This window comes from Cervus canadensis, chromosome 13 (genome assembly GCF_019320065.1).
Source record: "Cervus canadensis isolate Bull #8, Minnesota chromosome 13, ASM1932006v1, whole genome shotgun sequence".
In the NCBI taxonomy this organism is placed as follows: Eukaryota; Metazoa; Chordata; class Mammalia; order Artiodactyla; family Cervidae; genus Cervus; species Cervus canadensis.
The window spans coordinates 25,439,341-25,510,776 of record NC_057398.1 but is presented as its reverse complement, the minus strand read 5'-3'; the positions used below and the strand labels follow the sequence as shown (position 1 = coordinate 25,510,776).

The window sequence follows — 71,436 nt, the reverse complement described above, 5'->3', positions numbered from 1 at the left end:
TGAGATGGGTCTATGTGTTAGGTGTGACCTCGGGCAGCCTGTATGTTGACGTTCAGGGCTATGTTCCTGCATTGCTGGAGAATTTGCGTGGTATGTCTTGCTCTAAAACTTATTGGCTCTTGGGTGGTGGTTGGTTTCAGTGTAGGTATGGAGGCTTTTGGACGGTCACTTATTGCTTAAAGTTCCATGTAGTCAGGAGTTTTCTGGTGTTCTCAGGTTTTGGGCTTAAGTTTCCTGCCTCTGGATTTCAGTTTTATTCTTCCTGTAGTCTCAGGACTTCTCCAGCTATACAGCACTGATAAGAAAACTTCTAGGTTAATGGCGAAAAGATTCTCCCCTGTTAGGCATACCCAGAGAGGTTCACAGAGTTACATGAAGAAGAGGAGAGGGAGGAGGGAGATAGAGATGAGCAGGAGGAGAAAAAGGGGGACTCAAGAGGAGAGAGACAGATCTACGCAGCTGTCTGTTCCCAGAGTGTTCTCCGTAGCCCAGTCACCTACAAAGATTCACAGAATTGGATTGGGAAGAGAGGGGGAAAGGAGGAAATAGAGGTGTTCTGAGGTAGAAAACAGAGAGTCAAGATTGGGAGAGAATAATCTTCGGTTTAAAAATAGGGCTTCTCTTTTTTTTTTTGTAAGGTTATAGTGTGTTGAAAATGAAAATTAAGGAGTAGTAGAGGAGTACTAGAGGACTTTAAAAGAAATAAGAGGAAAAGAAAAATAGAAAATAGAAGAGAAAAAGGAAAGAAAAAGAAAAAAAAGAAGAAGAAAAAAGAAAAAAAAAGAAAAAAAAAATTTTTTTTCCCCCTAATTAAAAAAATCGTAAAAATCTATGAAAATGAAAGTTAAGGAGTAATGGGGGAGTAATAGGGGATTTTAAAGGAAAATAAAAGAGAAAAAATAAAAAATAAAAAAAAGGAAAAAAAAAAAGAGAAAAAAGTAAAATTATATCTAGGAGTTTCTCTAGAGCTGTTGCGGTCAGTGTGGATTCGGCTCAGTTTCAGATAGCTCCTCGTTCCAGCTTACACTTCTCGGTATCTACAGGCCCCCTACGGTGTAGTCGGTGTTTTCTAGAGGGATTTTAATCTGTTGCACCAGTCCCTTCTGAAGCGGTTCCCTTTGTTTATTTGACTTCTGTTTGCCAGTCTCTTCAGAGCCTCATTTCCGCCCTGACACAGGCGGGCGGAGGTGGACTCCCATTCAGGTAGCTAGTTCCCTCGCTCTGCGGGGAGGGGCTGACGCTGCGGGGAGGGGCTGGCGCTGTGAGGGCGGGCCTGACGCTGCTTTCTCCGTCTGCGCTGCTCAGGCTCCCGGCTGTTCTATATGGAGCGTGCCCCGCGCTGCGCGAGGTTCCAGCCCTCGGGTGTTCCACAAAAGCGCGGAACGAAAAGCTGCGCCTGCTCTCTGTGCCCTCCCCGTCAGAGCGGTCCAGGCAGCCAGGGGCTCGGTGGGCGCCCTCTCCCCAGGTGTGGCGCACTCACTCCCTTCCGCGGACCCAGTTTCAGTTTCCTGGCGCCAGTCGGGTGCGCGCGCCTTCCGCCCTCCGCGTCCCCAGCCCCAGTCCCCGCCCGCGCCGGTCGGGTGCCTGCGCCCTGTGTCTCGCCGCGACCTTCCCCTCCCCCCTGCCTTCTGCCTCCGGCGGGGCTGGGCCGGTCCGCAGCCTGCGAGCTCTTCTCTGGACTTTCTCGGTCTCTTTGTTCTGCGAACGGCCGGCAGTGTGTTCGGGCCGGTTAATGTACTCTCTCTCTCTTGGTCTCCCACAGTTCAAGTTGGCACCTCACAGAAGCTCCCTCCGATTGTCCTCAGGGCACTCAGGCCCGGACCCTACCCCAAGCAATGCCGCCCAAGACTCCCTTCCCGGGACGAATCTCCGTCCTCAGCTCTTTTGTCTCAGTTTTTATCTTTTATATTTTGTCCTACCTCCTTTCGAAGACAATGGGCTGCTTTTCTGGGCGCCTGATGACCTCAGCTAGTGATCAGAAGTTGTTCTGTGAAGTTTGCTCTGTGTTCAGTTATTCTTTCGATGAATTTGTAGGAGAGAAAGTGGTCTCCCGGTCCTACTCCTCCACCATCTTGGCCAAGAATGTAATTTTTAATGAGGTATAGAAACACTGAAACCATGTTATATGACTCTATGATTTTAGTATTTTGCTAAAGGAAATTATGTAACTTCCCTGATCAATAGATTAATTCATGAAGGATCATTATCCACCGTGGGTAATAGGTCAGCAAGGCTCAGAAGTTTAGCTTATCTGCAGTGTGGACGACACCTTCCAGAATTGGGAGCCATGCCTTTTTCAGTAAAACCCTTTCCACCCCCACAAAAAGGTCAATAACTGAAAGTTATGTAGAGACCAGGACAACCAAGAGGACTGCTCATATCCAGGGTCATGGCCTGAGTCAGCAGTGAGAGACCTGCCTGAGGTCTTCACTTGAGTGGCTCATTGGCCACTGGGTATGTTTCTCTCTGTGTATATTACCCCACTGAACAGCTCCAAAAGTAAGCAAGGAGGTAAGAGATGCACCAGGTTGAATAAAGACCTGGTGGGAATGGTAAGGTTTTGGATCATAGACAACTCAGTGCTTTTTTTAAAAAAAAATCAATGTCTGGAGATCTCCCTGATATGAAATGAAAAATCAGGAAAAATACATCATGAACAGCAACAATCCGTTTACAAAGAGGGACTCTTTATTTTCGACCGTTTCTTTACAGTCATCTACCCAGGGATAACACCAACATGTGAATCTCAAGCTCAAATCCACCTAAGGAAATGTAGATTCTTAGTTCTGACCCTACAAGCATTCCTATTCCAGGGAGACAGTATTTCCCTCTGCAATCCTGCTTCCCTGCAGGATCACCTTTCCTTTTCACATTGACATTGAGCAGATGTCTGAAACCATGGCTCTATTTTCCTTTCACGATGTATCTTGTCCTAGATTTCAGTTTCCAAGTGCTCAGAAGAAAGCTTTTCATCAATGCTATGGACTAAGCAAGGGTATTACCACTGTATATGATAGGCTCAGGATAATAGAATGTGTTATCTCCACAGGGTGGACAGAGGCATGAAGCTAATCCAGATGATCCTGGGATGTCCCAAGTCCTCGAGGATCTCAAGCAGTTCAGTCTGACACTGGGCAAGTCTCCTGGGTTGGAGGATTCCATCAGAGCTGAAACTTTCCTGAGGAGCAGGGTATAGTTCTTTACTTAACTTGGGCAGCCCGGAGGTGTGTCGCAGGAGCTTTTCCATGATGGCCATGGAGAGGAGGTTCCCAAGCAGACTGAAGGACATGAGTTGGAAACAGCAGCTCAAGATACGCAGAATGGATTCCAAGTGGGAGTCCCTGATCCCACATTGCTCTAAGTACAGCTCCTGGAGGGTGGCTGAAACTTTCTCCAGCAGAGCTGGCAGGAGCTCAGGACTGGAATAGGTCATGGTGACCCCACTCAGATACAGGCCCTTTAGCTGACTGATGTTTGGGCTCTGGGACAGATGGGTCAGGTCTGAATCTGTAAGCAGGCAGTGAGTAATCCCAAGGTTGTCCAAGGGGGTCACCAGGCACCTGGGGAGAAAGAGAGGAATTAGGTATTGGAAACTGAGGTGGAAGTTGATTGCAGGTTGAGAGACAAGTGATCTGCCCAAGCCCAGGTTGGAACAGATTATCTCATAAGGATTAATACTCAGAAAGGCCAATATCATTGCAGCCAGTCATTTCACCTTTTCTCTGTGACCAGGTCAAGTACATAGAGTCTGAAAACCTCTCTCTCCTCATTACTCAAGCAGAGAAAAATGTTCTCTGCTTCCTTATGAAGAGGAATGAAGATAATGGAAGGGAATAGAACAAACTCAGAGGAGAGGTTGACATCTTGCCTCAATCAAGATTGGACATCCCTGAAAGTTAATAGTTAAATATATTCATTAATATATAATTATTAAATATATATATAATACATTTTAATTAATAATAAAGAGATATACTTAAAATGCTTCCTACCCAGGCTTCCTTCTGAACATGCTTTGGCCCCAGACATCCATCTCAGGCAGGTGAGGCTTCTGGGTGATGCCTAGAGGACAAATTGGGCAAAATCCCACAGCATCCACAGAGGATGCCAGCCCGTGGGGCTCACTTGTATCCCTGCTTTATCTGCAAACCATCTTCCAATTTTTGTGATGCCGTTGACACCTGCCCTATTACCACAATCTCCAGAATCATGCATTTCCCATATATTATTTACCATATCTGGAGCAAAAAACATCCTTTTACAGACAGGGAATTTGAGATAGGCTCATCCTGGTCAGAAAGCTGGAGAACACAGAGCTTCAGTTTAGGAACACTCAGGACTGGTGGAGTTGTCTGTGTTCAATGCCCTCTTCCCTTACCTATTTTCCTAAGTCACCTAGAAAAGATATCTCTTCTTAAGAAGAAATCAAATAACCTCCCCTAGATTCTAGCTCCTAGTCTATAGTTTCCAGCACAGTGTCCCTTTCCAGAGCCTCTCTCCCAGTTTGGACCCCTACCTAGATTTGGGTGGTTATGTGATACCATAGTTCACAATGGAGTAGCAAAGGGGACAGTACATTTGATATTCTAGTGTTGGGTTCACTGTTACTTGGTCAGTGATGCACACTCACCTGAGCATCTGGTCCAGGCAGCCTTCGAGGTAGAAGGGGGATTCCAGATGGAGATCCCGGAGGTGGTGCAGCCTTAGGAACTGAGAAGTAATTTTGACAATGTGGTGCTCCTCCTGTTCCTCGGGATCAGGCAGGTGGATGTGGGAGATGAGGAGTCTCTGCAAATTGCTCATCTGGCCCAGGAGAGGAGCAAACATGGCCAGGGTGGACAGATACCAGCTGCGATTCACGTATACCTCCTGGATACAGTCCAGTTGCACCATGCTCAGGATCTTCATAATTTTATCCATGGAAAATGAAAGAATCCTCAGCCTCTTGCAGCACAGGTGTATGGACGCTTTCCTCTGCTCCACCCATCTCATAAGGCAGGTGAGAAATCCATCCATGCTCCTTTCCTTGAGGTGAAGTTCTATGAACACCTCAAAGGGAGCCAAGACTTTCTCAGTGCTCGACCTGTCCTCAGCCCCTGGTGCCATTGAAAAGCTTGAGGACACATGGACACTGGATCCAGACCACATTCTCCAGAAATCCTGGCCAGTATTCCTTAAGTCCAGCACACGCAGTTTGCATCTCCTGTGGGGAAACAACGGATTGTCAGTGATGGTTTTAATAATATCCACACAAAATTTAGGCAACACTCTGACTTCCCACATGAGTTTTTACTTCAAATTCCCAACATCACGTGCTGCCTTGTCCTCCTCTCCCCTCTCTGCTTCACCTTCCTCCATCTTTTCCCCTTCCATTTTCCTTAGCTTTCTACTTCTAGTGGCCTTAGACATCCCTGGGGGGGGCGGGTGGCGGGGAGGCTGGGACTTGTCCCTTCAGATTTCCTTGCATCTTAGCCACTCCTACACTGCTGGAAGGCATTCCCCAAAGTGAGCTCAGCAATGGCCAAGTCTCTGTGTTTCCTCATTGGCATCATCAGAAGTCACTGGCCCATCCATGCCCCATCTACTTTCCCATCTTTAGCTGTCTGTTTGGGATTGCCCACATCCTATCAGATTACCTGCATCCAACTCACCTTGGACGATCCTTCTGTGTGAGCAGGACATCAAGTCCCTCGAGCACTGCTTGTAATGTTACCACATGAGGCGTCTGCATCAGGCCCCCCAGAGGCAGGCGGACAAAGGGCCAGGCTTGAACCAAGGCCTTTAAGGTCTTTCTGTGCCTTCCACAGAATGCTTCCATGAACAGTGGGGGGAAGAGCTCGATGGGCAGATACTCCAGAGCAGAAATGGCCAAGGCCTCATTGGTTAGTAGGCTCTTCCCTGCCAGGTTCAGGAGTCTCAGGGGGTTCCTGACACTCATCATGAATCTGCTCCTAAAGGAATCCTGTAAGAACTTGCAGAGAAGAAGGGATCTTTCTCAGGTAAGCATGAACATAACTTCATCTGTCTCCCCACCCTTCATAGGAACCGACTCATAGCTAAAGTCTCTGCTCTGACAATTGAGAAGAGCCTTAGTTTTGCAAATATTCTCTCTGGGCTTAGTGGGCAAAGTGGCATAGCTCTGCCAGTAGGGGCACCAGAACAAGCATTTCTTAAGGATCAAGAAGGAAGAAACCCAACTACTGGTCCATTCATTTCCATTCACTGCTTTGCTTAATCATGTTTCATTGGGGAGTGGTACCAAGACCTGAAGGTTAAGATCCATCTTTTGGGGGGGGGAAACATTTAAATCATCCCTTTGAGCCTTAAAACTATGGGAATAAGAGCATTGTGTAGCCCAATACAGCCTCTATCCTCAGTTCCCACAGTTAACAGGCTGAGAAAGATGAAACAGACTCCTTAAATGAATGCCATTTGCACAAGCTGAATATTTTCAATGTCAATAAATAAAATTTCAAAAATATAGGTTTTTTCCCTCCAATTAAAACTATTTAATTAAAAAATTATACATTTTCATTAAAAAATAAAATCTTTTTGGTTAAGATATTTTGAAATGATATAAAGGAAAGCACATATAAAAATATTTGGGATTGAGGCAAAATTACACTTAGAGGTAAAACCAAAGGCTTACATGTATACATCTGAAAAGAAAATCTCCCTGACACCACTGCTGCATGCTACCAATGGAAACCTGCTGACCATAGGTAAGATGAGGAGTCTTTTTCTGAGGTCTGTAACTTACCAGCTCTGCTGGGGTTGGCACGGTGCTCAGAGGTCAGATCTGGTGCAGAAGCCACCAAGTTGCTTGGAGAAGCCAGGCAGCCAATCCAGAGAAAGAAGTTTCTGCACCTCTTCTTTGATTCCTCAGATTTTTATAGGCCTTTCTAATCACATGTTCCCCCTGTCCAACTGCTACTGTCCAATCAGAAAGTGATGCCTGATTAGATTTTCAAATGTCCATTAGGTAAATCCTAATTGGATCTTTGCCTATAATCAGATGACTTGATTGAATCAGATATTCACTCAGGAGGGATACATGGGGGGAGGAGAGTCAAAAGCTCAACCGTGGATTCACTCTATGAACATTGATTGAGTTCTAATTGAGTCACTGACTGGGGCTTCCCAGGTGGCTCAGTGGCAAAGAATCCAAGCAGGAGACTCAGGTTCCATCCCTGGGTTGGGAAGATCCCCTGAAGAAGGAAATGGCAACCCAGTATTCTTGCCTGAAAAATCCCGTGGACAGAGGATCCTGGTGGGCTAGAGTCCATGGGGTCACAAAAGAGTCAGACACAGCTTAGCGACTAACCAACAAACACATCAAGTTGTGACTTTTGTTTTACATTGGAAACAGCAGATCATGAACCTATTAAAGGGAAGTGCAATTGGAAATGTGCTTGGTCTTCTGGGCTTAAGTCAGGACTTCTCTGTAATAGCTGGCTCAAACTCACAGTAAGGAGCAAGGGTGGGGACTAGGCAGTGTGGAGGGGGTCACTCCTAAAGGGACCCTGTGAATGACCCAAACAGAATAAAATACGTTTTGTCTGTTTTTTTTTTTTTTTCCTCTTGAGTAGGAGGAAGAGTAAAAGACTTTTGGTGGGGTTTGGGCTGCGGTCCATGGGATTGCTAAGAGTCAGATACGACTGAGCGGCTTCACTTTCACTTTTCACTTTCATGCATTGGAGAAGGAAATGGCAACCCACTCCAGTATTCTTGCCTGGAGAATCCCAGGGATAGGGGAGCCTGGTGGGCTGACGTCTATGGGATCGCACAGAGTCAGACACGACTGAAGTGACTTAGCAGCCAAGCAGGAGCAGCAGCAGCAGCAGAAATTAAAAAGGAAACTGTTACATTTGAGAGCGTTTCTTTCCATAAAGACGGGATCAGCAAAGAAAACTGACATGAAAAGATTAAATCTGAGAATGTGAGCATAAGGAGAGTTGTGAGCCCTGGGAAACCAGACATTTCCAAGACTGAGGGACACTGATGGTGGGCCCTACGGACTGTTTGAGAACTTACCGAGAGGAGCTAAGTGAAATAGTTAACTTGCTCCTAACCACGTCCTTCTTGTGGCAACTGCTTGCTTTTGCTGTTGTTCAGCTGCTCTGTCATGTCCGACTCTTTGCCACCCCAGGGACTGCAGCATGCCAGGCTTCCTTGTCCATCACCAAGTCCCGGAGCTTACTTAAATGCATGTCCAGCCAGTCGGTGATGCCATCCAACCATCTTATCCTCTGTTATCCCCTTCTCCTCCTGACTTCATTCTTTCCCAGCACTAGGGTCTTTTCCAGGGAGTCCGCTCTTCCCATCAGTTGGCCAAAATATTGGAGCTTTGGGTTCAGCATCAGTCTTTCCAATGAATATTCAGTGTTGATTTCCTTTAGGATTGACTTCTTGGATCTCCTTGCAGTCCAAGAGACTCTCAAACATGTTCTCCAACACCACAGTTTGGAAGCATTAATTCTTTGGTGCTCAGCCTTCTTTATTATCCAACTCTCACATCCACACATGACTTCTGGAGAAACTATAGCTTTGACTATAGGGGCCTTTGTCAGCAAAGTAATGTCTCTGCTTTTTAACATGCTGTCTAGGTTGGTCATAGTTCTTCTTCCAAGGAGCAAGCAAGCTCTTCTACTTTCATAGCTACAGTCACCATCTCAGTGATTTTGCAGCCCATGGAAATAAAGTCTGGGATTCCCTCATAGCTGGACTTCCCTCATAGCTGCAGGCAAGTAAAGAAACTGCCTGTCATGCAGGAGACCCAGGTTCTATTTCTGGGTCAGGAAGATCCCCTGAAAAAGAAATGGTAACCCAGTCCAGTATTCTTGCCTAGAGAATCCCATGGACAGAGGATTCTGGCAGGCAAAAGTCAGACATGACTTTTTGACTGAATCACCACCACTGTTTCCATTGTTTCCCCATCTATTTGCCATGAAGTGATGGGACTAGATGCCATGATCTTCATTTTTTGAATGTTGAATTTTAAGCTTTTTCACTCCGTTCTTTCACCTTTATCAAGAGGCTCATTATTTCCTGTTTGCTTTCTACCATAAGGGTGGTGTCATCTGCACATCTGAGGTTATTGATATTTCTCCCAGCAATCTTAATTCCAGCTTCTGATTCATCCAGTCTGGCATTTCACATGAGGTACTCTGCTTAGAAGTTAAATAATAAGGGTGACAATATGTTATATACAGGGTGGCAGCTGCTACCAATATGCATTTTCTTTTAGGTTCTTCCCACGTGGCACTTGTGGCAAAGAACCCACTTGTCAGTACAGGAGATGAAAGAGACCCGGTTTCGATCCTGGGTCAAGAAGATCCCTGGAGGGCATGGCAACCCACTCAAGTATTCTTGCCTGGAGAATCTCACCGACAGAGGAGCCTGGTGGACTACAGTCTATAGGGTCCCAAAGAGTTGAACATGACTGAAATGATGTAGCACACACATGCAGATCAGCACGCACAGAAGTTACTCTTAGATGGCAATTTGCTCCAACCATTTTCCTTGGGGCTTGGTAGCCATATCATAATCATATAGGTTTTTTTCCAAGTATATTTTGATAATTCTATTTCTTCAAAATTAGAGAAATTTGACAAAAATTCTGACCAAAGTGATGCTATCCCCCACAAAATAAAATTCTGCTCTTCTTCTCATAGTATGCATTGTTCACAAATATCAACACCTTTCCCTACAAAATTCAGATGCTCTCTCTCCATATATGTATATTAATGATATGCTATGTACAGGGAAGCTCCCACCCCAGGCTGCATCTCACAGAGATTTTTTTGCAGGTTCAGGATGCAGAGAAAACAAGACTATCTACCCCCGAAGAAATCTCCATGCCTTTCTTTCCTCCATTCACTGAGATATCCAAGTAATTTAGTTGTACGACAACCAAGGAAAGCTAGGGGTTTTATTTTATTCATTCATTAATTTATTTTTGGCTACACTGGGTCTTCGTGGCTGCACCACTCTAGTTGCACTGAGCAGGGGCTATTCTTTGTTGGAGTGCTCTGGCTTCTCATTGCAGTGGCTTCTCTTGTTTCAGAGCAAAGGCTCTAAGGCACAAAACTTTCAGTAGTTGTGGCACATGGGCTTAGTTGCCTGGGAGCATGTGTAATCTCCCCAACCAGGGATCAAATCCATGTCACCTACCTTGGCAGACAGACACTTGTCTACTGAAATATCAGGAAAATTCAAGACTATGAGTTTTGAATTGTGTTCTCCACCTTGGTATCCTTCCAAAGCATTCCTTTCACCATATTCCTACCACGGATATAAGTGGCCTTTGCATAAAGTAAGCTTAAATTGGATTGTACTCATTAGACATTTTAACTGCCAGGCGACCAAAAGCCTTTATTAATGACCTTCCATAGAGTGACTTAGTAACAATGATAATCATGAATACCTCTGTTTACTGGACACAGACTGGATGAGCAAGAGTGTCAGCACTTCTTACCCACTAGCACAAGTAAGCTTCATAGGAAATGTAAAGTTCACTGCTCTTTTCCAAAGTTTTGCTTGGTGGATTCAGGGCTGGGCTTGGGAGAGGAAGTTGTGACATCCCTGCTATGAATAACTGGTAGATTCCCTCAGTTGATAGGTTCAGAAGGCCCTCTGAGTTGTCACACATCCTAAGCTGTTAGGATGGACTGACTGACAGACTTCACGTGATGTCAGTGAAAATGAGGAAACAGCAGAGTCCAAGCTGAGGATGTTTGTATGAGAGTCCAGCTTTTGTGAGATCCAAGGAGGTAGAAGTAGTCCAAGTGTTGGAGTATTCTAGAAACTATAAGAGCCCAGCCCTCTCCCTTCCCCCTGAGTAGAGTGTAACACCCTCTGTTCACCTCCACACAGAGCCTGTTTGCTCAGGAGACATACTCTGTGTCAAGGAGAAGGGAGCCTATGTGTACAGAGGTACCATCTTTCCGCCCCGAGTTCTGGGCCAGTAGGACTCGTAGAGTCTGGTGAGGGGCCCAGGTGTAGCATTTCTGCCATCTTGGTTGCTTCTCCTCATGGTCTTATTTGTTGCACAGGTCAGAGCAGCCCCTTGAGCCCATCAGGGAGTTGTTCTGTCCTGATTCGCCAGTCACAGGATCCCAAGTGAGATTCCAAAACATCTGCTTCTGGCGCCCTGCTCTGGTGTTTAGAATGTTTCTTTCTGTTCATCCAGTTCCCTCTCCCAGCATAAGCCAGCTGAGAGCCCTCTCTCTCTGCAGCCTACCAACATCTCCTCTCCTAGAACCTGGAGCATGGCTACAATGTTGAGACACCCTTCCACTGAAACCAGCAGTAATCCCAGAAATCATCTCAAATTCCTCTGAGTTATTTGGAGTTTTATGACCAACCCCAAGGCATAGTCAGTTTGCACTGCTGTGTGAACAGTTTGCACTAATCTGCTGGATCCATTAGGCACCCAAAAACGCTGGAGACAACTCCACCCGGGTTACAGAGGAGGACCCTCACTCCTCTGCTCTTCCTAGAGGTTACAGCTTTTAGGAGACCCTTGGGACCAGTTCCCTGCAGAGGCCCTCCCCTCTGTGGCTCTCTTGTTCCAGCACTGGAGCTGACAAAGTTTTTCTCAGGTCCAATAAGTCTTTTACTCTCCCAACTCAGATCTCTTCTTGCCCTGAAATGTCTTGCCCTTTGTGCTTTTTTAAAAGGCCAGGTGTCTGGGTTGGTGGTCCTTGCCCCCTGCGGTGCTCAACAGGCTCTGGTCCCACTTTAGATCCATTACAATCTTGCTGTAAACAAGGAGCTGTTTCTTTTTCAGTTCAATCACTCAGTCGTGTCCAACTCTTTGCCACCGCAGTGGACTGCAGCACGCCAGGCTTCCCTGGCCATCACTAACTCCCAGAGCTTACTCAAACTCATGTCCATCGAGTCAGTGATGCCATCCAACCATCTCATCCTCTGTCATCCCTTTCTCCTCCCACCTTCAATTTTTCTCAGCATCAGGGTCTTTCCAGTGAGTCAGTTCTTTGCATCAGGTGGCCAAATTTTTGGAGCTTCAGCATCAGAACTTCCGATGAGTATTCAGGACTGATTTCCTTTAGATTGGACAGGTTGGATCTCCTTTCAGTCCAAGGGACTCTCAAGAGTCTTCTCCAACACCACAGTTCAAAGGCATCAATTCTTCAGTGCTCAGCTTTCTTTATAGTCCAACTCTCACATCCATACATGACTACTGGAGAAACCATAGCTTTGACCCTTGTCAGCAAATAATGTCTCTGCTTTTTAATATGCTGTCTAGGTTTATCATAGCTTTTCTTCCAAGGAGCAAGCAAGCTCTTTTACTTTCATGGCTGTAGTCACCATCTGCAGTGATTTTGGAGCCCAAGAAAAGAAAATCTGTCACTGTTTCCATTCTTTCCCCATCTATTTGCCATGAAGTGATGGGACTAGATGCCATGATCTTAGTTTCCTGAATGTCGAATTTTCTAAAATCAACATGAACCAGCCAGAGGTATACATATATTCCCTCCCTCTTCAGCCTCCCTCTCATCACCCTCCCCATCCCACCCCTCTTGGTTGATACAGAGCCCCTATTTGCATTTCCTGAGCCATACAGCAAATTCCCATTGGCTATCTCTTTTACACATGGTAATGTAAGTTTCCATGTTACTCTTTCCATACATCTCTCCCTCTCCTCTCCCCACGTCCATAAGTCTGTTCTCTATCTGTGTTTCTCCATTGCTGCCCTGTAAATAAATTCTTCAGTACCATATTTCTAGATTCCATATATGTGCATTAGAATGCAATATTTATCTTTCTCTTTCTGACTCACTTCACTCTGTATAATAGGTTCTAGGTTCATCCGCCTCATCAGAACTGACTCAAATGCATTCCTTTTTATGGCTGAGTAATATTCCATTGTGTATATGTACCACAACTTCTTTATCCATTCATCTCTTGATGGGCATCTAGGTTGCTTCCATGTTCTAGCTATTGTAAATAGTGCTGCAATGAACAATGGGATACATGTGTCTCCTTCAATTTTGGTTTCCTTGGGGCATATGCCTAGGAGTGGGATTACTGGGTCATATGGTGGTTTTATTCCTAGTGTTTTAAGGAATCTCCATACCATCTTCCATAGTGTCTGTGTCAATTTACATTCCCACCAACAGTGCAAGAGCATTCCCTTTTCTCCATACCCTCTCCAGCAATTCTGACCAGTGTGAGGTGACTGAAATCTCATTGTAGTTTTGATTTACATTTCTCTAACAATGAGAGATGTTGAGCATCTTTTCATGTGTTTATTAGCCATATGTCTGTCTTCCTTGGAGAAATGTCCTTTAGGTCTTTCCCCGACTTTTTGATTGGGTTGTTTGTTTTTCTGGTATTGAGTTGTATGAGCTGCTTGTATATTTTGGAAATTAATTCTTTGTCAGTTGTTTCATTTGCTATTATTTTCTCCCATTCTGAGGTCTGTCTTTCACTTTGCTTATAGTTTCATTTGCTGTGCAAAAACTTTTAAGCTTCATCAGGTCCCACTTGTCTACTTTTGTTTTTATTTCCATTACTCTAGGAGGTGGGTCATAGAGGATCTTGCTTTGATTTACGTCATTAAGTGTTCTGCCTATGTTTTCCTCTAAGAGTTTTATAGCTTCTGGTCTACATTTAGGTCTTTAATCCATTTTCAGTTTATCTTTGTGTATGGTGTTAGAAGTGTTCTACTTTCATTCTTTTACATGTAGCTATCCAATTTTCCCAGCACCATTTATGGAAGAGGCTGTCTTTGTCCCACTGTATCTTCTTGCCTCTTTTGTCAAAAATAAGCTACCGATAGGTGCATGGGCTTATTTCTAGGCTTTCTATCTTGTTCCGTTGGTTTATATTTCTGTTTTTGTGCCAGTACCATACTGTCTTGATGACTTTAGCTTTGTAGTAAAATCTGAATCAAGAAGGTTGATTCCTCCAGCTCCATTCTTCTTTCTCAAGACTGCTTTGGCTATTCTGGGTCTTTTGTGTTTCCATATGAATTGTGAAATTCTTTATTCTAGTTCTGTGAAAATTGCCATTGGTAATTTGATAGGGATCACATTGAATCTGTAGATTGTATTTGGTAGTACAGTCATTTTCACAATATTGATTCTTCCTACTCAGGGACATGGAATATCTCTTCATTTGTTTATGTCATCTTTGATTTCTTTCATCAGTGTCTTATAATTTTCTATGTAGAGTTCTTTTGTCTCCTTGAGTAAATTTATTCCTAGATACTTAATTCTTTTTGTTGCAATGGTGAATGGGACTGATTCTTTAATTGGTCTTTCTGATTTTTTATTGTTAGTATATGGAAATGAAAGTGATTTCTGTGTATTGATTTTGTATCCTGCAACTTTGCTAAATTCACTGATTAGCTCTAGTAATTTTCTGATACTATCTTTGGACTTTTCTATGTGCAGTATCATGTCACCTGCAAACAATGAGAGCTTTACTTCCTTTCCAATCTGGATTTCTTTTATTTCTCTTTTTTCTCTGATTGCTGTAACTAGGACTTCCAAAACCAAGTTGAATAATAGTGGTGAGAGTGGACATCCTTGTCTTATTCCTGATCTTAGAGGGAAAGCCTTAAGTTTTTCACTACTGAAAATAAAGCTTGCTGTAAACTTATCATATATGGCCTTTATTATATTGAAGTAGGTTCCTGCTATTTCCATTATTTGAAGAGTTTTCATCATAAATGGGTGCTGAATTTTGTCAAAGCCTTTCCACATCTATTGAGATGATCATAACGTTTTTATCTTTCAACTTGTTAATATGGGGTATCACATTGATTGATTTGCATATGTTGAAGAATCCTTGCATCCCTATAATAAACCCTACTTGATCATGGCACATGAACTTTTTGATGTGTTGCTGAATTCTGTTTGCTAAGATTTTGTTGAGGATTTTTGCATCTATGTTCATCAGTGATATTAGCCTGTAATTTTCTTTTTTTGTGTTGTCTTTGGATTTGCTATCAGGGTGATGGTGGCCTCTTAGAATGAGTTTGGAAGTGTTCCTTCCTCTGCAATTTTTTGAAAGAGTTTTAGAAGGATAGGAATTAGCTCTTCTCTAAATGTTTGATAGAATTCTCCTGTGAAGCCATCTGGTCCTGGGCTTTTGTTTCTTGGGAGATTTTTTAAAATCATAGCTTCAATTTCAGTGCTTATTATTTGGTTGTTCATAATTTATATTTCTTCCTGGTTCAGTCTTGAAAGATTGAACTTTTCTAAGAATCTGTCCATTTCTTTCAGGTTATCCATTTTATTACCATATAGTTGTTCATAATAGTCTCTTCTAATCCTTTGTGCTTCTGCATGATCTGTTGTAATCTTCCCTTTTTCATTTCTGATTTTGTTGACTTGATTCTTCTCTCTTTTTTTCTTGATGAGTCTGGCTAAAGGTTTGTCGAATTTGTTTATCTTCTCAAAGAACCAGCTTTTACTTTTATTTTTCTTTACTATGGTTTCCTTTATTTCTTTTTCATTTAGTTCTGCTCGTATCTTTATGATTTCTTTCCTTCTACTAATTTTGGTGGGGTTTTTCTTTGTTGTTGTTGTTCTTTTTCCAGTTGTTTTAGGAGTAAAGTTATGTCATCTATTTGATGTTTTTCTGTTTTCTTGAAATAGGATGTTATTGTTATAAGCTTCCCCCTTAGAACTGCTTTTGCTGCATCTCATAGGTTTTGAGTTGTTGTGTTTTCATTCTCGTTTGTTTCTAGAAATTTTTAAATTTCCCTTTTGCTTTCTTCAGTAACCTGTTGGTTATTTAGAAATGTATTGTTTAATCTCCATGTGTTTGGGTTTCTTACAACTTTTTTTCTTGTAATTGATATTTAGTCTCATAGAGTTGTGGTCGGAGAAGATGCTTGATACGATTTCAATTTTCTTAAATTTACTGAGGTTTGATTTGTGAACCAAGATGTGGTCTGTCCTGAAGAATGTTCCATGCACACTTGAGAAGGTGTATTCTTCTGCGTTTGGATAGAATGTCCTGAAGCTATCAACGAGAGCTCTTTCGTGTAACGTATCATTTAAGTTTTGTGTTTCCTTATTAATTTTCTGTTTTGATGATCTGTCCATTGGTGTGAGAGCGGTGTTAAAATCTCCTACTATTATTGTGTTACTGTCAAATTCTCTTTTTATGTCTGTTAGTGTTTGTCTTATGTATTGAGGTGGTCCTATGGTGGGTGCCTAGGAGTTTACAATTGTTATGTCTTCCTCTTGGATTGATTTCTTGATCATTCTGTAGTGTCCTTCCTTATCTCTTGTATTCTTCTTTATTTTAAGGTCTATTTTGTCTGATATGGGGATTGCTACTCCAGCTTTCTTTTGCTTCCCATGTGCATGAAATATATCTTTCCATCCTCTCAGTTTCAGTCTATATGTGTCTTTAGGTCTGAAGTGGGTTTCTTGTAGACAGCATATATATGGATCTTGTTTTTGTATCCATTTAGCCAGTCTGTGTTTTGATTGGAGAATTAAATCCAATTACATTTACAGTAATTATGGTTATATATGTTCCTATTGCCATTTTCTTAATTGTTTGGGATTGATTTTGTAGATTTTTTTTTCTTCTCTTGTTTTTCTTGACTATTTAAGTCCCTTTAGCAGTTGTTGTAAAGTTGGTTTGGTGGTACTGAATTCTCGTAACTTTTGCTTTTCTGAAAAATTTTTTATTTCTCCATCAATTTTGAGTGAGAGCCTTGCTGGGTAGTGTAATCTTGGTTTTATATTTTTCCCTTTCAGTACTTTAAATATATCCTGCCATTCCCTTCTGGCCTGCAGAGTTTCTGCTGAAAGAGCAACTGCTAAATGTATGGGGTTTCCCTTGTATGTTATTTGCTGCTTTTCCTTTGCTGCTTTTAATATTCTTTCTTTGTGTTTAGTCTTTGTTAGTTTGATCAGTATGCCTTGGTGTGTTTCTCCTTCAGTTTATCCTGTATGGAACTCTTTGTGCCTCTTGGACTTTACTGGACTATTTCCTTTTCCATTTTGGGGAAATTTTCAACTATAATCTCTTCAAAAACATTCTCATACCCTTTGTTTTTTCTTCTTCTTCTGCAACCCCTATAATTTGAATGTTGGTGCATTTGATATTGTCCCAGAGGTCTCTGAGACTATTCTCAGTTCTTTTCATTCTTTTTACTTCATTCTGCTATTCAGAAGTGATTTCCACCATTTTATCTTCCAGCTCACTGATTTGTTCTTCTGCTTCAGATATTCTATTGATTCCTTCTAGAGCATTTTTAATTTCGGTAATTGTGTTTGTCTCTGCATGTTTAGTTTTTAATTATTCTAGATCTTTGCTAATTGATTCTTGCATTTTCTCCATTTTACTTTCAAGGTTTTTTGATCATCTTTACTATCATTATTCTGAATTCTTTTTCAGTAGTTTGCCTATTTCCCCCTCATTTATGTGGATTTCTGTGTTTCTAGTTTGTTCCTTCATTTGCGTAGTATTTCTCTGCCTTTAAATTATCTTTTTCAAACTTACTGTGCTTGAGGTCTCCTTTTCCCAGGCTTCAGTGTTGAATTCTATTTTCCTTTTGGTTTCAGCTCTCCTAAGGTTGGTCCAGTGGTTTGTGTAAGCTTTGTATAGAGTGAGATTTGTGCTGATTTTTTTTTTTTTTTTTTGGTATGTTTCTCTGTTTTTCCTCTGATGGGCAAGGCTGAGTGAAGGGATTATCCTGTCTTCTTATGACTAGGTTTGTATTTTTGCTTTGTTTGTTTGTTGTTCAGATAAGGCATCCTGCACAGTGTGCTACCGGCAGTTGGGTGCTTGGATGCAGGGTCTTGTATTCACGTACGTTTCCTTTCTGTGAATTCTCACTGTCTGATACTCCCTACGCTTAGTTCTCTGGTAATCTAGGGTCTTGGAGTCAGTGCTTCCACTCTAAAGGCTCCGGGCTAGATTTCTGTTCACGAGCGAAGATCCCACAAGTGGTTTGTTGTGGCATTTAGTGAGATTAAAACGAATAGCCAAAAATGAGAAACCAAAGATGAACCCCAGACAAGTGGCAGTTACAAAATCAGGCACATAATAATTAAAATAATGGAATATACACACATACATATACACTCATAGCAAAGTCAAAACAGTCCAACAAAAATAACGTACAGTAGATTGACTGAGTGAACAACAGAAATCAAACATTATATTTACCATTTAAGAACAAAACTAACTAAAGCACAAACTGGAAAACAAAACTAAAGTGAGGTGCGACATGGGGAATAAAGCGATGAAAACAAAACTAACAAACATGTTGAGAGGAAAAGAAAGAAAATAAAGGAAGAGAGAAAGAATTGACATGCAAAGTTAAATAGAGGTAGATGAACCTTTATACATTAAAGGTTACCTGAAAGGTGAAAAATAGTAGGAAAGGCAAACAAAGGAATAAATACAGAAAAAATATAATAGGTTTAAAAAAATTAAAATTATTAAAAAGAGAAAAAGAAAAGGGAAGAGAAAGAAAAATATGAATAAAAGGAAAACTCCACAGAACTGTAAAAACCCAATGTAAAGGCAGAAGTTTGTAACAACAGTAAAAGTGTGACTGAATATACACACATACATACGTACCCATAAGCGAAATGAAAACAGTCCAACAAAAATATAGTACAATAGATTTACCCAGCAAACAAAGGTAACCAAAAATTATATCTACCAGTTAAGAACAAAAGTAACCAAAGCACAAACCAGAAAACAAAACTAAAGCAAGGTGTCAATTGGGGAATAAAGTAATGAAAATAAAACTAATAAATGTGCTAGGAGGGAAGGAAAGAAAGTAAAGAAAGAATGGATATGCAAAGTTAAACAGAGTTAGATATAAAGATTTATACACACGAAAGATTAACTGCAAGGGGAAAAGAATAGTAGGAAAAGCAAACAAAGGAATAGATGTAAAAAAATAAAAATAAGTTTAAAAATTAAAAGCTAAAATTAAGGTACATATACACAATGGAAAATTACTCAGTCATTAAAAATAATATATTTGAATCAGTTCTAATGAAGTGGATGAAACTGGAGCCCATTATACAGAGCGAAGTAAGCCAGAAAGATAAACACCAATACAGTATACTAATGCATACGTATGGAATTTAGAAAGATGGTAATGATAACCCCATATGCAAGACAGAAAAAGAGACACAGATGTACAGAACAGACTTTTAAACTCTGTGGGAGAAGGTGAGGGTGGGATGATCTTAGAGAATTGCAATGAAACATGCATATTATCAATTGTGAAACCGATCTCCAGTCCAGGTTTGATGCATGAGAAAAGTGCTCAGGACTGGTGCACTGGGATGACCCAGGGGGATGGGGTGGGGAGGGACATGAGCGGGGGGTTCAGGATAGGGAACACATGTAAATCCATGGCTGATTCATGTCAATGTATGGCAAAAACCACTACAATATTGTAAAGTAATTAGCCTCCAAATAATATAAATATATGAAAAAAGTAATAATAAAAAAAAGAGAGAGAGAAAAGAGATAAAATAGGAAAACTCCACAGAACTGCAAAAGTCCAGTGTAGAGGCAGAGGTTTATAATAACAATAAAAAATGTGACTGAGAAAAAAAGAAAAAAAAGTCCAAAAGCTTAATTAGATTTCATAGTGCCAAGAAAATGGATAACTACGTCAGAGACCTCGGAAAAAAGGATTTAAAAAGAAAAAGAAAAAAAGTCCAAAAGAATGTACAGAACAAGTCAAAACCTAAGAACAATAAATATTGTTCTTGAGTCACTGCTGTCAGAGTCCTTTCCCTCCCTGGGAGTCACAGCCCACCTTAACTTCCTAGGATGCCCTCCAACACTGTGTTGATCTCTGGGCCTGCTATGGGGACAGCTCAGATTCTAATCTGGTTCTATTCCTGTGTGTTCTTGCCTCCAATGTCCACAGCTATCGGAACTAGTGTGTTTTCTTTTGTGGGATCTCTCAATGTCCTTTTATACATTCCTTAGACAGAGTCTGCCTAGCTGATCATGTGAATTTAATCTACAGCTTGCATAGCTGGTGGGAAGGTTTTAGGTCTTCTTCCTTAGCCACACTGCCCCTGGGTTTCAACTGTGGTTTTATTTCCACCTCTGCATGTGGGTTTGCTCCTGGTGCTGCCCTGGAGGACTTGGGTTTGCCTCTGTGTGGGCCAGGTGTGGAGGTGGTGCAGCTTCTTGGGTCGCATGGGTTCTGGCAGCACCAGGTACTCAGGGGAGTTGGTAGCTAGGGAAGCAGGAAATATAGTGTTCTATATACTGTGGCAACCAGTATTGGCCCATGCACTCCAGGATGCTTGCCTGGAGAACCCCCCCGACAGAGAAGCCTTGTAGGCCACAGTCTACAAGGTCGCAAAGAGCTGGACACCACCAAAGGGACCCCACATTCATGAACACAAGATTTTTTTGCCTGTGGCAGCTTTGCCCCAGTGAGAGTTGAGCATGAAGGGAGTGCAGCTGCTTGGCTTGCAGGGAGCCTGTCAGTGTCAAGTGTGCAGGGACACAGACTGCCTCCTCTGCAGGGTTTATGGCCCTCTCAGAGTCTTTTTTTGAGCCTCTTGTAGCTGGTGACCAGAAGGCCTCTTTGGCCAGTCTTTCTCTGTAGCTCTGGTATCTGCTCAGGCACTCAGATCAGGCACTTAATGGAGCACCCTGGGTGGGGTCCTGCTCTGTAGTTCAGCGTGTCAGGCATTTGATGGGCCAGCCTCGCTATTGTTCAACTCTGGATGCTGGCATGTGGGGAGAGACAGGCTATGCTGATGGCTCCACCCACTACATATGACTCAGCAGTATTGCCTTGCTTCTATGGCTGCCTGGCTTTCCTCCATAGGCATTTCCCACCACAATCTCCTCCCTCACAGCCCCTCGATCTGAGTCTCCAGTCAACAGCAGCCCTTGTCTTGCTATTGTTCCATAATCCCTAAACTCCAGCTCCCAGCCGCCATGCCTGCTAGGAGACCGGAGTCCCTGTCCGGGGTATGCATGGCTGTGGCAAGGCCTGTTTGATTCTCATTCCATTTAGGCTGCCACAGATGAACTGTTTCACTCTCAGCCTTAAATGTTTTTTCTCTGACTCAAACAATTGCCCTGATATGGGGATCGAACTCCTGCTTCAGTTACCCCACCCACCGAGGGCAGGTCCCGTCCTACTGAAGCTGAAACTCCAGTACTTTGGCCACCTCATGTGAAGAGTTGACTCATTGGAAAGGACCCTGATGCTGGGAGGGGTTGGGGGCAGGAGGAGAAGGGGATGACAGAGTATGAGATGGCTGGATGGCATCACTGATTCGATGGACATGAGTTTGAGTAAACTTCAGGAGTTTGTGATGGACAGGGAGGCCTGGCGTGTGGCGATTCATGGGGTCGCAAAGAGATGAACACGGCTGAGAGACTGAACTGAACTGAACATTGCATTGTATATTTGTACCACATCTTCTTTATCTATTCCTCTGTTGATGAACACTTAGGTTGCGTCTGTGTCTTGGCTTTGGTAAACAGTGCTGCAATGAACATTGTGGTGGATTATGTAATAATTTTTCCCAGTATATGTCCAGGGGGATTGCTGGATCATATAGTAGCTCTATTTTGAGCTTTTTAAGGAACCGCCATACTGTGCTCCATAGTGACTGAACAAATTTACATTCCCACCAACAGTGTAGGAGGGTTCCCTTTTCTTCACACCTCTCTAGCACTTATTACCTGTAGATATTTTTATGATGGTATTCTGATGATGTGAGGTGATACCTCATTGTAGTTTTGATTTGCATTTCTTCAGTAATTAGTGATGCTGAGCATCTTTTCATGTGCTTTTTGGCCATCTATATGTCATATTTGAAGAAATGCCTATTTAGATCTTCTGCCCATTTTATGATTGAGCGGTTCAGTTTTTTTTCTTTTAATATATATATTAAAAGCTTAATGTATATATATGCTGAGCTGCGTCAGCTTTTTGTATATTTTGGAGATTAATCCTTTGCTGGTTGCTTCATTTGCAAACGTCTCCCTTTCTGTGTGTTGTCTTTCTGCTTTGGTTCCCTTACTATGCAAGAACTTTTAAGTTTAATTAGGTCCCATCTGTTTATTTTTGTTTTACTTTCATTACCCACCAAGTAAATCAAAAAAGATCTTGCTGCTATTTGTGTCAGAGGGTGTTGTGCTGTTTTCCTCCAAGAGTTTTATAGTTGCCAGACTTACATTTATAGTATCTGGGCTTCACTGGTAGCTTCCCTGGTAGTTGGTAAAAAATGTCGGTAGTGCAGAAAACCCAGGTTCGACCTCTGGGTCAGTAAGATCCTCTGGAGAAGGAAATGGCAACCCACTCCAGTATTCTTGCCTGGGAAATGCCACAGAAAAAGGAACCTGGTGTGCTGCAGTCCATGGGTCACAAAGACTTGGGCACGACTGAAAGACAAACACTTTTGACCCTAACACCTTGAACTTAAGCTTTAGTTCTTTAATCCATTTTGAGTTTATTTTTGTGTTTGATGTTAGTGAGTGCTTGAATTTTATTCTTTTTATGCTGTCCAGTTTTCCCAGCACCACTTATTGAAGAGTGTCTTTTATTCCATTGTACATTCTTGCTTTCTTTGCCATAGATTAGGTGACCATTGATGCATGGGTTTATCACTGGACTTTCTATACTGCTTCATTGTGCTATGTGTCTGTCTTTGGGTCAGTGCTACAACGTTTTAATTACTGTAGCTTTGTTGTAATGTCTGAAGTCAAGGAGCCAGATGTGTACAACTCCATTTTTCCTTCTCAAGGTTGCTTTGTTTATTCATGGCCTTTTTTGTTTCCATACAAATTGTAAAATTTTTGTTTCTAAATCTGTGAAAACTGTGATTGATAATTTGATAGGGATTACACTGAATCTATAGATTGCTTTGGGTAGCATAATCATTTGACAATACTGACTCTTCCAAAAAAGTCCATGGTCTATCTCTGCATCTGTTTGTGTTGTCGTTGACTCTTTTCATCAGTATCTTACAGTTTTCTGAGTACAGGTCTTCTGCCTCCTTATATAGGTTTCTTCCTAGCTATTTTTATGCAGTGTTAAGTGGGATAGATTCCATAACTTTTTTTTTCTGATATTCAATTGTTAATGTATAGGAATGCAATAGATTTCTGTGTATTAATTTTGTATCCTCCAGTATTTCCAAATTCACTGATGAGTTCTAGTTGTTTTCTGGTAGCAGCTTTAGGAATGAATATGTATATACCATGTCATATGCAAACAGAGTTTCACTCTGTCTTTTACAAACTGGATTTCTTTTTCTTCACTGACTGCCATAGCTAGGACTTCCAAAACTATGTCAACTAATAAGGGTTAGAGTGCACAGCCTTGCCATCTTCCTGACATTTCAGGAAATGATTTCAGATTTTCACCATTAAGAATGATATTTGCTGTGGGTTTGTCATATATTTCTTTTATTGTGCTGAGGTAAGTTCCCATTAGGCCCACTTTTCTGAGAGTTAAAAGTTCTCAGAAAAATAAAAAGGTGGCAGTTGTTAACTTCTTTTTACTTTTCAATATTACTGATTTGAGTCCATGATCTTCCTTACTGAGTGTGGTTAAATATTTGTGTTCCATTTATCCTTGTATTTTTATCATAAATGGGTGCAGAGTTTTGTGAAAACATTGTTAGGTATTCATTGAGATGATCATATTTTTATTTTTTTAGTAGGTTAATGTGGAATGACACATAGATTGATTTGCATATATTGAAGAACCATTGCATCACTGGGGTGATTCCTGCTTGATGACAATGTATGTTCCTTTTATTGCATATTGCTTTCTATTATATCTGTGAGTATTCTATTGAGGATGTTTCTGCCTACGATCATCACGGATGCATGTCCTTAGTCACTTAGACAAGTCTGACTCCTTGCAATCCCAGGAACACCTGGAATAGACTCAGCCCCTGTCTAGAAACCTTTTGTCTATCAGCTGTACCTGTAATCTGCCCACCCTGGCCACATTTGCTCCTTTCCTGGGTGAGATGAGTCACTTGCAGAGACTCCGTCTCTCCCATGTCCACGTGTCTGCCTTCAAGAAGCAGGAGCACGATCACGTGGTGCACGTCACCTCCCAGTTCCGGAGGCTGGGCCACCTCCAGGATCTCCATCTGGAGTCTCCTTCCTTCCTTGAAGGCTGCCTGGACCAGATGCTCAGCTGAGTGTGGACCACTGGCTAGGTAAGAGTAAACACAACATTAGAACATCCAAAGCACTGTCTCACGTTGCTCTCTCCTGAGCTGTGGTGTCCCACAGCTAGGCAAATCAAGGGAGGGGCTTAAACTGACCGAGTGGCACCTGTGAGGACGCAGAGGGTAGTATGTGGGATGTGCGCATCCCAGAGTTGGTAATTTCCTCCTACCTTGGAGGCATCTATGTGAAAATGGTCAACATAGGAAAGTGAACAGGACACTGAAGTGGGGAAGCGACATCAGATCAGAGCATCCCTGAAGAGAAGCTCTGTGTGCCTAAGGTCGCTGCCCTCAGTGAACCTGTTGTAAATCCCCTGTCTGTAAGAGACGGTTTGGGGCTCGAAATTTGGCTCCTTATGCACGTCTCCCTAGAGCCTCACCTGGCCAGAGATGTAGGACCTGGGGCTCCACCTCCGGCTGAAGGAAGCCTTACCCGAAACCACTGTTAGATCTCCTCTCCCCACACTAATATTCAGTGATGCCCACACTTGAAGGAGAGGCTCTATGGCTCCCCTCACGGCATGTTCTTGGGATTCCATAGTCTTCACTCATCCTCAGAAGGAGGTGGAGTGTATTGTGCTCCCGCTTGATAGATGAGGAGAGAGTGTCTGAGATCCTGTGAAGGGATTCGGTGCCACAGTGAGGCCAACAGCCCTCAGACTAGAATGAGGCGGGGCAAATCAGCGTGTTGACCCTCAATCGATGGTCAGACTAATGTTTGTCTTTGTAGAGACCTTTTGTCTATCAGCTGTATGCAACCTGGCACCCGGTTCCCAAGAGCTAATTGTTTGGTCTCTCCCCAGGTGCCTGAAGTCCCCCTTGGACAGCCTGTCAATAACCAAGTGCTGGCTTACAGAATCAGACTTGACCCACCTGTGCCAGAGCCCAGACATCAGTCAGCTAAAGAGCCTGGATCTGAGCAGTGTCACCATGACTGACTTTCGGCCTGAGCTCCTCCAAATTCTGCTGGAGAAAGTCGCAGCCACCATGCAGGAACTGGACTTCGATGTGTGTCGGATCACTGACTCCCAGCTGGAGGCCTTCCTGCCTGCCCTGAGCCGCTGTTCCCAGCTCAGGTCCTTCAGCCTGTGCGGGAACCTCCTGTCCACGGCCAGCATGGAGAAGCTGCTGCGACATATGGCTGCACTGCCCTGTTTAAGGCAAGAGCGTTATCCTGCCCCTCAGGAGACTTACAGACCTCGGGGTGTTCTCCCGGTAGTGAGACTTGCCCAGCTTCGGGCTCAGATGTTGGAGATTCTGAGAGACTTGGGACGTCCCAGGATCATCTGGATTAGCCTCAGCCCCTGTCCTCGCTGTGGTGAGGCTGTATGCCATCACATGGAGCCCATTATATACAGCTGTCCTGCCCCTGCCTAGGGGGTTGCCTCTATCAGAAGCTTTCTGCTGTGCACCTTGAAACGGAAATTGAGAATTTGGGGACATCATGAAGGTAACACAGACCCAGGGTTTCAGATATCTGTTCAAGGCGAATGGGAAAAGGAAACGTGTTAGGAGGGTGGTGGGTGGCGGTGGTGCTGGGGCAAGATTGCAGGGGGGAATGATAGACTGTGGGAGGGGATGGGACTTTCGTGCACATGTGCCTTTAGAATCTGATATGTACCTGCGTGGGTCCACGTGGGAGACCCACGTGTTAGAGTTACCCCTGGGGAGAAAGTTGGAAAGAAATGGTCAGGAAATAGCGTATGACATCCCTCATATGTGGAATCTAGTAGGAAATGACACAAGTGAACTTACTTGCAGAAACAGAAAGACTCACGACTTCGAAAATGAACTCATGGTTGGTGTGTGTGTGGGGGGCGCGTGGTGTGAGAGGGGGGTCGGGGAGGAATGGTTGGGCCTTGAGGGAAGTCTCGTACACACCACTGTGTTTAGCATGGATAACCAGCAGGAAACTATCGTATAGCTCATGGAGCTCTGCTCAAAGTTATGTGCCAGCCTGCATTTGAGGGCTGTTCCAGGGAGAATGGATACCTGTGTTATGTGTACTGAATCCCTTGGCTGTTCACCTGAAACTGTGGAAACACTGTTAATTGGCTATGTCCCAATAAAGAATGTTTTTGGTGTTAAACAAACACATTTTTGAAACAGAGAGGTTGTCAGTGATAAAGAGTACCTCCCGTTTACTGAACAGCAAGGACATCTAAAATGGGAGTTGATAAATGCACAGATATGACCAGTTTATTATGTTGTAGAGCAAGAAAATAATATGACATTATAAAGCAAATCTACCCCGATGACATTTATTAAATGAAATAAAGAAACACTCATGGAAAATCTTCTGCCGTCCTCCATGACATATTATTCTGTGTTCAGTTTATTTGGTTTCCTTTGACTTCACTGGAGAATATTCCTGACCCTGGCATCGAATTGCGTTCACCATCTTTGCAGGGGATTTTCTTTCTGAGGCAATTAGTAAACCTTCTTGTGCAGCTCTTAGCTCCTAGTTTTCTTCTGTGACTGTTCAGTGTGTCAGTATACAAAAGGGGAACAAACTCAGCATCCCATGAACTAGGAGTGAGGAACTCTCAGAAGCTCCCTCTGATGACTCAGTCCATGACCTTTGCATTGCAGTTTCTCATGTGTCTAACAGTGACAGCATGAGTCAGTTTATTGCCTTTGTGTTTGCTTCACTTTCAAAGCAAGGTCCTCATTTTGATAAGATGTTTTCCACACTGGCAACATGGTTGAACCTGGTTCTCACCATTCCATGCCTGTCGTGTGTGGATAGTGTTCCTCATGGACATAATCAAGTGGTGGGCAGAATTCCAAATTCGTTTTAGTGAAATGCTAAATTAACAAAGGTATAGATCCCCTGCAGAAGGAAATGGCAATCCACTCCAGTACTCTTGCCTGGAAAATCCCATGGATGGAGGAGCCTGGTGGTCTACAGTCCATGAGGTCGCAAAGAGTCAGAAACGACTAAAAGAGTTCACTTTCCTTACGTATCATTTTGGATGGTTGGTCATATCAGAATTGGCTGATAATTCCCACTACAATTCCAGTCCCTCCCTATGGGAAAAAGTAAAGGATAGCTTGTCTGGATATCAGAATGCTTTAATGTATAACAAATACATGTTATGTATTACATATCATTCACAGTTGGCTCTCTGTATCCTCAGTTCTTCATCCTTAGATACAACCAACTACATATGATGTAGACTAAATATACTGTGTAAAAAGCCTCATCTACGTGACCCATCTAGTCAAAGCTATGGTTTTTCCAGTAGTCATGTTTGGGTGTAAGAATTGGACTACAAAGAAAGCTGGGTGCCAAAGAATTGATGCTTTTGCACTGTGGTGTTGGAGAAGACTCTTGAGAGTCCCTTGGAGTGCAAGGAGTTCAAACCAGTCAATCCTAAAGGAAATTAGTCCTGAATATTCATTGGAAGGAGTGATGCTGAAGCTGAAACTCCAATACTTTGGCTGCCTGATGGGGAGAACTGACTCACTGGAAAAAAACCTGACTCTGGGAAATATTGAAGGCAAGAGTAGAAAGAGACAACAGAAGATGAGATGGTTGGATGGCATCACTGACTCAGTGGACATGTGTTTGAGAAAGCTCCGGGAGTTGGTGATGGACAGGGAAGCCTGGTGTACTGCAGTCCATGGGGTCACAAAGAGTCGGACACAACTGAGAGACTGAACTGAACTGACATGACCCTGAGCAGTTTGAGCACATTTGTTCAGGATTCACCTTGTATATAAACACATATGTAGTTTGAGAAGAGGCTGACATAATCACAGAGGCTGAAGAGTCCCACTGCCTGCTGCCTAGAGAACTAGGAATAACTCGGTATAATTCATACCTAATTTTCAATTTGAATAGCTGGAGAAGTGATGGTGTAGCTCTGAGTCAAGGCTGACGGCCTGGTAGCCAGGGGACCACTTGTGTATGTCCTGGAGTTTCAAGGTTCAGGAGCCAGAAGCTCCAGTGTTCATGGGCAAGATGAGAGAGTGAGAGCAGCAGTGCTTGTCCCATTCAAGCCCCCAGAGGATAATAAGATGTCCACCCACACTGATGAGGGCTGGTCTCTTGACTTTGTCTACTGATTCCAATGCTAATTTCTTCTAGGAATTCCCTTTCAGATTCTCCCAGAAATTAATGTTTGACCCATGATCTGGGCATCTCATCTCACAGTGAAGTTGACTCATAAATATAATCTTCACAGGGCATCTACAAAGAATGCACCAAAGGAAGTTTCCCTGCTAAGGATTCGGACACTGGGATTGTTTACTCTGGGGAGGAAGTGGATTTAGGGCCAGGAGGACATTAGGCAGAGCTTTGTTTCCCCCACAATGAATATAATGCTACACACAGAACTTATGGGATTTTTGGTAGGATCCAGTGATACATTGCTTGCTGAGGGTTTGGCTCTGGAGTTGTTGAGCAAGAGCTCCTTATTATGTGAGAACTCCACAATGTTTTTTTGTTGTTGTTTTGCAATCTTCTCCCTGCTAGTGAACAGCATAAGTCTTCATCCCTTGAACTTACCCTCTATTGCTTACAACAGTGAGGAGGGCAAACCCCAGGGATTGAAATTAGTCTCACATATTTCACGGTGTCACCAATGAATCAGGATTCACCCAAGCTATTCCAGTAGCCAGTGCAGGGGGTTGGGGGTGGGAGGGAATCAGTTCAGTTCAGTTCAGTTCAGTCGCTCAGTCATGTCTGACTCTTTGCCACCCCCTGAACTACAGCACACCAGGCCTCCCTGTCCAACACCAACTCCCAGAACTTACTCAAACTCATGTCCATTAAGTCGGTGATGCCATCCAACCATCTCATCCTCTGCTGTCCCCTTCTCCTCCCGCTTTCAATCTTTCCCAGCATCAGGAGGCCAAAATATTGCAGTTTCAGCTTCAGATTCAGTCCTTACAATGCATATTCAGGACTGATTTCCTTTAGGATGGGCTGGTTGGATCTCCTTGCAGTCCAAGGGACTCTCAAGAGTCTTCTCCAACACCACAGTTCAAAAGCATCAGTTCTTTAGTGCTCAGCTTTCTTTATAATCCAATTCTCACATTCACACATGACCACTGGAAAACCCATAGCTTTGACTAGATGGATATTTGTTGGCAAAGTAACGTCTCTGCTTTTTAATATGCTGTCTAGTTTGGTCATAACTTTTCTTCCAAGGAGCAAATGTCTTTTTATTTCACAGCTGCAGTCACCATCTGCAGTGATTTTGGAGCCCCCCCCCCCCAAAAAAAAAATAAAGTCTGTCACTGTTTCTATTGTTTCCCCATCTATTTGCCATGATGGGACCAGATGTCATGATCTTAGTTTTCTGAATGTTGAGTTTTAAGCCAACTTTTCACTCTCCTCTTTCACTTTCATCAAGAGGCTCTTTAGGTCTTCGATTTCTGCCATAAGGGTGGTGTCATCTGCATATCTGCATATCTGAGGTTATTGATGTTTCTCCCGGTAATCTTGATTCCAGCTTGTGCTTCATCCAGCCTGGTGTTTCTCATGATGTACTCTGCATATAAGTCAAATAAGCAGGATGACAATATACAATTTTGGAAGGGAATAGGATAGAATGGATTCCTCTCCAGTGATAGATATTCTGAGGCTCAGGTCTCCTAGGCTGCCTCCTGCTTGATCAGACCAGAGGAGAAAAATCAACTTTGTAGTCAGGACTGTATACTTTAGCTCTTTCAATAAATCTTTCTATCCTAGAACTTCCCTTGTGGTCTGGGGGCTTGACTCCATGCTTCCAATGCAGGGGCCCCCGGGTCAATCCCTGGTCAGGGAACTGGATCCCATATCCTGCAAGTAAGCGTCCCTGTGCCATAACTAAAAAATCTTCACACTTCCCAAGCGGCACAGTGGCCAAGGATCCACCTGCCAATTCAGGAGGCCAAGGAGATGTGGGTTTGATCCCTGAGTTGGTAAGAACCCCTGGAGAAGGAAATAGCAATCCATTCCAGTATTCTTGCCTGAAAAATTTCATGGACAGAGGAGCCTGATGAGTTATAATCCATGGGGTAACAGAGTCAGGCACGACTGAGTATGGAGACACAAATACACAGGGCACCAAGGAAAGGCAAAGATTCCATATGGGTGACTAAGACTAGGTTCAGCCACGTAATTAAACAAATAGATATTTATAAAATTTTACAGCCATGTACATGGCATATAAGTTTAAACTTTTTCACAGAGATTTATATACAAAATTTCTCAAAAGATTACTGAGGTAATATAGTTTTTTTTAAGAATGCATGTAGGTAATTTTAAAATGTTTTACTTGCCTTGAAGCCACAAAAAAAAAAAAAGAGAGAGAGAGAGAGACAGATTTTAAAACTGATTTTGACCCTAAATGAGCAAGAATTGTTTCCTTGAAAAAAAATTATGCAGATCAATAAAATTTTGAGTCCAAGGCTTCCAAGGATATTTTTGAATGTAGACATTATGTTTTACAGCAACTTTAGGTTCACAATAAAATTGAATATGAAAGCACAGAAAGTTCTGCCATTTCAATAAACGAGATATATTGCATCCATCAGCGATTTTTGGCCTCAAACTGTGAATGAGGGCTCCCAGACCTCCAATCTAGCAAATGCTGCCACCCCAAGGGTAATGACTGAGAAACTGGGCGAAGGCAAGAAACAGCCATCTGCCACCCCTTAAGGTGAGCAAGGAAATAGGATTTGATCCCAGAGAGTTGAAGTGCATAGGAAAAGGATGGATTCAGGGAGCTCAGAGGCTTACATCTTCCCATACATACAGTGCTAAATTCCTTAACTTCATTTCTGATTTTTTTTTTAACCTCACAACAATCTTTCATGTTCAGACTGCCTGCTTTCTTTGTTACAAACTTGTATGTAGCCTGTCTCCCTCTTCAACTTCCTGGGAGCAATTTTCTCAGAGCTACTGACATGCTATATCCCAGGCTTCTTATCTTATGTTTTATGTGTATGTTAGTTAGTTGCTCAGTCATGTCTGGCTGTTCGTAATCCCATGGACTGTAGCCTGTCAGTCTCCTCTGTCCATGGTATCCTCCAGAAATGAACCCTGGAATGGGTTTCCATTTCCTTTTCCAGAGGATCTTTTCAACCCTGGGATCCAACCCTAGTCTCCCACATTCCAGGCAGATTCTTTACTGTCTGAGCCACCTTGGAAGCCCAGGGTTGGATCCTAAATATTCCCACCAAATAAAATAACTCTCTACTTTCAGGTGGTGAGCAATGTTTTAGTTGACATTTTCCATCTAATTCCTTGAACTCTGGCGAGTAGGGACAGGACAGTGTGGTTTGGTTTAAGGTCTTGGAAGATCATATTAAATGACAAAAAATGTACAACCTAATACATGACAAATATGTTTTATTTGGTGACTTACTTTACAGAAGATTGTAGTCAGAAAGATGGCTTCTCAGATAACTCTGAGGAACTGTTCAAAAGTTGTAAGGGGGAGCCAGTGTATATAAGGTCATTTGCTGAAGAAAAATTCAGAAAACATCAAAACTTTATTGCCTATGAGAAAAAAGATACACACAAACTAATGACTTTCATACAATTTAAAATTATTTATTTTTCTGATTTTATTTATTTACTTATTTTGGCTGTGCTGGGTCTTCCTTGCTGAGTGCAGCCTTTCTTTTATTGTAGCAAGTAGGGGCTACTCTCTACTTGAAGTGCATTGGCTTCTCATTTTGGTGGTTTCTCTCATTGCAAGTCATGGGCTCCAGTGTGCGTGGGCTTCAGTACTCATGGCTCCCAGGCTCTAGTCCAGTGCTCAGCAGTTGTAAAGCATGCATTTAGTTGCTCTACAGTATGTGGGATCTTCCCAGACCAGGGATCCATTCTTTGTTCCTTGCATTCACAGGTGGATTCTTAACCACTGGATCACTAGGGAAGTACCTTTTCATGTTTTTTTATGTATGTGAAGAGGGAAGAGTCTGGGCTTCTTTAAGTCATTCATATGATATGCATCTTAACTACCCCAGGGCACACTGTCCTGGGGGAGGTGGGCTTTAGTAGATAATGGTCTTTTGGCTTCAACTGGCTTTGTTTACTGAAATGGTAAGTGAAATATTTGTCCCCAAGAAAAAGCTTAGGAGAAGACCAAAAGTTAACTGAGAGAGAATGTCTATTGTGTCCCCTCTAGATGTTCCTGCTCACCAGGTTACGGAAGTGAAGCTGGGAAATCATTCTTAGTCTGACCAAAATTTATTCAGGCTCATGAACCTTCTCTTAGAATTATCTGAGAGCTTCCTTGTAAAATTCAGTTTGAACAAGAATTCCAAGTCAGTTCAGCAAGAACCCTACTCTTGATGTATGATCACCACGAAAATCTGATCAAAATTCCTCACTGTCCTCTATTAGTACCCAGTCCAGTTGGGCTGCCATTAGCAGAAAATCTATTAGCTTGGTTCAGCCAGAATCCTCCACAGACCTCATGTCTCCCCTTAGGAATTTACCAGCCAGGAAACACACTGCTTCTTAGCTGTGAGTACCTACCACCTGGTTCTGTTGAACTTGAACAAAGACTGATGCTAGGGTATCCTTGCCTCTATTGTCATCGTCCGAAGTAATATTTGATGTCACCTCTCACACCTGTCTCTGTCTCTGATTTTCCTTGGACATAATTCCTTCAGCTGACTACTGCTCAGGCAAGAAGGCTTCTTCCACCTACCCCCAGATTCCCACATACCAAGAATGACCCACTTGGAGCCTGGTTACTTTGGTAGCTTCTGTATCGAAACCTGGAGTTTTTTCAGAGAGTTAGTTTCAACTAGCTACTTTAAAACAATGTTCTTTCTGATCTCATAGTAACTGTAATCCCGTGGGAACATCCCTAGTTTATATTCTGAAATTTCTACATTTGCACTCACATCACGGGAAGTCTCATGAACAGCCCTTCCCTACATTTATGTTGTCTGACAATTGGAGGGATCCTTCTCATCCCTTCAGCTAATCATTCACTACTCAGAAATGGGCAGACTCCTCTACCTGGCAAAGACCCTGTCTCACCAGTCTAAGAATGGGGGAATAGTGGTGTTATTTAGCTATCAGTAGTGAATAAAAACTGCCCACACAATTACCTACCCAGCTTGTCTTAAAAAAAAAACAGAGATGTTTATGATTAACATTATTACTAACTTCACCCTATTGTTGGTCGTTAATAAAAGGGATTGATGACCTAGGGTTTAAAATGTCTACTGAATAAAATCAATTTAACCCTACTTTGATGGATTTAGAAAAGCCTATAAAAGTATCAAGTACTGAAGAAGATAAGCAGAATCTTCTGGCTCTGGAGTGACCAGTTATGTTCCCCACAGGGTCTGAGGTCTGAGTACCCGTCCAGGCACATCAGAGTAAGTTTCCAACCTCATATAAGGACACCCTTTTCTTACCCACGGTTAGCTAGTCTTAAAGAGTAACATGTATCTCTGGATGGCAAAGAAAGTTTTTCAAAAAATTATTTTTCACATGACCACATTTAGGTATTATTTTGCATCACAGTGTAGTTTTGCCTGAATCCCGAACATTTTAATTTGTGCTTTGCCTGATATCATTTTTATGTGCGCATGTGTAAATTAATTTATTTATTTTAACTGGAGGCTAATTACTTTACAATATTGTAGTGGTTTTTGCCATACATTCACATGAATCAGCCATGGGTGTACATGTGTTCCCCATCCTGAACCCCCCTCCCACCTCCCCCGCCATCCCATCCCTCAGGGTCACCCCAGTGCACCAGCCCTGAGCACCCTGTCTCATGCATCAAACCTGGACTGGCGATCTGTTTCACATTTGGTAATATACATGTCTCAATGCTATTCTCTTAAATCATCCCACCCTCAACTTCTCCCACAGAGTCCAAAAGTCCGCTCTTTACATCTGTGTTTCTTTTTCTGTCTTGCATGTAGGGTCATCGTTACCATCTTTCTAAATTCCATACATATGCGTTAATATACTGTATTGGTGTTTTTCTTTCTGAATTACTTCATGTTGTATAATAGGTTCCAGTTTCATCCACCTCATTAGAACTGATTCAAATGCATTCTTTTTAATACCTGAGTAATATTCCGTTGTGTATATGTACAACAACTTTCTTACCCATTCATCTGCCGATGGACATCTAGGTTGCTTCCATGTCCTGGCTATTATAAACACTGCTGCGATGAACATTGGGGTACACATGTCTCTTTCAATTCTGGTTTCCTCAGTGTGTATGCCCAGCAGTAGGATTGCTGGGTCATATGGCAGTTCTATTTCCAGTTTTTAAAGGAATCTACACCCTGTTATCCATAGTGGATGTACTAGTTTGCATTCCCACCAAAAGTGTAAGAGGATTCCCTTTTCTCCACACCCTTTCCAGCATTTACTGTTTGTAGACATTTTGATAGCAGCCATTCTGGCTGACATGAGATGGTACCCCATTGTGGTTTTGATTTGCAATTCTCTGATAATGAGTGATGTTGAGCTTCTTTTCATGTTTTTGTTATCCATCTGTATGTCTTCTTTGGAGAAATGTCTGTTTAGTTCTTTGGCCCATTTTTTGATTGGGTCATTTATTTTTCTGGAATTGAGCTGCAGGAGTTGCTTGTATATTTTGGAGATTATTTCTTTGTCAGCTGCTTCATCTGCTATTATTTTCTCCCATTCTGAAGGCTGTCTTTTCACCTTGCTTATAGTTTCCTTCATTGTGCAAAAGCTGATAATGTTTTTAAATGACCTGACTAATTGGATACTTTAAATGAAAACCATCAGTTTGGAATTTTATTTATTCAAACTTAAAATGATTTTTATACACAAATATAATTCAAGTTAGGTGTATATCTGAAAGGTTGTTGCTGAACGATAAGACGCCGGAATTTTGGCCTTCGGAGGAGACGAATTCAATCTGGGGCCAGAGACAAGGCTGGATCGCTCAGAGCTTTTGTGTAATAAAGTTTTATTAAAGTATAAAGGAGATAGAGAAAGCTTCTGACATAGGCATCAGAAGGGGGCAAAAGAGTACCCCCCTCCTAGTCTTTAGCTGTATGTTATATAGTCGCTCACAGTCTGTTAATGAAAAGAAAGGAATGTCATAAAATTTAGGATGGCACCAGATAATTCATCCCTGGCCATAAAACCATTGACTTGAATCTTGTAGAAGGGCAGAATACCAACAAATAGTTTCATTTACATAGATTAGGGGAACAATACCTGAGTAAGTAAGTTAGGCCGTTTGGCGGAACCAACTTGAAGATAGAGTCTGGGGTATATTAACATAGCTTAAGACAACATTTCCATAAGAAAAAGAAATGTATTGGTTAACTCAAGGTTTGAGAGTAGTTAGCTTTAGGTGAGACCAGGTGTCATGGCAACACAGCATTTCAAGAGAAACCTCCTTTTAAACTTGTATAGAAAAGGAAAAACAGATCGCTGGTTTGTTTCTTCCTGCCGCTTAAGAGAGATAAAAATGTCTGGCACTTGCAGCCTCTTTCCTCCATTTGGAGACCCCTGGCCTTCCTGCCTGTTACCCTCTCACATCCTTCATTTTACCAATCTTTTTAATGGGAGTAACTGAGGATGGAGGCTGTGTTGATCCACATGACCCTCCTCTTCCCATAGATTTAGGGCTCTAAGTCATAGCTGGAATATTTTCCTCAAATAAAGATTCAAGTGAGCTTTCAGGCTCCTTGGTACTGACTTCCAGGTGAGACATGAATTAGGCAAAGCAGTGGATGTACCTGAATGGGCTAGTGGTTGCATTTTTCCTCATCAGTACTTGTGAGATGCTTGTGTCAAATCCAATAGGGAAAGAGGTATTGCTTTGTGCCCCTGAGCGCACAGTGTAATATGGGCTGTTTTGCCTCATGTCCACCTTTTCCAGTTTCTTATTGTGTACTGTGTGATATTTCAAGAAAAAAAAATTATGTGCCCGAAAATATCTCCTACTTTCCTGTACACTCTTTCTATCCCATTTATGTGTGTCTGAGTCAATTCATGCCATTACAACCATATGCATTGAGGGGCCTAAACAAAGAAAATTTACATCTTCCAATTCTGGAGGTTGAAAGCCTGAGATTAGAGAGGCAGTGAAGTTAGGTTGTGGAGGGAACAAGCTTCCTAGTTTCCTCGTTTGGTGTGGGAAAGGGAGCACAAGTCTCTTCATTTGATTTTAAGGGCACTAAATGGCTCAAGGATCTCCAGCTTCATGATCTCACTCAAACCTAGTTATATCCTAAGGTAACTTCAACTTCCATCACCCTGGGGAGTAAAGCTTTAAGGTATGAATTTGTGGGGCGTGTCTGTGGGGGGGTGTGTGTGTGTGAGGTAGAGTAGGAGATAGGGAAAAAATATTCAGTTCATAGAAATCCATCACCCTGAAGAAAAGGCAAGATTACTGTGTACCCATCAATATTCCAGTGGTCATCCTCCCCTCTATGTTTTTGCCACATCCACACCCAAGCTGCCTGCAAACAGCCAAGGCCATGGCATCTCCTGTGTCTGTCCATCTATGTGTGTCCAACACAACTGCTCTGATCAAGCCAGGATGCAGGTTGTACCCTTTCCTTTCTCTCCATTCCTGCTTCTCTGCCTACCAAAAAAATCATTTCCCAACAACCACTGCAGAGATTGAGAAAATATTACTCAGATCATGGAAATCTTACAAAGTATCTCCTCTTTATTCCAAGCCCCATGTGACCTGCCCGAGCCCTCCCTGCCCAGCACCAGTGACCTTCACCTGTTCCCAAGTTGGCCACACACTTTACTACATCAGTGTTTGCTCAGTCCACCCAGTGCCCCAACAAAATCCTCTCAACTAAAACAATTATTTGTTTGATCAACAATTATTCAGGTTCCTGAACTTCTCCCAGGAGTGTCTGAAGGTTTTCACATAAAATTCACTTTGAATAACAATTGTAACTCTCCTTAGGAAGAAACCACACTCTTAATATCAGATCACCCCCAAAATGTTATCAGAATACCTACTGTCCACTCTTGTTATCTGATAAGGTGTTCAGCAAGAAGACTGGTTTAGCCAGAATTCCTCCCAGAAGTGATATCATCTCCTCAGAATTTACCAGCCAGCAAAACCCTGTTTCTTGGTATTGAATCCATACTTGCACCTGTTGAATTGTGAATGAAGTCCATTTACATAATGGGGTATATTTTCCTGTATTGTATAGTTTTGAATAAAAGTTGACTATACCACTGACATCTGTGTCTGTGTCTGAGTTTCTCTGTCACAACCTCACAGGTGATTACTTCTCAGGCAGGAAAGGTACCCTGAATACCCTCCATGTTCCCAATTCCTTGAATGGCTTACTTGTGTTGCAGGAAGGGGGACCACTTCCAGGGCCCAAAACTGGGCTCTTGTCTAACACTCGGAAATGAATTGTCCGAGGAGACACATGCTGACAAAGCAAGAGATTTTATTGGGAAGGGGCACCCGGGTGGAGAGCAGGAGGGTAAGGGAACCCAGGAGAACTGCTCTGCCGCCGCGTGGCTCGCAGTCTTGGGTTTTATGGTGATGGAATTAGTTTCCAGGTGGTCTTTGGCCAATCATTCTAATTCAGAGTCTTTCCTGGTGGCGCACGCATGGCTCAGCCAAGATGGATGCTAGCAAGAGGGATTCTGGGAAGTGGACAGACAGGTAGTGTCTCCTCTCGACCTTTCCCGAACCCTTCGCTGGTGGTGGCTTATTAGTTCCGTATTCCTTATCAGGATCTCCTGTCATAAAACAACTCATGCAAATGGTTACTATGGTGCCTGGCCAGGGTGGGAGGTTTCAATCAGTGTGTTCCCCTAACACTTGGAGTCTGGCTACATTTAGAGCTTCCATATCAGTCCTTGGGGGACTTCCCTGATAGCTCAGTTGGTAAAGAATACACCTGCAATGTAGGAGACCCCAGTTTAATTCCCGGGTTGGGGAGATCTGCTGGAGAAGGAATAGGCTACCCACTCCAGTATTCTTGGGTTTCACTTGTAGCTCAGCTGGTAAAGAATCTGCCTGCCATGCAGGAGACCTAGGTTCGATCCCTGGGTTGGAAAGACCCCCTGGAAAAGGGAAAGGCTACCCACTCCAGTATTCTGGTCTGAAGAATTCCATGGACTGTATAGTTCATGGGGTCACAAAGAGTCAAACGCGATGGAATGACTTTCACTCCACTATCAGTCCTTGCTCCCAGCATGTCCCACGCTTCTGAAAGCTGCCACATCATCGCAGCTCAGTGTGAATCACCTAGAGGTCTATCACACTGTCAGAGAGCAAGTGGCTGCAGATACACTCCCAGTTTTAAAGAGGACCTTCTTTGAAGTCTTGGAATCACGGTCTGTGTTGTATTGTTCCTGCCCCTCTTCCAAATCTTCCCAGTTCATGCAGTGGTAAGGAACCTGCCTGCCAATACAGGAGACCCAAGAGACTTGGGTTTGATCCCTAAGTCATGAAATTCCCCTAGAAGAGGAAACGGCAACCTGCTCCAGTGTTAGTGCCTGGAAAATTGACGGACAGAGGAGCTTGTTGGGCTACACCCCTCAGGCATGACTGAACATGCAGGCATGCACCCACTTCCTTCAAACCTATAGGTTCCTTTCTTTACCAGCCCACAAATAAAGAAGAGTCAAACAAGGAGTATCATGAGTTTGCAGAAGATAGGCTTGACTATCAGAAGAAACTGGAGGGACCTGCATTACCTCCATTTCACACAAGAGAAAACTTAGACCCAGAGATATATGACTCCAAGTTCTCAAAACATGTTACAGACCCTCAATGAGTAATGTTCATTGAATGAATGACTGATGGGAGAATAGGAAAGAGAAAGTTTGGAGTGAAGACACAGTGACAGCTGAGCTGGAGTCAGCTGGCCTCCTCACACCTCCTGCACCATCCATTCATCCCACAAACATCTACTGAGCCACGGTCAAGCCAGACTCTGGCCTTCAGTCCAGAAGGAAAGGGATGTTAAGCAAATACTGATGTGAGAGTGTGATGTCAGGGGGCAGGATTACAAAAGTGGGTACTTTGTAGGTCAGTGGGTCCTAAGGGAGTTCCCTGGGGGTGTGCTGAATTGAAGGGGCAGGTGATAGCAGCAATGGGGTTATGAGGACATGACCTAATCAGGGACAGCTTTCTTGAAGAGGAAACATTTATGCTGAGACTAGAATGCTGAGAGAGACCATCTAAGTGCAGGGACAGTTGGGTGGGAGGACTGGGTGATGCAGACTGTAGAAATGGCATGTGCTGGCACAGTTGGGAAGGAGCTTCAGAGGTTTGCTGAAGTCCCAGAAAGATGGTGTATTAAGTCCAACTGCAGCTGTAACAAAAAACAAGAGCTCCAGGGTCTTAAAGCAACACAGGTTTATTTCCTTAGAGCTCTAGAAATGAGAAGTCCATAGGACATTCTGTGCTCCCTCTGGAGGCTCTAGGAGTGAGTTGTTTCCTTGTCTTCCAGGAAGCACCTGCATTCCTTGGCTCCTGGCCTCTTCCTCCATTTCCAAAGCCAGCAGTATAGCATCTTCTTTCCTTCCTGTCTCCCTCTCTGTAAGGACCCTGCGATTACATCTGGCTCACTGGATAATCAGCCTCACCTCCATATCTCAAAAAAGTTCATCACAAATGCAAAGTTCCCCCTGAATATAAATGATCTAATTCATATATTCCAGGGAAAAGGATGTGCATATTTAGGGGATGGGCATGATCAATCTGCATCCTGGAACCAGGCAGGCGTCCTCTGGCTTAGTACCTGTTCCATCACTTAGACCTCAACCCTTTCTGGGCAGTTGAGAAGGTGGAGGACAATGGTTGGGGGTTGAGGTGGGACTGAATGGATCCCAGTGCTCTATGAACTTATAGACACACACACACACACACACACACACACACACACACACAGAGTCTAACACTGACTGTTAACCCTGCACTAACTGGAAGTATGTGAGTCAGATTACTAAGCGTTCAAACATAAGACTAAAAGTTTGCTGACAGGTTAACAATTGGGCTGCCTGATCAATAGCTCTAGAAGAGTAGAAATGAGGGTGGAGCTGACCCAGAGAGGACCTTCATCCTACATTCCTGTTTCCCCTGGACTCTCAAAGCGAGGAAGCTCAGTCTCTTTGGCAGATGTGGTAGGGATTAGGGGAAGTGCTTATTCAAGCACTGATATTGGTCTCACCCTCTGAGTTTCTGGATCAGTAGGTTTGGCGTGGGGCTCAAAAGTCACTTTTTAAAAAGTTCTCAGGGCTTCCCTGATGGTCCAATGGTTAAGAACCTGCCTTGCAATGCAGGGGACACTAATTTGACCCCTGGTCTGAGAAGCTCCCACCTTTCATTGATTATTACTGAGCCAGTGATCTAGAGCCAATGAATTCTACAACATGAGTTGTTGTAGAAGCCACAACAACTGAAGCCAGATTGCTTAGAGCCTGCCACAGCAAGGAATGCCACTGCACAAATAGCAGGCACATCAAAAACTAGAGTGTAGCCCCACTCTCTGCAGCTAGAAAAAGCCCGAGAGCAGCAGTGAAGACCCATCACAGTCAAAAATAAAATAAATGGTAAAATAAATCTTTAAAAATAAAATTTTAAAAAGTTCTCAATTGCTGTTGATGCTGCTGGTTGGGGGACAAGACACTGAGAGCCACTGTAGCAGGTGGAGCTACTCCATTGTTATTTCATCTGTACAGTTTTTGGAATAATAGATTCTTCAGAGAAAACAATGTGGAAAACATCTGAATTTCATGCTCCTTCAAACTTCCTTCTGGAAGTGAAACGCCTGTGACCCCAGGATTCTATTGCAAAGCTCGAAGTGGGTAGAACACTGCTGGCACAGTGCAATAGTGTCAACAAAAAGAACTTCCAGTTCCATGACTTATAGGCTGTGTGCCTTGGAAGAAGTTACTGCCCCTCTCTGAATCTCTCTCTTCTCTACTGAATGGGTACCATACTGGACTCAGATAAAAACACTAAGCCCAGAGTTTGGTGCAGAATAAATCCTCCATAAATGGCAGGGCTATCTGACATTCAAAGACCACAAGCCTTGAAATAGCCAAGGCCACAGGGACAACCAGAACCTGAGGCAGAGTCTCACATGCCAGCCATCCCCTCTTCCAAACTGTGTTGTTTTGATTCTAGAAACAAGTACCTTAAGAGAAAACTCTGAGAACCAAGTTCACCTCATTGACTGGGACAAGCCTGGTGGCCAGCTGGACAATTACCTATAGTTGGTTATGGCTCAGGCTCCCAGATGGCCCAGTGGTAAAGAATCTGCCTGCAATGCAAAAGACCCAAGAGGCAGAGGTTCCATCCCTGGGTTTGGAAGACCCCTGGAATAGGAAATTGCAACCTTCTCCAGTGTTCTTGCTTGAAAAATTCCATGGACAAGGAGCTTAGCAGGTTACAGTCCATGGAGTGGCAAACATGCACACATGCACCTAAATGACTTAGACTCAGGATTTCTCTGATTGGCACTAATCTAGGGAACAGATGTGAAAGAAAATCTAAATCAGACTTCTCCATCCAGCAACTTTCTATTCTTTCTCAGAAACCATCTGTGCATACAGGTGTAGGTATACAGATGCTGAGATAAGTCATGCTTAAATGGAAAGACTAAGCCTTGTTGACCTACAAACCATTTAGAGCTCACTCCAAGGTCCCAGTTCTGGCCAGACATTACCTTGCTCACAGCTCAATTCAGACCCTGGATTTCAGGATCTTTGTTTGAGATAGAGATTGTTTCTGAGGGTCCTGTGACACATTAGTTACCCTGGGTGATTCCTGAGTCTGACTTTCCTTCTGGGTCATGTTTATCTGGACTTGGACTCCCACAGCCACTGGAGAAGAAGCTTGGCTGCATGTTGTTTCTGAAACCCAAGCCCCCAACTCCCACTTGGAGGTCTTCTCACCCGTTGCTCACTATAGAGAAGAGTTTTCTTCTCTCTCTGGTATAAACCTCCAGTCTCAGGTCAAACTGTCTGGCATCTTCCTGCAAGAGACAGAAATCTCATATCCCCAGGGCCAGGTAGTGGGTGAGTGAAGGACCATAGGTGGAGGCCAGGGAGACCTGGAGGGCAAGGGAGCCCACATCAGACAAGCTGTTTCTGAGTTAATGCTGAGTGATGCCCTTTAAGAAGGTGCATCAGTACTTCTACATGTTTCTTTTACTATTTTTTCCCCAAAGGACATTAGGGAATAAATTTTGAAATAAAATCTGATTTTCCTCTTTCTGAATTACTTCGTTCTGTATGACAGACTCTAGTTCCATCCATATCTATGCTTGTGGTACTATTTTCTTCCTTTTTTAAGGCTGAGCAACATTCTGTCATATGTATGTCACATCTTTAACCTCTTCTCCGTTGATAGGCATTTAGTTTACTTCTACGTCCTGGTTATTGTAAATAGTGCTGCAATGAACAATGGGATGCATGTATCTTTTGGAATTATGGTTTTCCTTGGGGATATGTCCAGGAGCAAAATATATATGGAATCTAGAAAAAATAGTACAAATGGACTTACTTGTAAAGCAGAAATAGAGACATAGATGTAGATAGCAAACATATGGACAACAAGGAAGACAATGGGAGGGATAAATTGAGGAACTGGGATTGACATGGACACACACTATGTATAAGGTAGATAACTAACGAGAACCTATTGTATAACACAGGGGATAAAAAAATGTACAGTCTGTTTGTGGGATGTGTGTTAATTAACCTTAAAAATTCAACCAATGGATTGCAGCACAACAGGCTTCCCTGTCCTTTGCCATCTCTTGGAGTTTGCTCAAACTCATGTCCATTGATTCAGTGATGCCATCCAACCATCTCATTCTCTGTCGCCCCTTTCTCCTCCTGCCCTCCATCTTTCCTAGCATCAGGGTCTTTTCCAATGAATCAGGTCTTCATATCAGCTGGCCAAAATATTGGAGCTTCAGTCATCTTCTCACTCTATTGAATGATTACCATGTAATCTGTAACTCAGAAAAAAGCACTGAGCCTACAACTTGGTGCAGAATAAACCCTCTGTAAATTACAGGGCTACAAGCATAATCAAGACAATATCTAAGGCCACATCTGATGGAGAGCTTCACATGCCAGCCGTTTCCTCTGCCAAGTTGTGATGCTTAGATTATGGAAGCCAACACTTTAAAAGCAAGCCTGGATGTCTCTGCCTGGAGTTCAACCTATTGGCTGGGAAAAGTGTGTCTTCTGATGGCCAATTTGACAATTCTTTAACATTGGCTTTGGCTTCAGGATCAGGGTTTTTCTGATTGGCACTAACTTCAGGGAGCAGGAGTGAAAGAAATCTAAATCAGATTTCCCCATCCAATGACTTTCTCTTTATTCTTGGAAATCTTCTGGGGCCAGTTGGTGATTGTAGGTTTAGGGATGTTCAGAGAATTCATGCCTGAATTGGAAGGCTAAGCCCTGTTGACCTACAAACACTTTGAGGCTCACTGCCAGGTCCCATTAAATTTCTTGCAGCTCATTTCATGCCCTGGGCCTTGAGAGAGTTCTTTTTTTGAAAAATAGTTTTTGGGGTTCTTGTGACACTGTAGGTGCCTTAGATTGCTCATGAATCTGGATTTTAATGCTGGGTTTTGTTTATTCTTGATATGCACTCCCATAGCCACTGGAGAAAAAGCTTGGGTATATGTGGTTCCTGAGACCCAGGACTCCAACTCCCACTTGGGAGTTAACACCACCCCCAGCCCCCATTTCCCACTGAAGTTGTGGGAGAACAGAATTCTTCTCTCCCTGGTGCAAATCCCCAGGCTCAGATCCAATTGTCTGGGATCTTCCTACAGGAGGCAGGAGCCCCACATCCTTCAGGGCCAGCTGGGGGGTTAGCGAAGGATGACAGGTGAGTAGGGAGACATGGAGGGCACGGGACCTCACATCAGTGCACTGTTTTTGAATGAATGCTCGAGAAGGTCTTCAGGAAGGTGGGTTCAGTGTTGTTAAATTTTTCTTTAAATATTTTTCCCCCAAGGGACACTGGAGAGTAAATTGTGATGTAAAATATGGTGTTCAGTCTCTGGTCACAAATTTTATTTAAAATCTTGTGTGTGGTATATATGTGGCCACCCTGTAGCCTCTGGTTTGAGAAAACTGTTAAGCCTGGAACTCTAACCTGTCCCACAATGATCTTTATAATATCAGAGGAGAAAACGCATGTCTTTGTTTTTCTAGACCTGAGACCTCCCTTGGTCTGTGGGCTTGGGTGGGGATGTTGTTGGGGCTGGAATTGCCTTTGCACCCCCATGATTCTGCCACACCAAATACAAAATTTAAATTTCATAAGAGACATTTACCATTAGCTCTTGAGTGAGTATATGTATGATTTTATATGAATAGGATTTTGTTTCAGGTGCTATTCGGTACTTGATATTTCTTTTTACTTAAGGCTGTCACTATTTCAAATCTAATGTGACCTAACAGATTACTTATTTTATTTCTCCATACTTGCTCCTGCCTCATCCTTCCCAGTCTCAGGAAGACACAATCAAATTGTAGGGGATTCCATGGAACCTCCTTTATCCTTCCATTTCAACCTCCTTGTAAGAGCAAGGTGCTTCTGATTCTGCCCCCAGAACATCCTGAAAGCTTTTCCGAGGACCACTCAAGTGCTGTCCCTCACCTCCTGCCTGGAGCAGCAAAGGGTCTCCTGCTGGTGTCCTGTTTCCTTGTTAACCCTCCCAACATGGTCCAGCAGCAATCAGGTGAACTGGGAAATGGGCAGCAAGTCATGTCTTTACACTACTCATAAAATAAGTATCAAGTTAAGTCAAGTATTATCAATTAATATCAATAATTACTTAGAAAAGGGGCCAATGTGGTTATAGTTCTGCTCCATGAGTCCAGAGAATATGCCTGGGGTTAATTGCCATCTCAGGTGCATCCTCTGTGGGAAGAACTGCAAAGACAATGTGTACCGGTAGCAGCTGCTACGTTGGGGACAAGGTTAGATGGGACTGATCCATGCTTATTTCACTCCTCACCCTAAGTTCGCACAGAGTCGACACTGACCACCTTCACTGGCTCTCAGACATGAAAATGTACTCCTTCACAGAACTAACTAGTCACGTCTCCCTCTGCTCATGTTTTCAGATTTAGTCTTTGCAAGTCAGTTTGCTGTCCTGGTCTCAACATTTTAGGAGGAAAACCCTCAAAGAAGACTGTCTCCTAGGCCACACCTGTTTATTTTATAAATATCACCCAAAGAAAAGCCTTTAATGTCTGTCTTCCTCCAGATAAAAAATAAAAAACAGCCATGAGGCTGTTTGAGTCATTCACAGGGTCCCTTTAGGAATGGCCACTGCCACACTGCCCAGCAAGCACCCTTAGTACTCACTAGGATTTTGACCAGATATCCTTTAGAAGACTCAGGACTTAAGCCTGAATAGTCAACTGCATCTCCAATTGCACATTCCTTGCTCTCTGATTACACTCACAATCTGCTGTGTTTCCCATATAATCCCTAAGAGATAACTTGGAAGCAAAAGGAGTTAATTTGGTTTCCTTTGGAAATGACACCCCTACCTTTATGAAGCTGTTTAATTTTGATATTTAATAAATTTATTTGGCCAAAGATCTCCCAACAATGATGTATTCAGGACACTGCTTTTGGTTTTGTTTTTTGTATGATGTCAGGAACTCATAACCTTTCTCCTACTCAGAAATACAACTGTCCATTTTAGCAAAACTCAATCCAATTGTATGGTGTGAATCAAGGAATAAGTCCTGGATTCCTCACCCCCCACCAAACCCCATTCTTTCTCTTAGAAGAATGGAGTCTGACTCAATCAATTCACCAGGAGATTAACAGTAACCCAATCAGGATTAACCTGATGGACATTCTGGAATCTAATCAGGTAGTGCCTTGTGATTGGAAGTTAGCAGTTAGGAGGGCAGATGTGGTTAGAAAGTTCTATAAAAGCCTGAAGCACCAGAGAAGAGACACAGAAGCTTTTCACTGTAGAGTCAGTGCCTGTGTTCTCCACCAGGTTTGATCTGAGCAGCCCTGCAACCACATCAGATCTGGTAAGTTACCAACTTCAGGGAAGATATTCTGCCAATGCCAGCAGTTATGAAAGATGGTATGCAGTCTGACATGACAGGAAGAGTTTTCCTCTTTCTTTTCTTTTGGTTAACAAATTTTAGGCTTTCTTTTTGGCTCAAAGTGTAGCTTTGCCTTCATCCTAAACATTTTGATTTTGGCTTTGGTTTATATTGATTACATGTCTTATCAAGCAGTTTTTTCTGGATAATAAAAGACATCTAACTGTTTGAAATGCTATTTCTTGACATTAAAGTTTTAATCTATGTACAAATGGCATTTCTTTTAAGGTATCTCCTTAATCCTTCCAATCAAAGTTAACTGTGGGAACTGAGGATGGAAGTTCAAGTTCCACATGACCTTCTATCCCCATAATTTGGGCCCTGTGTGATTCTTTATATGCTTTCACCTTTGAAAAAGGGAGTCAGCTTGTTCAGTCTCCTGATACAAATGCACAACAGGGAAACACATTAAACAAATCAGTGGAAGGAAATGAATGAGCTACTGGTTGCCTATCTTCATTCTTCATGCTGGAGAGATTCTTGCTCTAGTGCCAGGAGGGGCAGACCTATGGCTTAGTGCCTACCAAATCCAGACTGGAAGCCAGACAAACTGTTTCTTCAATTCTGGTTCATCATTTCCAAGGCAATGACTTTGGCTCTGATTTGATTTCCCTGAGGGATGGGGAGAGAGACCACACTTATGGGTATGATAGACCTGAGAAGAATGCTTTGTTCTCTTGCATTTTCACAGGATTCCATTCAGAGAAGAGTCATGATGAGTGCTAACAACCCACCCAGACTTGTGAATTTGGCAGCAATGAGCCTGGTGAGAGATGAGGCCTTGGCCATCTCCTCTTTGGAGTATCTGCCCATGGAGCTCTACCCACCACTATTCATGGCCGCCTTCTCTGGCAGACACAGTGAGACCCTGAAGGCCATGGTGCAAGCTTGGCCCTTTGCCCGCCTGCCTCTAGGAGGCCTGATGCAGAAGCCTCACCAAGGAACCATACAAGCAGTGCTGGGTGGTCTTGATGTCCTGTTGGCCCAGAAGGTTCACCCCAGGTGAGTCCAAACCAGGTAGCTTGGTAGGATCTTGGGTGTCCTAGAAGGCACTGCTGGTGTCAGGGACAGTGAATGACCAAGGGGTGGAACAGAGACTTCTGAAAAAGCTCAGAAGCTTTGAGCATTGCTGAGATCACATTGGGAAATACCTTACAAAAGTATAAGGAGAAGGATGGAAGAGGAAAAGGAGCTGGAGGAAAGTGAGCAAGAGAGGATAGAGGAAAGACAGAGGTGATATCAGGAATGTGAAGTAAAAGCACAGATGGGAAGTTAGAATGTTGCCTAAATTCTGAGGCTGTAGTTTCATGTAGTGTATATTTTAAAGAATCTCACCCGATCTTCTGTTTCCCCACAGGAGATGCAAACTGCAGGTGCTGGACTTGAGAAATACTGGCCAGGACTTCTGGAACATATGGTCTGGAGACATGGACCATGTGTCCTCAAGCTCACTGATGGCACCAGTGGCTGAGGACATGTCAAGGACAAAGCACCCATTGACTCCCTTGGTGGTATACATAGAACTTTGTCTCAAGACAAAGACCTCGATCAAATTCCTCACCTACCTCCTCAGGTGGGTGGAGCAACGGAAAGGCTCCATACACCTGTGCTGTAAGAAGATAAAAATTATTTCAAGGTCCAAGGAAAATATTAAGAAAATTCTCAGTATGGTGAAGCTGAACTGTGTACGGGAGGTAGAATTGAGTCTCACCCAGAAGCTGTCCACCCTGGCCAAGTTTGCTTCTCTCCTGGGCAAGATGAGAAATGTTCAGAGACTCCTTCTCTCCCCGATTCATGGGTCTGTTGCTGAGGAACAGGACCATCAGGCTCTTGTGCAATTTACCTCTCAGATCCTCAGGCTGCAGTACCTCCAGGATCTCCGTATGGAAGGTCCAGCTTTCCTCAAAGGCCGCCTGAACCAGATGCTCAGGTAGGGGACCAGTGCTGGTTGAGTAACAGTGAACACAATAGTGAAATATCAAATGCACTGTCTCATTTGCTGCTCTACTGTGACCTGTGGTAACACATAAGCAGAGCAATCAAGGTGTGAGAAAACCAGTATAGAAGCTCTGGAAAGGGATGTCAGGTTAGGAATCTATGAATTAAGGGGGCATAAATGTAATGCAGACATGAATGTTATTTCTTCTTTTAGAAGAGATATCTTTGTTCGGATGACTTAGGTAAACAGGTTAGTGAAGGTGGCATTGACAAGGAAAAACCACATCAGACCTTAGCATTTCTAAAAAGAAACTCTGTGGTCACTAATTCGTGACCACAGTGAGCCTGTCTTAAAGTCCCAGCCCTTAAAGGTGCTCTTGTGTTGCATATAAGGTAATATTCTGGAAGTGCATGATTCTGAAGTTAATGGTAATGAAGCTGAAGCAAAAGGAGAGTGAACAATGATAGAAGGTTTGTAGATGATGCCCGGTTGGAAGTTGCTGAAGTTTGGCAGCCCCAGGGCAATGTATGGGGTCTTATTGTTTCTACATGTCTTCCAAGTGCTTGACCTGGCCATAGATACAGGCATCTGGAGCCCAAGCATTGACTGAAGAGATCTGAATTAAAAGCATATTTATCTCATCTCCCAGTACTAAAATTCAGTGGTGTCCACACTTGATGGTGACTGTCTCAGGCTCTCCTTTGAGCATTTCTAGTGCATCCATTATCTTCATTCATGCTCCTAAGGAAGTGGAGTATGTTATACTCTGCTTGACATATGAGGAAAAGGAGTTTTCAAGATTCTTTGAGCTTGATCCAGTCACAAAATGAAAATGGCAGGACTTAGGTAAAATGAGACTGGACATTCTGGGTATTGAGTTTTATCAGATGGTAATAACAAATTTGGCTTCAGGCCAATCATTTACCTCTCAAGTGGAGATCACTTATCACTCTGGTTTTCCATATCTAATTGCTAGTTTTTCTTTTTTTTTCCCTCCAGATGTCTGAAGACCTCCTTGTACAACATCTCAATAACCAACTGCCTGCTTACAGAATCAGACTTGACTCATCTGTCCCAGTGTAGGAACATCTGTCAGCTAAAGGGCCTGAATCTGAATGGTGTTACCTTGACCAACTTTCGTCCTGAGCTCCTCCAAGCTCTGCTGGAGAAAGTTGCAGGCACTCTTGAAGAGCTGGACTTAAACCTGTGTGGGATCATGGACTCCCACCTTATGGCCATCCTTCCTGTCCTGAGCAGCTGCTCCCAACTCAGGGTCCTCAGCATATGTGGGAACCTCATCTCCATGGCTGTCCTGGAGAGTCTCCTGCGTCATACTGATGGGTTGTCTGATTTAAGTCTAGAGCTTTATCCTGCCCCTCGGGAGAGTTACAGTTCTCTGGGTATTCTTCACCAGGAGAGACTTGCCCAGCTAAAAGCTGAGCTTTGGGAGATCCTTACAGACTTAGGACGTCCCAGGAAGATTTGGGTTAGCCCCAGCCCCTGTCCTTACTGTGGTGATGACATGTGTGATCACTTGAGTCCCAATGCATAATACTGCAATACCCTGCCTGCTGCTGCTGCTAAGTCGCTTCAGTCATGTCTGACTCTGTGTGACCCCATAGACAGCAGCCCACCTGGCTCTTCTGTCCCTGGGATTCTCCAGGAAAGAATACTGGAGTGGGTGGCCATTTCCTTTTCCAAATACCCTACCTAGGTGGTTCCTTCTATCATAAACGTTCTTCTGATACTTGGAAACTGAAATCTAGGACATAGGTCCATTATGAAGGGAAAATGCACCCTTGGTTTCTGATATCTGCTCAGTGTGATTGAGAGAAGTAAATGTGATCCAGCAAGAGTGCATGATTCTAGAAGGATGTGTTGATTTGGGTAGTTGCTGGGGACTTTTAGAGACATGTTTATGAAGTCAAATATGAACTTGAATTTCTGGATGATTCAGTTTGAGTTATTTCTGTATGCAAAGTTGTACAAATGATCAGAAATAAAAAGACCTGCATAGTAAATGAAAACATGTTGTCCATGATATTATCATGCTTTCTGTGTTTACAGCTCCAGAATATCCAGTTACAGATGCAAGTGAAAAGTACTCCATAGACTATGATCTGAAACTCCATCATTCCCTTATTAGTTTTTTCCTTTTGATTTCCTTACTTTCTTCTACTGGCTAATACAAGCAACAAAGGAAACATACTCAATGTCCTCAACAACACATCCCAGTTGGAAACAAGATGGCAGAGGAGTAGGTGGATGTGGAGTACATCTCTGTCTACAGGTACATCAGGAATATACCTTCAGACACAGAAGTGCTTGCAGAACTCCAGCTGAGAGTAGGCAGGAGTACCTGACCACTGGAAAAGAATATATAGAACCACACAAAACTCAGTAGGATGAAGGAACTAGGGGGAAAAACCAGAGTGTTAGTAGGACTGGACCTGCCTTCATTGGTTTGGGGAACTGAGACAGGGGTCTGATCCCCACATTGGGGAAATTGCCTTGGTCAGAGAAGAAACATTTGAGGCCGAGAGTGAAGAAGCTGATCTTTGACAGCCTAAACCAAATGGGAATCAGACAATCCTTGCCACAGCCCTATTTACCCCAGACAGGGATGCAGGTCACCTAGAAGGTGAAATAGCTAGGAGCTGGAGTTTAGGGATTGTGGAAAAATCCCAGGGCAAGGGCTGCTGTTGATTGCTGGGAGACTGACCAAGGAGATGTGAGGGAGGAGATTGTGGTGAGAAATGCCTGTGGAGGAAAGCCAGGAAGTCACGGAAACAAGACAATACTGCTGAGTCATGCATAGGAGGTGGGGCCATCACCATAGCCTCTCTCTCCCCACCTGTCAGCATTGGCAGTTGAACAATAGAGAGGCTGCCCATCAAGCGCCTGATGCATGGAACAACACAGTAGGACCCCACCCAGGGTGCCTGATGCAACGAACAACAGGGTGGGACCCCAGCCAGGGTGGCCAATTTATGTGCCTGAGGCGCTGAACAGCAGAGAAGGACCCCAGGCAAGGGAACCCTCTAAGTGCCTGAACCAGTGGAGCAATGGAGAAAGACTAGCCAAAGAGGCCTGATCACCAGGTGCCAGAGGCTCCAAAAGACTCTGTTAGGGCCATAACTCCTGCAGCTGAGGCAGTCCGTGTCCCTGCACACTTGGCGCCGCCAGGGTTCCCATGACCCAAGCAGCTGTGCCACCTTCAGGCTCAGCCCTCACTGGGGCAGAGCTGCCATAGGCAAGAAAAGTCTTGCTTCTATGCATGTGGGGTTGCTTCTGTCGTGTCCAACTCTTTGCGATCCTGTGGACTGTGGCTTGCCAGGCTTCTCGGTCAGTGGGGTTCTCCAGGCAAGAATACTGGAGTGGGTTGCCTTACACTTCTAGAGCACTATTTTTCCTGCTTCTCTAGCCACCACCTCCCCTGAGTACCTGGTGCTGCCAGGGCCCCTGGTACCCAAACACCTGCACCACTTCCACACTTGATACTCACTGGGCCAGACCCAAGTCCTCCAGGACAGCCCCAGGAGCAAACCCCATGGACGACCCACATACAGAGGTGAAGATGAAACCACAGTTGAAACCCATGGGCAGTGTGGATAAGGAAGAGGACCCAAAACCTTCCCACCAGCTGTACAAGCTGCAGGTTAAATCCACACGATCAACTAGGCAGACTCTGTCTATGGAATATATAAAAGGACATTGAGAGCTCCCACAAAAGAAAACACACTTGTTCTGACAGCTGTGGACAGTGGAGGCAAGAACACACAGGAGTAGAACCAGATCAGAGTTTGAGCTGGCACCACAGCATGTTCAGAGACCAGTACAGTGTTGGAGGGCATCCTAGGGAGGTAAGGTGGACTGTAACGCCCAGAGAGGGAAAGGACACTGACAGCAAAAGCTCAAGAAAAGCATTTATTAATCTTATATTTTGACTTTTTCTGCAGTTTCTTCTGATTTTTTTTCCTTTTTCCTCCCTCTGTTGTAGTTGTTGGTTTTATTAGCACTATGAAACCTATTTAAGCTTTTGAGATTTTTTAAATCATACTTTTTGGTTCTGTTATAAACTTCTGCCTCTATGTTGCCCTTTTGCAGTTCTATAAAGTTTTCCTTTTGTACTTTTTCCCCCTTTTTTAAATTTAAATTTTTAAATTTTTTCAGCTTATTATTTTTCTACATTTATTCCTTTGTTTGCTTTTCCTACTGTTCTTTTCCTCTTACAGTTAGTGTATATATATATACACAAATCTTCTTTATCTACCTCTATTTAACTTTACATTTCTATTCTTTCTTTCTTTTCTTTCTTTTTCTCACCATATTTGTTCATTTTGCTTTCATTACTTTTTTATTTCCAATTTGGTACCTCGCTTTAGTTTTGTTTTCCAGCTTGTGCCTTAGTTAGTTTTGTTCTTAATCGATGGATATCATTTTTTGGTTTCCTTTGTTCACTGGGTCAATCTATTGTACTTTATTTTTATTGGACTATTTGATTCTGCTTATGGGTGTATGTGTTTTGTGTATGTTGTTTTAATTATTATTTGTCTGATTTTGCAATTGCTATTTGTCTGGGATTTGTCTTTGGTTTCTCATTTTGGGGTATTTGTTTTAAACCCATTTAATGTCATAACAAACCACCTGTGAAATCTCCATTCCTGGCCAGAGATCAAGCCCCAAGCCTTTGAAGTGGGAGTGCTGATTCCAAGACCCTAGACTACCAAAGAAATCCTAACCCTAGGGAGTATCAAAGAGTGAGAACTCCCACAAATGCAAACACTTGTATATAAGACTGAGCATGACCCAACTACCAGCAGCACCCTGTGCAGGCCACCTCATCCAAACAACAAATAAGACAAAAATACAAACCCAATCATCAGCAGACAGGATTACCAGCTCACTCAGCCCTGTCCATCAGAGGGAAAAGTAAAACTCACCTCCTCCCACTAGAATGTAAGCACAAAGTTATACCTTACATGCAGCTCACACAAACCACTGGACCAATCCTAAGAGGGCAGAAACCAAAAGAAAGAAAGAGTTCAGCCTTGAAACCTGGGAAAAGGAGACCTCAGACACAATAAGTTAAAAAAAAAATAATGAAAAGGCACAGAAATACTGCACAAATGAAGGAACAAACTAGAAACACACAAGTCCAAATAAAGGAAGAGGAAATAGGCAAACTACCTGAAAAAGAATTCAGAATAATGATAGAAAGATGATCCAAAATCTTGAAAATAAAATGGAGGAATTGCAAGAATCAATTAACAAAGACCTAGAAGAATTAAAGGATAAACATGAAGAAACAAAGAACACAATTACTGAAATTAAAAATACTCTAGAAGGAATCAAGAGCAGAATATCTGCAGCAGAAGAATGGATTAGTGATTGGGAAGATAAAATGGTGTGGAAATAACTGCTGAAGAGCAGAATAAAGTAAAAAGAATGAAAAGAACTGAGCATAATCTCAGAGATCTCTGGGACAGATTAAATGCACCAACATTCGAATTATAGGGGTCCCAGAAGAAGAAGAAAAAAAGAAAGGGTATGAAAGAATGTTTGAAGAGATTATAGTTGAGTTTGACCAAGCTCTGGGAGTTGGTGATGGACAGGGAAGCCTGGTGTGCTGCAGTCCATTGGATCACAAAGAGTTGGCCATGAATGAGTGACTGAACTGAACTGATAGTTGAAAATTTTCCCAACATTGAAAAGGAAATAGTTAATCAAGTCCAAGAGGTACAAAGAGTCCCATACAGGATAAACCCAAAGAGAAACACACCAAGGCAAATACTAATCAAACTAACAAAGATTAAACACAAAGAAAGACTATTAAAAGCAGCAAGGGAAACCCCATAAGTTTAACAGCTTATCTTTCAGCAGAAACTCTGCAGGCCAGAAGGGAATGGCAGGATACATGTAAAGTACTGAAAGGGAAAAATGTACAATGAAGATAACTCTACCCAGCAAGGATCTCATTCAAAACTGGTGGAGAAATCAAAAGCTTTACAGAGAAGCAAAAATTAAGAGAATTCAGTTCCATCAAACCAGCTTTACAACAAATATTAAAGGGACTTATATACTCAGGAAATACAAGAGAGGAAAAAGATATACAAAAACAAACCCCAAACAATTAAGAAAATGGCAATAGGAACATATATATCATGCAGTCAGTCAGTTTAGTCACTCAGTCATGTCCGACTCTCTACAACCCCATGGACTGAAGCATGCCAGCCTTCCCTGTCCATCACCAACTCCTGGAGCTTGCTAAAACTCATGTCCATCTAGTTGATGGTGCCATCCAACCATCTCTTCCTCGGTCAGCCCCTTCTCCTCCTGCCTTCAATCTTTCCCAGCATTAGGGTCTTTTCCAGTAAGTCAGTTCTTCACATCAGGGGGTCAAAGTATTGAAATTTCAGCTTCAGCATCAGTCCTTCCAATGAATAACCAGGACTGATTTCCTTTAGGATTGACTGTTTGGATCTCCTTGCAGTCCAAGGGACTCTCAAGAGTCTTCACCAACACCACAGGTCAAAAGCATCAATTCTTCACTGCTCAGTTTTCTTTATAGTCCAACTTTCACATCCAAACATGACTACTGGAAAAACCATAGCTTTGACTAGATGGACCTTTGTCGGCAAAGTAATGTCTCTGCTTTTTAATATGCCGTCTAGTTTAGTCATAGCTTTTCTTCCAAAGAGTGTCTTTTAATTTCACGGCTGCAGTCACCATCTTCAGTTATTTTGGAGCCCCCCCAAAATTAAAGTTTGTCACTGTTTCCAATGTTTCCCCATCTATTTGCCATGAAGTGATGGGATGGGATGCCATGATCTTCATCTTTTAAATGTTGAGCCAATTTTTTCACTCTCCTCTTTCACTTTTATCAAGAGGCTCTTCAGTTCTTCTTTGCTTTCTGCCATAAGGGTGGTGTCATCTACATATCTGAGGTTATTGATATTTCTCCTGGCAATCTTGATTCCAGCTTGTGTTTCATCCAGCCTGGCATTTTGCATGATGTACTCTGCATCAAAGTTAAATAAGCAGGGTGACAATATACAGCCTTAACATACTTCTTGTCCAATCTGGAACAAGTCTGTTGTTCCATGTCCAATCTAACTGTTGCTTCTTGACCTGCATACAGATTTCTCAGAAGGCAGGTAAGGTGGTATAATACTCCCATCTCTTTAAGAATTTTCCATAGTTTGTTGTTATCCACACAGTGAAAGTCTTTGGTGTAATCAATAAAGCAGAAATAGATGTTTTTCTGGAACTCTCTTGTTTTTTGATGATCCAACGGATGTTGGCAATTTGATCTCTGGTTCCTCTGCCTTTTTAAAATCCAGCTTGAACATCTGGAAGCTCATGGTTCACATACTGCTGAAGCAGGGCTTGGAGAATTTTGAACATTATTTTGCTAGCATGTGAGATCTTTCTAAAGAGAAGATGAGCACATGTCCTCTACTCTGCCAGCAGTAAATAAATAGATATACATCAATAATTATTTTAAATGCAAATGGATTAAATGCTCCAGCCAAAAGACACAGGCTGGCTGAATGGATACAAAAGCATGACCCATATATACGCTGTCTACAAGAAACCCACTTCAGATCTAAAGACACATATAGACTGAAAGTGAGAGGATTGAAAAATATATTGCATGCAAATGGGAATCAAAAGAAAGCTCAAGTAGCAATCCTCATATCAGACAAAATAGACCTTAAAATAAAGAATATTGCAAGAGATAAGGAAGGACACTACAGAATGATCAAGAGATTAATCCAACAGGAAGACATAACAATTGTAAATATCTACGCACCCAACATAGGAACACCTCAATACATAAGACAAACACTAACAGACATAAAAGGAGAATTTGACAGTAGCACAATAATAGTAGGAAATTTTAACACCCCACTTACACCAATGGACAGATCATCAAAACAGAAAATTAATAAGGAAACAAAAGTCTTAAGTGATATGTTACATGAGATAGCTCTCATTGATATCTTCAGGACATTCCACCCAAATGCAGAAGAATACACCTTCTTCTCAAGTGCACATGGAACATTCTCCAGGATAGACCACATCTTGGGTCCCAAATCAAACCTCAGTAAATTTAAGAAAATTGAAATCGTATCAAGTATCTTTTCTGACCACAATGCTATGAGACTAGGTATAAATTATAAGAAAAAAACTCTGAAAAGCACAAACACATGGAGAATAACCAATACTTTTCTAAATAATGAACAGGTTACTGATGAAATTGAAAGGGAAATCAAAAGATTGACAGGCGGATTCTTTGCCAATGAGCCACCTGGGAGCCCCCATAAGTGACCCTATTAGTAGAACTTAGTCAGCATTCATAGAGTGAATCCATGGTTGAATATTTGACTCCCTTCCTACCATGTATTCCTTCCTGAATGAATATCTGATTCAGTCAAATCACCTGATTATAAGCAAAGATCCAATCAGGATTTACCTGATGGACATTTAGAAATCTAATCAAGTCTCACTTTCTGATTGGATGTACAGAGGAAAGATGTGATCAGAAAGGCCAATAAAAACCTGAGGCATCAGGAAGAGGTGTAGAAACTTCTTCCTCTGGAGTCACTGTCTGGCTTCTCCACCAGATCTGACCTCTAAGCACCCTGTCAACCTCAGTAAAGCTGGTAAGTTACAGACCTCAGCAAAGGACCCCTCCTCTTACCTATGGTCAGCGGGTTTCCACTGGTGGCATGCAGCAGTGGATGTCAGGGAGATTTCTTTATTTTCAGATGTATACATGTAAGCCTTTGATTTTACCTCTAAGTGTAATTTTGCATTAATCCCAAACATTTTGTTATGTGCTTTCCTTTATATCATTTAAAAATATCTTAACTAATAAGATTTTATTTTTTAATGAAAACATCTAAATTTTTGAAATTTTATTTCTTGACATTAAAAATATCCAGTTTGTGCAAATGATATTTATTTAAGGAGTATCTGTTTCATGTTTATAGTTCAGTAACTGTGGGAACTGAGGACGGAGGCTGTGTTGGGCTACATGATGCTCTTATTCCCCTGGTTTTAAGGCTCTAAGTGATGATTTAAATATTTTCCCCAAAAAAAGATGGAACTTAACCTTCAACTCTTGGTACATACTTCCCACTGAAACCTGATTAAGCAAAGCAGTAAATGGGTATGAATGGACTAGTGGGTTGTGTTTCTTCCTCCTTAAAGTGAAGTGAAGTCACTCAGTCATGTCCGACTCTTTGTGACCCCATGGACTGTAGCCTACCAGGCTTCTCAGTCCATGGGATTTTCCAGGCAAGAGTACTGGAGTGGGTTGCCATTTGGTGTCTGTGGGGCATAGCTATCACTTTTTCCTTACTAAGCCTGAACTGGAGTGAAATTGTGCAAAATTGAGGCTATTCCACAACTATCAGAGCAGAGACTTTCACTCAGAGATGGTTCCTCTGAAGGGTGGGGAGACAGATGAAGGGGTGTTCATGCTTACCTGAGAATGATGCCTTCTTTCCTGCAAGTTCTCACAGGATTCCTTTAGAAGTAGATTCAGGATGAGTGTCCGGAACCCCCTGAGACTCCTGAACCTGGCAGGGAAGAGCCTACTAACTGATGAGACCTTGTCCATTTCTGCTCTGGAGTATCTGCCCATCGAGCTCTTTCCCCCACTCTTCATGGAAGCATTCTGTGGAAGACGCAGAAAGACCCTAAAGGCCCTGGTGCAAGCCTGGCCCTTTGTCCGCCTGCCTCTAGGGGGCCTGATGCAGACGCCTCATCTGGGAACCTTACAAGCAGTGCTGGATGGACTCGATGTCCTGCTTGCACAGAAAGATCAGCCCAGGTGAGTCTGATGCAGGTAATCTGATAGGTCATGAGCAGTCAAGAAGAGACAGCTGACATCAGGAGAGTAGACGGCACATGTATGGATCAGTTGCTTCTGGTGATGCCAATGAAAAAACACAGAGACTTGGTCATTACTGAGCTCACTTTGGGAAATGCCTTCCAGCAGTGTAGAAGTGCCTGAGATGCAAGGAAACGTGAAAGTACAAGTGCCAGCCTCCTCACAGGGATGCGTAGGGGCCCTAGAGTAGAAAGTAAGGGGAAAGTGAAATGGAAAAGGAGGTGGAGGAATGTGAGGCAGAGAGGGAAGAAGAGGACAAGGCAGCTTGTGACATTGGGAATGTGGAGTAAAAGCTCAGGTGGGAAGTCAGTGTTGCCTAAATTTTTTGTGGATCTTAAAATCATCACTGCCAATTTGCTTTTTCCCCATAGGAGGGGCAAACTGCGTGTGCTGGATTTAAGGAATACTGGCCAGGACTTCTGGAGAATGTGGTCTGGATCCAGTGTCCATGTGCCCTCAAGCTCTTCAATGGCACCAGGGGCTGAGGACAGGTCAAGGACCGAGCAGCCCTCGGCTCCCTTCGAGGTGTTCATAGAACTTCACCTGAAGGAAAGGAGCACGGATGGATTCCTTACCTACCTTATGAGATGGGTGGAACAGAGGAAAGCTTCCATACACCTATGTTGTAAGAAGCTGAGGATTATTTCATCTTCCATGGATAATATTATGAAGGTCCTGAGTATGGTGCAGCTGGACTGTATCCAGGAGTTACATGTGAATTGCACTTGGCATCTGTCCACCCTGGCCATGTTTGCTCCTCTCCTGGGCCAGATGAGCAATTTGCAGAGACTCCTCATCTCCCACATCCACCTGCCTGATCCCGAGGAGCAGGAGGAAGAGCACGTTGTCAAAATTACTTCTCAGTTCCTGAGGCTGCATTGTCTCCGGGATCTCCAACTGGAATCTCCCTTCTACCTCGAAGGCTGCCTGGACCAGATGCTGAGGTGAGTGTGAACCACTGACCAAGTAACAGTGAACCCAACACTAGAATATCAAATGCACTGTCCCTTTTGCTGCCCCATTGTGAACTGTGGTATCACATAACCACCCAAATCTAGGTAGGGGTCCAAACTGGGAGAAAGGCTCTTGAAAGGGGCACTATGATAGGAAGATTTAGACTAAAGATTAGAATCTAGGGGGTGGGTATTTGATTTCTTAGGAAGAGATATCTTTTCTAGATGACTTAGGAAAATAGGTAAGGAAAGAGGGCATTGAACACAGAGAACTCCTCTAGCCCTGAGCATTTCTAAACTGATGCTCTGTGTTCTCCAGTTTTGTGACTATGATGAGCCTATCTCAAATTCTCTGTCTGTAAAATGATGCTTTTTGCTCCAGATATGGTAAATAATATATGGGAAATGCATGATTCTGGAGATGATGGTAATAGGGCAGGTGTCAAAGGGATCATAAAAATTGGTACTTAACTTGCAGATAAAGCAGGGATGTAAATGAACCCTTGCAGACTGGCATCCTCTGTGGATGCTGTGGGATTTTGCCCAGGTTTGTCCTCTCTGCATGTCACCCAGAAGCCTCACCTGCCTGAGATGGATGTCTGGGGCCAAAGCATGTTCAGAAAGTAGCCTGCCTAGGTAGCCTGTCTAATAAGTATATCTCTTACTATTAACATTCAGTGATGTCCACTCTTTACTGAGACAAGATGTCAGGCTCTTCTCTAAGTTTGCCTGGTACATTCCATTATCTTCATTCCTCTTTGTAAGGAAGCAGAGTACAGTTATCTCTGCTTGAGTACTGAGGAGAGGGAGCTTTTAAAACTCTGTGTACTTGACCCAGTCCCACAGAGGAGGTGAAATGACTGTCTACAATAAGATTAGCCATTCTGAGTATTAATCTTATTAGATGATCAGAGCAAACTTGGGCTTGGGCAGATCACTTGTCTCTCAACTTATGATCAATTTCCACATCAGTTTCCAATACCTAACTCCTCTCTTTCTCCCCAGGTACCTGATGACCCCCTTGGACAACCTTGAGATAACTCACTGCCTGCTTACAGATTCAGACCTGACCCATCTATCCCAGAGCCCGAATATCAGTCACCTAAGGGGCCTGGATCTGAGTGGGGTTACCATGACCTACTCTAGTTCTGAGCTCCTCCCAGCTCTGCTGGAGAAAATTGCATCTACCCTCCAGGAACTGTACTTAGAGCAATGTGGGATCAGGGACTCCCACCTTGAAGCCATCCTGCCAGCCCTGAGCCACTGCATCCAGCTCACTTGCTTCAATCTCTGTGGTAACCTCCTCTCCATGGCCATCATGGAGAAGCTGCTGCAACATACCTCTGGGCTTCCCAGTTTAAGTCGAGAACTGTACCCTGTGCCTAAGGAAAGTTTCAGCTCTGATGGGATCCTCCAACCTGGGAGACTTGCCCAGTGTCAGACTGAACTGCTTGAGATTCTGAAGCACTTGAGACATCCCAGGACCATCTGGATTAGCTTCACACCCTGCCCACACTGTGGAGATAACACATTCTATCGTCCTGAGCCCATCATATATGGTGGTAACACCCTTGCCTAGTTGGTGCATCAATCAAAGCTTTCTTCTGAGCACTTGGAAACTGAGATCTAGAACAAGATACATCATGAAGGGAAAATAGAGCTGGTTTCAGACATCTGCTCAATGTGAATGTGAAAAGGAAAGGTGATCCTGCAGGGGGAGCAGGACTGCAGGGGGAAATGTAGTCTTCCTGGTAAAGGAATGCTTGTGGACATGTGTCCTGTAGTGTCATAACTAGGAACCTAAATTTCTTTAGGTGGATTCAAGCTTGAGACTCACATGTTGGAGTTATCCCTGGGTAAATAGTTGTAAAGAAATGGTCGAAATAAGAGACCCTCATTGTAAATGGATTGCTGTCATCCATGATGTATCATCTTAATTTTTCAGTTTTTACTACAGGAATCTCCGGACACTGATTTTTTTTTTTTTTTTTTTTAAGGCACTGAGTTGTCTATGATTCAAAACCATTCCAACCAGTTCTTTATTCTTTGGGGCATCTCTGACCTCCGTTTTTACTTCTAGGGCTATTCAGTGGGTTAATAAACACAGAGAGGAGCATACTCAGAGTCCAATGAGGCACTCTCATGAAAGCCCAGGCAGGACCTTTAAGGCTGACTCAGGCCATGACCCTGGTCATGAGCAGTCCTCATCATTTCCTGGTCCCTCCATAAGTTTCAGTTTTTGACCTTTATTTGTGGGAGGAAAGGGTTTAACTGCAAAAGGCATGGGTACCAATTCTAGAAGGGGACTTCTGGACTTCAGATAAGCTGAACTTCTGGACTTTGCCAACTTTATCCAACCCAGGTGGATAATGATTCTTCTTAATTAATCTTTTGGGCTAGGGAAGTTATATAAATATCTTTTAGCAAAACGCACAAATCATAGAGGCATATAATATGGTTTTAGTATTTCTATAACTCATTAAAATTATATTCTTTCAAGGATAGGGAATCCTGGCTTGCTTTAGTCTAAAGAGTGGGACACACAACTGAGCAACTGAACAACAAATAATATAAATGCATAGGATGTAAAAAAATAACACTTGTGGGCAGTATATATTTTCACATAAATTGCCTATGACCTGAAATAGTGAACGATTGTTACAGTCATAGGGAATTTTATGCAAGAGTGGATTACATTATAAGGCCCACCTGTATTTTACTTTAACATACTATAGAAAGCACCAACTTCTTATTATGTGCTGTGTGATTTTTCAAGAAAAAGAAAATCATGAGCCACAAATATCTTCCACCTTTCTGTACAATCTTTCTATCCTATTCATGTGTGTCTGAGTCAATTCAGGCCATTATAACAATTCAATGGACTGAGGGGTTTAAACAAAGAAAATTTACATCTTCCAATTCTGGAGGTTGGAAGACTGAGATCAGAGAGGCAGTGAGGTTGGGTTATGGAGGGAACAAACTTCCGAATTTCCTCACTTCGTGGTGGGAGGGAAGCTCAAGTCTCTTCATTTTATTCTTTTTTTTTTCTTTTCTCTCATTTAAAAATTTTTTTTCATTTATTTTTATTTGTTGGAGGCTATTTACCTTACAATATTGTGGTGGGTTTTGCCACACATTGATATGAAGCAGCCATAGATTTACATGTATTCCCCATCCTGAAACCCCTCCCACCTCCCTCCCCACCACATCCCTCTGGGTCATCCCAATGCACCAGTACTGAGCACTTGTCTCATGCATCCAACCTGGACTGGTGATCTGTTTCACACTTGATAATATACATGGTTCAATGCTATTGTCTCAGGTCATCCCACCCTCACCTTCTCCCACAGAGTTTAAAAGTCTGTTCTGTACATCTGTGTCTCTTTTTCTGTTTTGCATATAGGGTTGTCGTTACCATCTTTTTAAATTCCATATATATGCGTTAGTATACTGTAATGTTCTTTATCTTTCTGGCTTACTTCGCTCTGTATAATGGACTCCAGTTTCATCCACTTCATTAGAACTGATTCAAATGAATTCTTTTTAATGGCTGAGTAATATTCCATGGTATATATGTACCACAGCTTCCTTATCCATTCGTCTGCTGATGGGCATCTAGGTTGCTTCCATGTCCTGGCAATTATATACAGTGCTGTGACAAACATTGGGGTGCATGTGTCTCTTTAAGATCTGATTTCCTCAGTGTGTATGCCCAGGAGTGGGATTGCTGGGTCATATGGCAGTTCTATTTCCAGTTTTTTAAGGAATCTCCACACTGTTCTCCATAGTGGCTGTACTAGTTTGCATTCCCACCAACAGTGTAAGAGGGTTCCCTTTTCTCCACACCCTCTCCAGCATTTATTGCTTGTAGACTTTTGGATAGCAGCCATTCTGACTGGTGTCAGATGGTACCTCACTGTGATTTTAATTTTCATTTCTCTGATAGTGATGTTGAGCATCTTTTCATGTGTTTGTTAGTCATCTGTATGTCTTCTTTGGAGAAAAGTCTGTTTAGATCTTTGGCCCATTTTTGAATTGGGTCATTTATTTTTCTGGAATTGAGCTGCAGGAGTTGCTTGTATATTTTTGAGATTAATCCTTTGTCTGTTGCTTTGTTTACTATTATTTTCTCCCATTCTGAAGGCTGTCTTTTCACCTTGCTTATGGTTTTCTTTGTTGTGCAAAAGCTTTTAAGTTTAATTTTGTTTATTTTTGCTTTTATTTCCAATATTCTGGGAGGTGGGTTATAGAGGATCCTGCTGTGATTTATGTCGGAGACTGTTTTGCCTATGTTCTCCTCTAAGAGTTTTATAGTTTCTGGTCTTACATTTAGATCTTTAATCCATTTTGAGTTTATTTTTGTGTATGGTGTTAGAAAGTGTTCTAGTTTCATTTTTTACAAGTGGTTGACCAGTTTTCCCAGCACCACTTGTTAAAGAGGTTGTCTTTTTTCCATTGTATATCCTTGCCTCCTTTGTCAAAGATAAGGTGTCCATAGGTTTGTGGATTTATCTCTGGGCTTTCAATTCTGTTCCATTGATCTATATTTATGTCTTTGTGCCAGTACCATACTGTCTTAATGACTGTGGCTTTGTAGTAGAGCCTGAAGTCAGGCAGGTTGATTCCTCCAGTTCCATTCTTCTTTCTCAAGATTGCTTTGACTATTCAAGGTTTTTTGTATTTCCATACAAATTGTGAAATTATTTGTCCTAGTTCTGTGAAGAATACCGTTGGTAGCTTAATAGGGATTGCATTGAATCTATAGATTGCTTTGGGTAGTATACTTGTTTTCACAATATTGCTTCTTCCGATCCATGAACATGGTATATTTCTCCATCTATTTGTGTCCTCTTTGATTCTGTGAATCTCTGTGGGTGTTCTGGGCTGCAGAGAACAGTTAGGGAATAGAGTTCTGCCTAGATCTGTCTCTCTCCTCTTGAGTCCCCCCTTTTCTCCTCTTGCTCACCTCTATCTCCTTCCTCCCTCTCCTCTTCTTCATGTAACTCTGTGAACCTCTCTGGGTATCCATCGCTGTGGAGAATCTTTTCACCATTAACCTAGAAGTTTTATTATCAGTGCTGTATGGATGGAGAAGTCTTGAGGTTACTGGAAGAACAAGACTGAAATCCAGAGGCAGGAGGCTTAAGCCCAAAACCTGAGAACACCAGAGAAATCCTGACTACAGGGAACATTAATTAATAAGAGATCATCCAAAAGCCTCCATACTTAAACTGAAACCAACCACCACCCAAGAGCAAATAAGTTCCAGAGCAAGACATACCACGCAAATTCTCCAGCAACACAGGAACATAGCCCTGAGCGTCAATATACAGGCTGCCCAAAGCCACACCAAACCCATAGACCCATCTCAAAACTCACTACTGGACACTCCATTACACTCCAGAGAGAAGAAATCCAACTCCACCCACCAGAACACCAGTGCAAGCTTCCCTAACCAGGAAACCTTTACAAGCCAATCATCCAACCCCACCTACTGGGAGAAACTTCCACAATAAAGAACCACAGACTACCAGAATACAGAAAGGCCACCCCAAACCCAGCAATCTAAATAAGATGAAAAGGCAGAGAAACACCCAGCAGGTAAAGGAACATGAAAAATGCCCACCAAGCCAAACAAAAGAGGAGGAGATAGGGAATCTACCTTAAAAAGAATTTAGAATAATGATAATAAAAGTGATCCAATCTTGAAACCAAAATGGAGTTACAGGTAAATAGACTGGAGACAAGGATTGAGAAGATGCAAGAAATGTTTAACAAGGACCTAGAAGAAATAGGAAAGAGTAAATTAAAAGTGAATAATGCAATAAATGAGATCAAAAACACTCTGGAGGGAACCAACAGTAGAAAAATGGGTGCAGAAGATAGGATAAGTGAGGTAGAAGATAAAATGGTGGAAATAAATGAAGCAAAGAGGAAAAAAAAAGAATCAAAAGAAATGAGGACAACCTCAGGGACCTCTGGGACAATGTGAAATGCCCCAACATTCGAATCACAGGAATCCCAGAAGACAAAAAGTAAGGCCATGAGAAAACACTCGAGGTAATAGCTGAAAACTTCCCCCAAATGGGGAAGGAAATAGTAATACAAGTCCAAGAAACCCAGAGAGTCCCAAACAGGATAACCCAAGGCAAAACACCCCAAGACACATATTAATCAAATTAACAAAGATCAAACACAAAGAACAAATGTTAAAAGCAGCAAGGGAGAAACAACTAATAACACACAAGAGGATTCCCATAAGGATAACAGCTTATCTTTCAATAGAAACTCTTCAGGCCAGAAGGGAATGGCAGGACATACTTAAAGTGATGAAAGAGAATAACCTTCAACCCAGATAACTGTACCCAGCAAGGATCTCATTCAGATATGAAGGAGAATTCAAAAGCTTTACAGACAAGCAAAAGCTGAGAGAATTCAGCACCACCAAACCAGCTCTTCAACAAATGCTAAAGGATCTTCTCTAGACAGAAAACACAGAAAGGTTGTATAAACGCGAACCCTAAACAACAAAGTAAATGGCAATGGGACCATCAGTCAGTTCAGTTCAGTTCAGTCGCTCAGTTGTGTCCGACTCTTTGCGACCCCATGAATTGCAGCACGCCAGGCCTCACTGTCCATCACCAACCCCTGGAGTTGACTCACACTCACGCCCATCAAGTCGGTGATGCCATCCAGCCATCTCATCCTCTGTCGGCCCCTCCTCCTCCTGTCCCCAATCCCTCCCAGCATAAGGGTGTTTTCCAATGAGTCAACTCTTCGCATGAGGTGGCCAAAGTACTGGAGTTTCAACTTCAGCATCAGTCCTTCCAATGAACACCCAGGACGGATCTCCTTCAGGATGAACTGGTTGGATTTCCTTGCAGTCCAAGGGACTCTCAAGAGTCTTCTCCAACACCACAGTTCAAAAGCATCAATTTTTCGGTGCTCAGCTTTCTTCACAGTCCAACTCTCACATCCATACGTGACCATTGGAAAACCCATAGCTTTGACTAGACAGACCTTTGTTGGCAAAGTAATGTTTCTGCTTTTTAATATGCTGTCTAGGTTGGTCATACCTTTCCTTCCAAGGAGTAAGCGTCTTTTAATTTCATGGCTGCAATCACCATCTGCAGTGATTTTGGAGCCCCAAAAAATAAAGTCTGACACTGCTTCCACTGTCTCCCCATCTATTTCCCATGAGGTTATGGGACCAGATGCCATGATCTTAGTTTTCTGAATGTTAAGCTTTAAGCCCACTTTTTTACTCTCCTCTTTCACTTTCATCAAGAGGCTTTTTAGTTCCTCTTCACTCTCTGCCATAAGGGTGGTGTCATCTGCATATCTGAGATTCTTGATATTTCTCCCAGCAATCTTGATTCCAGCTTGTGCTTCTTCCAGCCCAGCGTTTCTCATGATGTACTATACTTATCAATAATTACCTTAAGTGTAAATGGGTTGAATTCCCCAACCAGAAGACAAAAACTGGCTGAATGGATACAAAAGCAAGGCCCCTACATATGCTGTCTACAAGAGACCCACCTCAAAACAAGGGACACATACAGAATGAAAGTGAAGGGCTGGAAAAAAATATCTTCATTTGATTCTAAGGGTGCTAAATGGCTCAAGGATCTCCAGCTCCATGATCTCAGCCAAACCTAGTTACCTACTAAGGTAACTCCAAATCCCATCACCCTGGGAACTAAGGCTTCAAGATATGAATTTGTGGGGGTGGGGCATGGGAGGTGGGGTAGGAGATGGGGAACAAACATTCAGTTCATAGAAACCCATCACCATGAAGAGAAAGCAAGATTACAGTGAACCCATCAATATTCCAGTGGTTATCCTCCTCTCTATGTTTTTGCCATATCCACACCCAAGCTGCCTGCAAACAGCCAAGGCTGTGATGCCTCCTGTTTGTCCAATATAACTGCTCTGATCAAGCCAGGTTGAAGGTTGTGCTCTCTCCCCACTCTCCATTCCTGCCATTTTGTTGGCTGACAAAATCATTTCCCTGCAACCACTGGAGAGAGAGAGAATATTACTCAGATCATGGAAATCTTACAAAGCATCTCCAGTTTATTCCAAGCCCCGCGTGACCTGCCTGAACCCTCCCTGTGCAGCATTAGTGACCTTCATTTTTTCCCAAGTTAACTACATACTTCACTACATCAGTGCTTGCACAGTCCACCCAGTGACCCAACAAAATCCCCTTAATTAAAAGCACTATTTGTTTCACATATGATAATATACATGTTTCAATGCTGTTCTCAGATCATCCCCCCCTTGCCTTCTCCCACAGAGTCCAAAAGACCTTTCTATACATCTATGTCTCTTTTCCTGTCTCACATATAGGGTTATCATTACCATCTTTCTAAATTCCATATATATGTGTTAGTATACTGTATTGGTGTTTTTCTTTCTGGCTTACTTCACTCTGTATAATAGGCTCCAGTTTCATCCACCTCATTAGAACTGATTCAAATGTATTTCAGGATGGGGAACACATGTAAACCCATGGCTGATTCATGTCAATGTATGGCAAAAACCACTACAATATTGTAAAGTAATTAGCCTCCAATTAAAATAAATAAATTTAAAAAATAAAAGCATTCTTTGTTTGATCAACAGTTATTCAGGTTCCTGAACTTCTCCCAAGAGGGTCTGAGGGTTTTCATGTAAAATTCACTTTAAATAAGAATTGTAACTCTGTTCAGGAAGAAACCACACTCTTGATATCAGATCATCTCCAAAACCTGATCAAAATTCTTCACCACCCACTCTTGTTATCTGATAATGTTGTGTTTCCTTCAGCAAGAAATCTTCTAGATTGGTTCATCCAGAATCCCTCCCAGATCTGATGTCTCCTCTTAGAAATTTCACACCCAGCAAAATCCTGCTTCTTGGCATTGAATCCATACTTGTGCCTGTTGAATTGCAAATGAAGTCCACTTTCATAATGGGATATATTTTCCTGTATTGTATAGTTTTGAATAAAATGTGACTTTACCGCTGACACCTGTGTCTGTCTCTGATTTTTCTGTCACAACTTCACAGCTGATTACTGCTCAGGCAAGGAAGGTCCCCTGAATACCCTCCATGTTCCCACATCCTCGAATGGCCCATTTCGAATCTGGCCACATTTAGAATTTCTGTATTAGCTCTTGCTCCCAGGATGTCCCACTCTTCTGAAAACTGCCACACCACCACAGCACAGTGTGAATCACCTAGAGCATCATCTGCACATCTCAAAATTCTTCATCACAACTGCAAAATTCCTCTTGAATATAACAATCTTTTTCACATAGTCCAGGGTTGAGAATGTGGATATTTTGATTGGGGAGGGCATGAGTCATCTGTATCCTGGAACCAGTCAGGAGTCCTCTGGCATGTTCCTCTGGTACATGTTCCATCACTTAGCCCTCAATCTATGTAGTTCTTTCTGGGCATTGAGAAGGTGGAGGACAAAGGTTGAGAGTGGAAGTGGGACTGAATGAATCCTAGTGCTCCATGACCTTAGACACACACACACACACACACACACAGTCTAAAACTGACTCTTAACACTGAACTGACCAGAAGTACTTGAATCAGATTAAGGGTTCCAAAGTAAGTTTAAAACTTTGCTACCAGGTTAATAATTGGGCTCCTTGACCAATAGCAAGCACTAACATGGTTGGTGGAGGATTTCCTTACTCTCTCTAAAAGAGTGGAATGAGGGTGGAATTGAGCCAGGGAGGACCTTTATCCTTCCTCTCTTCTTCACCTGGTCTCTCAAAGTGAAGAGGCTCAACATCTCTGGCGGATGTGGTGGGTATTGGGGGAAGGAGGTGTTTATTAAAACATTGATGTTGGTCTCACCCTCTGAATTTCTGGACAGTGGATCTGGGGTGGGACTGGGAAGTCACTTTTTGAAAAGTTCTCAGGGTTTCTCTGATGATCCAGTAGTTAAGAAGTCTCCTTGCAATACAGGAAACACTGGTTTGACCCCTGGTCTGTGAGGGTCCCACATGCCATGGAGCTGTGGGCCCCTGCATCACAATTGCTGAACCAGCACTCTAGAGCCTGAGATCCACAACTACAGAAGCCAGATTGTTTACAGCCTGTGCTCCATAAGAGAGACCACCATGTGAGAAGTGTGTAGCCCCTCTCTCTGCAACCAGAGAAAGCCTGAGAGCAGCAGTGAAGACCCACCACAGCCAAAAATAAAATAAATGGATAAAATAAATAAAATCTCTAAACATAAATTTGTAAAAAGTTCTCAGTTGACGCTGATACTACTAGTTGGGGGACCAGACATTGGGAACCACTGTAGTAGATGGAGCCACTCCACTTTTATTTTATCAGTGCAGTTTTTGGATAACAGGTTCTTCAGAGAAAGCAACGTGGAAAAATCTTAATCTTATTCTCTTTCATACTTCCTCCTGGAAGAGAAAAGCCCATGACTCCAGCATTTAATTACAAAGTTCAAAGTGGACAGAATATAGCTGGTATAGAGCAGTATTTCAGAACATCAACCAACAGAACTTCCAGTTCCATGACTCACAGGTTGTGTGTCTTTGAAGAAGTTACTGCTTCTCTCTGAATCTATCTCTCCTTCTATGGAATGGGCACCATATGATCTCTAACTCAGATAAAAATACGGAGTCCAGAGCTTGGTGCAGAATAAATCCTCCATAAATGGCAAGGCTGTTGTTTGACATTCAAAGACCACAAGGTGAAACAGCCATGACGACAAACAGAACCTGAGGCAGAGTCTCACATGTCAGTCATCCCCTCTTACAAATTGTGATGCTTTGATTCTGGAAGCCAGTAACTTAAGAGAAAACCCTGGGAGCCAAATTCAGCCCACTGGCTGCAACAAGGCTGTCCTCTGATAGTCCATTAGACAATTATTTATAGTTGGCTATGGCTTAGGCTCCCAGGTGGTGCAGTGGTAAAGAACCTGCCTGCAATACAGGAGACTCAGAGGTGGGGGTTGGATCCCTGGGTTGTGAACATCCCCTGAGGTATGAAACAGCAACTCACTCCAGTATTCTTGCCTGGAAATTTCCATGGACAGAGGAGCATGTTTGGCTACAGTCCTTCAAGTAGCAAACGACTGAGCACGCAGGCACCTATAAGGCTTAGGTTCAGGGTTTTTCTGTTTGGCACTAATCCAGGGAGGAGATGTGAAAAAAAAATCTGAATCAGATTTCTCCATCCAGCAACTTTCTGTTTTTTCCTTGGAAACCATCTGAGGCCTATTGATGTTTTTAGGTGTATAGATGCTAGGAGAAGTGATGCTTAAATTGAAAGACTAGGCCTTGTTGCCCTACAAACCATTTGGAAATGATTCTGAGGTCCCAGTTTCGAGCCAGACATTATCTTGCTCCCAGCTCACTTCACACCCTGGACCTCAAGTTCTTTGTTTGAGAAAGAAATTGTTTCTGATGTTCCTGTGACACATTAGAGGTTTACCTCGGAGCCTGACTTTCCTGCTGGGTCATGTTTATCCTGGAATTTGACTCCCAGATTCACTGGAGAAGAAGCTTGGCTGCAGGTGGTTTCTGAAACCCAAGCCCCCAACTGCCGCCTGGGGCTCTTCTCATCCATTATCCACTGTAGTTGTAGGAGAGCAATTTCCTTCACTCAAATCCCCAGTCTCAGGTGAAACTGTCTGTCATCTTCCTATATGAGACTGTAAACCCACATCCCCAGTGCCAAGTGGGGGGTGGGTGAAGGACTGTAGGTGGGGACCAGGGAGACCTGGAGGACACTGGACCCCACATCAGGGAAGCTGCTTCTGAGTTAATGCTGAAACGCTGGGCTGGAAGAAGCACAATCTGGAATCAAGATTGCTGGAAGAAATATCAGTAACCTCAGATATGCAGATGACACCACCCTTATGGCAGAAAGTGAAGAGGAACTAAAAAGCCTCTTGATGAAAGTGAAGGAGGAGAGTGAAAACGTTGTCTTAAAGCTCAACATTCAGAAAACGTAAATCATGGCATCTAGTCCCATCACTTCATGGGAAATAGATGGGGAAACAGTGGAAACAGTGACAGACTTTATTTTGGGGGGCTCCAACATCACTGCCAATGGTGATTGCAGCCATGAAACTAAGAGACACTTACTCCTCAGAAGGAAAGTTATGACCAACCTGGATAGCATATTTAAAAGCAGAGACATTACTTTGCAACAAAGGTCTATCTAGTCAAGGCTATGGTTTTTCCAGTAGTCATGTATGGATGTGAGAGTTGGACGGTGAAGAAAGCTGAGCATCGAAGAATTGATGTTTTTGAACTGTGGTGTTGGAGAAGACTCTTGAGAGTCCCTTGGACTGCAAGGAGATCCAACCAGTCCATCCTAAAGGAGATCAGTCCTGG

The 71,436-nt window shown here is 42.8% G+C and overlaps 3 protein-coding genes across 3 annotated transcripts; 2 read left to right on the top strand and 1 right to left on the bottom strand.

Annotated features, from left to right (window-relative positions):
• Positions 1–3,037: 3,037 nt before the first annotated feature.
• LOC122451726 (PRAME family member 8-like) lies at positions 3,038–5,938 on the bottom strand. The gene is made up of 3 exons (XM_043484640.1): positions 5,652–5,938; positions 4,631–5,203; positions 3,038–3,560 (listed from the first exon to the last, which is right to left on the bottom strand). The coding sequence occupies exons 1-3, from the start codon at positions 5,936–5,938 to the stop codon at positions 3,038–3,040; spliced, it is 1,383 nt and encodes a 460-aa protein (XP_043340575.1).
• A 41,052-nt stretch (positions 5,939–46,990) lies between these two features.
• On the top strand, positions 46,991–49,766 carry LOC122451725 (PRAME family member 8-like). The gene is made up of 3 exons (XM_043484639.1): positions 46,991–47,277; positions 47,633–48,205; positions 49,214–49,766. The coding sequence occupies exons 1-3, from the start codon at positions 46,991–46,993 to the stop codon at positions 49,764–49,766; spliced, it is 1,413 nt and encodes a 470-aa protein (XP_043340574.1).
• An 8,005-nt stretch (positions 49,767–57,771) lies between these two features.
• Positions 57,772–60,650, top strand: LOC122451724 (melanoma antigen preferentially expressed in tumors-like). Its single transcript, XM_043484638.1, has 3 exons — positions 57,772–58,058; positions 58,490–59,062; positions 60,077–60,650. The coding sequence occupies exons 1-3, from the start codon at positions 57,772–57,774 to the stop codon at positions 60,648–60,650; spliced, it is 1,434 nt and encodes a 477-aa protein (XP_043340573.1).
• Positions 60,651–71,436: the final 10,786 nt, after the last annotated feature.

Excerpts from the sequence above, each read along its gene's own strand:
- LOC122451724 (XM_043484638.1), top strand. The coding sequence starts at position 57,772 with ATGAGTGTCCGGAACCCCCTGAGACTCCTGAACCTGGCAGGGAAGAGC. Across the intron at positions 58,059-58,489 it reads GCACAGAAAGATCAGCCCAG|GAGGGGCAAACTGCGTGTGC; the intron begins GTGAGTCTGATG and ends TTTTCCCCATAG. Across the intron at positions 59,063-60,076 it reads TGCCTGGACCAGATGCTGAG|GTACCTGATGACCCCCTTGG; the intron begins GTGAGTGTGAAC and ends CTTTCTCCCCAG.
- LOC122451726 (XM_043484640.1), bottom strand. The coding sequence starts at position 5,938 with ATGAGTGTCAGGAACCCCCTGAGACTCCTGAACCTGGCAGGGAAGAGC. Across the intron at positions 5,204-5,651 it reads ACACAGAAGGATCGTCCAAG|GAGATGCAAACTGCGTGTGC; the intron begins GTGAGTTGGATG and ends GTTTCCCCACAG. Across the intron at positions 3,561-4,630 it reads TGCCTGGACCAGATGCTCAG|GTGCCTGGTGACCCCCTTGG; the intron begins GTGAGTGTGCAT and ends CTTTCTCCCCAG.
- LOC122451725 (XM_043484639.1), top strand. The coding sequence starts at position 46,991 with ATGAGTGCTAACAACCCACCCAGACTTGTGAATTTGGCAGCAATGAGC. Across the intron at positions 47,278-47,632 it reads GCCCAGAAGGTTCACCCCAG|GAGATGCAAACTGCAGGTGC; the intron begins GTGAGTCCAAAC and ends GTTTCCCCACAG. Across the intron at positions 48,206-49,213 it reads CGCCTGAACCAGATGCTCAG|ATGTCTGAAGACCTCCTTGT; the intron begins GTAGGGGACCAG and ends TTTTCCCTCCAG.